Here is a 60948-nt window from a genome sequence, read left to right as displayed (position 1 = left end):
AACACTGCTGTTCATTGGTCTGTTTCGTGAGGAGGGTATTACCAGAGGGTTCATATTGGGCCTGTCCCAAATGGAAATCTATTCCTTACATAATCCATTAATTTTGACCAGAGCCCATCCATAGGGTGAACTTAAATTAAAAAAATTAAAGTGTGGGACATTCTGATGTTCCTATTTGACTAATTCCTAATGAATTTGTTTGGTGTCTCAAACACAAAGTTCTGGGGTGCTTGAATGGATAAGGTACTGTCTGTACGATCATAAAATACATATAGTTTATCTTGTAAAAATGTATGAGGAAAAAAATACTTCACTATCAAAGAACAATAGAAAAATTGTCAACACATCACATATCTGACATTGATTTTAGTCTTGACTGTTGGCCTGTGTGTGATTTCCTCTTGGATCAAACCATGTCTGATGCCTTCTAGCCATTGACCCATGCTGTGTGTTTGTGAAGCAATTCTCTAGCCCCGAGCGAAAGCCTGCTTTTGTCTGTCCTCACAAGACAAATCTCTTTGCTTGGCGGACCAGAGAGGCTCAGGTTGACTCCAACCCATTCAGAAAACAGAAACTGGAGTGAGTGGAAGCAGGTGCTGATGCTAGTCTAGACCACAGAGGTGGCAGTTTTTCATGCATTGCTGATTTCTGACAGACCATAAATCAAATCGCACAGACTGCACAAAAAAAGGGGGCTCTTTGAAAAGAGAAAAAAAAAGTATGCCCGATTTTCCTTTTCCTGGCCACAGCAGAGCAGACAAACGGTACACAAGAAAAATAAGAAGACACAAAAGGGTGGAAAGAAAGTGAGCTGTGATCGGCTAACACAGGAGCATCATAATCGCATGGTGTGGATTTCCGCTCTGGCACATTTACTTTAAGCTACGCAGCAGTGGCAGGGACACACCACATACACAACACATGCAGTTACTCTACTGTACTAGCTGTACCAGAGCTACACTATGGCGCTGTGAAGAGGGAGCGAGCTCCACTCCACCATGCAATCCACCACGAACTTCAATGGGCTCCAGCGACAGGGCAGCCAGGACAGTTACATTATGGAGGTCTCTCCGCGGAAGAAGGGTCATCTATGGTATCGGCGCTCTCTGAGGGGACGCCATGACAAACCCAGTCAGAATGGGGGGACTACTCCTGGGACTCTGCCAAGAGGCTGGAAACAGGTAAGCGAGAAAGCTTTGAGAGAAACAGGATAGAGTTAACAGTTACTCTGTATATCAATTGTCAAGTACGCTATAAGTATTCTTAGAGGTCATTGATGTTAGTAGAGACGACATAAAACGGTTTCAGAGTGGCATCAGAGAGGTTTGCATTAACATGTACTGTACAACCACAACAAAACCGAGAACTTGCAAGGACAAAAAGCCTTTTGACAAATTTACATTTTTTGGACAAACTAGTTCACTAAGCAGGAAAAATACTTGGGGAAAAAATACCTGTGATGTATATGTTTACGATGAAAATATGTCAAATTTCTTACCGAGAATATAAAGAGACTGGTGTCCATCTAGTCTATTTTGCATGGAATGAAATACATGTGCTGTGACCAGGTTGAGAATAGCTATTTTCACAGTTGTATTTCTAAAATATATACTGTACAAATATATGAAATATACATTTGACTCTCCAGTCCAACAGAACCCGCTCAAACTCCTTGGTGGATTACTCGGACCCTCAGAGGTAAATACAAGCCCTCTGTCATAACATTTACACTGTTAACACTATGATACATACACAACTTGTGCTTTAATAACCCAAGTTAGGACAAGTCTGTAACCCCATTTCTCCTGAACATATAGGACTACTGTCATAATGCAAAAACAAGACAATGAGACGTTTGGATTTGAAATTCAGGTAAGACATTTCATCCGTTTTGAAATTCAAATTTATTTTTTTGTAATTTATTAAGAAATACATTTAAAAAAAAAAAAAGTTTTTAAAAATGCTTTCACTGCATTGTCAGTCCGGCCTAGTGACAGTGTGACTCTTGTTGTAGACATATGGTGTGCAGCTGAAGAACAGCACTGCGGTGGAGATGTGCACATTTGTGTGCAAGGTGCAGGACGATAGCTCGGCTGAGAGTGCAGGCCTGACCACCGGTGAGACACCCACCCACTTCCTCTCCCTATGGCCCAGACTCAGCTTCAATGCTGTGCAAGTATAGTTTTCACACAGAGAGATGTCCCCGCTACACTCATTACATTACATCTAACTTTCACGTATAGAAAGGCCAACAAGTCGACGCCTAACTACTCACATTCGCTGTCTCTCTTTAGCTCTCCCACACGCATTTTATTGTGGTCGACGTTTTCGTTACAATATCTTTAGCAAGAAATAATCATTCTACAATGCAGATTTTTGGGTCAGTCAAACTTCCAGCACCACAGCCGAGATTAAGATTGGTTGTTTGCGTGTTAACCCTTTGAACATATCTCCCACGCTCTCTCTCAATCTTCCTCTCGCTGTCGTTGTGCATGTAGGTGACGTTATCGTCACCATCAATGGGGTCAGCATTGAGGGGTCGACCCATCAGCGCATCGTTGACCTGATTCGAGAATCCACCAACTTTTTACAGTGAGTAAAACCAGCGATGACACCCAAACCCAACGGGTTACTGGCTGTAACTCCGAAGAATGTGAGAAAAACGTTCAACATATAAAAATGCTTCTAAAACCTTGATATTGGCATTAGCCTTGGTTTCAACCTTGCCGAATAGCTCCCTCTAGGAAACATAAAGCTACTCTATACTCTAGAAGGGTCAGTAGGATGTGTATGTCTGCTTGTGCTCATCTTGCCTCTGTGTAATCTCAGGATGGAGACGGTGTGTGGGACGGTGGTGAAGAGGATTGAACTGGAGAAGAAGATGAGCTTGCTCAAGGTGTCTCTCTGACAGGGCGGATGTTTGGCTTCAATAACAGATCATAGTGGGAAATATGGGTGGTGTGCACTGTGCAGTACCACAACTCCACCCCCCATAAAAAGAGCACACATTACAAAAATATAGACCGCTTCCATATAGCTATTTATAAACTGGGTGGTGCAAGCCCTGAAAGCTGAAAGCCATGGTCTATCAGACCATATACCACGGGTATGATAAAAACATTACTGTTTACTGTTCTAATTACGTTGGTAACCAGTTTATAATAGCAATAAGGCACCTTGGGGGTTAGTGGTATATGGCCAATATACTGTACCACACGTCTAAGGGCTAGATCCAAGCACTCCGCGTTGCGTTGTGCGTAAGAACAGCCCTAAGCCGTGGTATATTGGTCATATACCACACTCCCTGGGCCTTATTGATTAAGTATACTACACAATTCCATGCACAAATCCTAATGTAGATTAATTGGGTCACAGGTAAACACACTATTATAGAAGCTATGTTCAGTACTGTATAGCTGACCTCAATCATGTCTAATGTGTAGCGTCAATCATGTTTAATTATCATGTCCTATGTTTTTTGTCCACACAGCATACCCTGGGAGAGAAATGGGTGGAGTTGCAAGCACTCACATTACAGGAAAAACGCCTTACGCAAGGTGAGGGGTTTTGCCCAGCTGTGAAACCACAGAACTTCCTGTCTCATTAGCTGATGTGAAAATGACAAGTAAACGCTGAGGTGCATTAACGAGCTTCGTTTACTGTCATTGTGACGCATTAACTGAGAAGTAATCGATATAAAAATGTCCTGTCAATCAACCACATCCGTCACAGTGCACATGAATACTGTGGTTGGAGAAGTCAACTAACTGCCCTTCCCTTGTCTCCAGGTAACCTGAATGACAGTTCTCTACACCCCTCTATGGACTCCCTGATGTCTCTACTGTCGCCATCTGGACACAGTGACTACTGTGGCCACCGTTTCTCCAGTGACAGTAGCTGCCAGAGTGGGATGACAGAGGACAGTGACCTGGCCAGTGTGTTTGGGGATCTGAGCTCTCCCAGCCCCTGCAATGTGGCCAGTCCAGATGATAGCTGCTTCTTCTCCACAGACTTCCTCCAGGAAATGCCCAGGGCCCTGGCCAGCCTCAGCCGTCCCCGTAGCGATAGCCTGGCTGGCAGCAGTGGCTCCCTCTCCTCCTCTTCTTGGGACCCCTCCAGAGCCTCCTCCCTGTTCGGGACAATCCCCAGGAAGGCTAGGAGAGCCAGCGTCCGCAAACACATCCTGAAGTTCATCCCTGGATTCAACCACTCAGTGGAGGAGGAGGACACCTGACCTATGAACGAACGCTACAGTAGGTCTGTGTCCGATGTTCAATACAAACATTTACTGCTGAGACTGAAGCATTGCCAATATGGACACCGTGCCCCTGGCTCAGGCGTAGCCACTCAGTGAACATTATAGGGATAAAGAGAAATATCCCATTGACAAAGGCCTTCAGTTATCTATAGATACTGTATACGTGATGCACAATTTTCATAATGAGAAAACAGCATTAATCCTTAACGGTAACAATTATTTGGAATATAGAACATGGGAACTCAGTTCACGTGTGTGCAGACAGTGCAATAAAGATTGTGCTTGCCATTTCCAAAAATGTTACCTTTGTATGTAGGGTGACAACTATGCATGAAAAGCCATGATTTTCCTCAATTCAATATTTTGCTTGTATATAACTTGAAGTGTTGTGCTTTGCATATTTGATGCATGCAATGAAAGAATTTAGCAGCAAGTCTGTCAGGTTTGTCACCTAAAAAGTGAGTTCTTAACTTCATAGTTCAAAACAGGATGTGGGCAGAGAAGGAGCTACTTTCTTGACTATTTTTGTACCCATACCCAAGTTTCAGGTTATCTACAACTTACTTTCAGTTATACTACAAATAAGAACCGACTTCCCTCTAATTCATGGCATTCTAACAGAGTGCCATGGAATGATACTCGACTGTTTTGAATGTATGCTTGATGTGTGCCATTTGCTGCTTTCATTGAGATTCATAAGACATGTTTAAAATTCCCTGAAGACAAGTGACTGTATAATTTTACACAAATAAAGTGTATAGCGACAGTTTAGGAGCCAACTATTTACATATTCTCTCTCTCTCTCATACTGCCTTCTATTATTTAAGTACATCTGTGAGTGAAAAAAACCTGATTAACATCCACTAGATGGCATTGCATGCTTAGGACTTTGAATTATATCAGAACATACAGTACAATGCCACACTGTAAAAGGAGAATGAGGTTCACAATATCTTGCCAAATGTGATGCCAGTGAGGTTCTGAAGTGGGGCGGCAGGTATCCTGGTGGTTAAGAGCGTTGGACTAGTAACCAAAAGGTTTCTGGTTCGAATTCCCAAGCTGACTAGGTCAAACATCTCATTGTGCCCTTGAGCAAGGCACTGAACCTGAACCCCATTTGCTCCTGTAAGTTGCTGTTGATAAGTGTCTGTGAAATATAAGTAGGACAGTTAAAAGGAAATGTACATATACTGTTGACCTACACCAGAAGATTGGAATCCCAAAGCACTCCATGCTTATTCTTCCAGACCAGGGGAGACCAGATTAACCCCTTAATAAAAACATGGTGTTCTGTTTCTCTACGACCTCCAGAAGAGTCCCGACACTTGTGAAGGTAACCCGTAGTAACAAATGAAGTAGTTGTGCGGCAAAAAAAATGCACACACATTTCCTGAGCTTTCTTATATTTCCTAGATATGGGACAGACACTTAAACATTCCTCATGATTTGTTTGTTGCTATTTATGAATGTTGTTCATGCGATTCTATGGGCTATAGTAGTAAAGGCCAAATTATTTTAAATCAAATAGCTAAATGATCCATTGTATGACCACCTTAAATTCCGTATGTTAACGTAGAAGAGGTGGGGGGGCACTAACGGCTTAGACTGAGGTTAACAGGGTGGTCAGGCTACAGCTCTATACTGATAGACTATCCTTTCCCTTACATTCTGTTAGCTTAGAGTTAAATGAGAAGACAGTAAACAAAGAAAAGAGCTGCTAAAAAGAGAATTAGAGCATACAGAATGTAAACCTTATATTCTCTTTTTACACAGCTATATGACAATATATCCCATTTAGCAGACGCTTTTATACAAAGCGACTTACTGCCATACGTGATGCAACTTAGCCAGCAATGGTTGGTGTTCTTGTTGCCATCTCTTAAGGGACCCGTAAGCATGCAACATGTGCCCTCAACGCCGTAGCTTACCCTGCTTTCCACACGAGTAAACCTACAGGAGAACGTTCATCTGGTCTCAGAATGGCACAGGGGAGGTGGTCACTCAGGATGGATTATACTAAACAATCAGTACAATCAGTTCACTTGTCCAAGTCACACAGACAAAGAGCCATTTGTTGGTCCAACACAAAACCTCTGTTCTTCACTTGGCTCAAACATGCTTAAAGAATTACATCGCACACTAGCACACAAAAAAAAAAAAAAGACAGCTCGCGCCTCACATCATTGATTAAAATGCAGGATGGTACTCTCCCTTACTAGCCAACGGGATAACTAGGACCGAGAATTAGTATTTTGATTGGATGACCGCATTGGCCGGCTGAAGATGCTCAAACTGTCTGGCAACTGCTACGACAAAATGCTCGTCGGGAAAAATCAAAAGGTGGACAATTGACGAAGTCGGAGAAATCTGATTATTTCAACACTACAAAAGGGAGGTAAAAAAAAAAAACTATGGACAGAGAAAATAGCAATCCTTCTCCACTGGACCGGGACGGGATGGAGGGGAATACAAACAGGGTGGCATCCCAGGTGGTGGAGATCATCAGTGGGATGAGTCTGGGAGCCATCCAGTCTCTGGAGCAGGCTGTGGAGGAGGAGGGAGATGACTCTGTGTTCTATGATGAGGGTGATGCTCCATTAGATGGGGAAGGAAGGTCTTGTCCCTTGGTCTGTGGGTCCACCGAGAAATCAGCTCAACCACAGAATGGGAAGGTGAGCCTACTTAAGGCTGAGGCAGCCGGTGTAGTCATGGAGAATGGAACAGGGAAAGATCCCATCACGGAAGGAGGCAAACATCGGAGCTCTGCCCTTTCGGGTAAGGGTGATACTGGGCCACATCACATCGCCAGTGGCCGAACTAAGCCCCAGACAGAAACATTGGCACAAATCCCAACTCAAACACTTGCAGAGCCACAAAAACATACAAGACAGGACACAATGATGAACAAAGGTAAGGAACTCAGCATTATACGGAGAATATGCCATACAATCAAAGTAAAATTGTCAGTTTCGATAATCCAGCACATTCATTCCACAATGAATATTTTTGGTAAAATTACCATATAACCACATTTATAAGCAGATTTATATTATTTAGTACACTATGAGAGAACTCAGAACATTAAAATTGTTCTGAGAACAAGTGACAAATGTGTACTTCTGCATTTAAGCTTCTGTTTCATACAAGATGGAGGTGAAAGATACACAGGAGCAGACACCTGTTACCACTCCCCCGCCTGTAGCTGAGGAACCTCAGCTATACAGGGCGGCAGAGGCCCCATGCTCCTCTGGTGACGAGCCCAATAGTGCGAGTCAGGATGAGGAGGACACAGACAAAGGTTCCCAGGATTCCCTGGCCTGTCAGGGTACAAGTTCCCAGTCCTCAGAAGGACAGAAGTCTGGCCGGCCCAGTCATCAGAAATCATCCGACCACAACACCAGTTCCAAATATAGCACTGTCTCCTACAGGAAGATACGCAAAGGTAACACTCGCCAGAAGATCGATGAGTTTGAGTCCCGGATGAATCTATAACATTACATCAAGTTAACATCTTGAAGATGGTGCAGCTTTACTTCAACTGCATGGAGCTGGATGGGGGCATGCTAAACCAGTCGCTATGCAAATTGGAATAACGATCACCTATCGTCGTTGGTTAAGTCTGTCTAATACACAATCCTAACAGATTTTCAGTGTATCATATTTCAAATATTGACATCTCACTGTAACGTTAAGTCCCTACTGAAGCCAAAAGAATGACTGACATGTAAAGAGTTCTCACAGACTTGGAATGACTGCTGAGAGGAGCTCAATATGCATAGTAGTGTTATTTAATTAGAAAATTAGCAGGGAACATTTGATTATGTATGGCAGGTATTTGATAAGCAGATTAAAAAAAAAAAAACATTTTTTAAAAAGAGGCTTGGGGAGCTAATAATCCTACTAGCAAAACTTTACAACTTGCATTCCCCAGGGGCTCCTGGCCTGTAAACATTTCAATACACTTTGCTAAGCACTGCAAATCTGAATTTCAGGTGATCAACCCTATATGTAAAGTTCTGCTATTTAAAATGTATACACACACACACACACACACACGTTCACCTTAGGCTATAAGAACTGAACCAACTAATAATGTTAAACCCCTATAACACTGTAATATTTCCATGAGTACAGTGTACATGTTCTCCTGGAATATCTGTTTTTGTGGAAAAAGAACATTAATATCTATTCATTAAAAGGAAATTAACATTGATGTGTGTGAGTTTGGAGAAAGAAAATCCCATCGTTCATCTTTGGTATCAACAGTTCCCTCTATTGTTAAAGAAATGTACATACAGTATGCACTAAACCTACAACCATAGTAAAAAAAAAAACAAGCAGCTCTTATTATACCAGGCGAGCCGTGAAGTTGCCCTTAGACACTGATCTTGGGTCAGTTTGAAATGTTCCCCACTAATCATTGAGGTTAGAATTGGGGAGGGGAAGCTGATCACAGATCTGTACCTAGGGAAAACCCGGAGCTGACTCATAATGCAATACTATTTTATCTCAAAGAAAATGTCAGATGTCTTTAGCTTTGCTATCTGTGATATGTAATGCCAACACAGACTCATGCACACTGCATGCATTTAAATTTGTACATCAAAATGATATTTCAAACAGTAAAAATGGTACACGGACAGATCTATTTACATGAAATCAAAGTGGCATAAAATATCCAGCCATCTGGCACTGAAACAGATATGGGAAATTGTGTGGTCAAATGGAGCTAAAATACAGTTGAAGTCGGAAGTTTACATACACTTAGGTTGGAATCATTCAAACTCGTTTTTCAACCACTCCACAAATTTCTTGTTCAAACTATAGGTTTTGGCAAGTCGGTTAGCACATCTACTTTGTGCATGACACAAGTAATTTTTCTAACCATTGTTTAGACAGTTTAATTCACTGTATCACAATTCCAGTGGGTCAGAAGTTTACTGTGCCTTTAAACAGCTTGGAATATTTCAGAAAATGTCATAGCTTTAGAAGCTTCTGATTGGCTAATTGACATCATTTGAGTATATTTGAGGTGTACCTGTGGATGTATTTCAAAGCCTACCTTCAAACTCAGTGCCTCTTTTGCTTGACACCATGGGAAAATCAAGATTAATTTTTTTCCCCTTTTTTAAATCAGCCAAGACCTCCACAAGTCTGGTTCACCCTTGGGAGCAATTTCCAAAACGCCTGAAGGTACCACGTTCATCTGTACAAACAATTGTACGCAAGTCTAAACATCATGGGACCACGCAGCCGTCATACCGCTCAGGTAGGAGATGCGTTCTGTCTCCTAGAGATGAACGCACTTTGGTGAGAAAAGTGCAAATCAATCCCAGAACAACAGCAAAGGACCTTGTGAAGATGCTGGAGGAAACAGGTACAAAAGTATCTACATCCACAGTAAAACGAGTCCAATATCGACATAAACTGAAAGGCCGCTCAGCAAGGAAGAAGCCACTGCTCCAAAACCGCCATAAAAAAAGCCAGACTACGGTTTGCAACTGGTCATGGGGACAAAGATCGTACTTTTTGGAGAAATGTCCTCTGGTCTGATGAAACAAAAATAGAAATGTTTGGCCATAATGACCATTGTTATGTTTGGAGGAAAGAAGGGGAGGCTTGCAAGCCGAAGAACATCATCCCAACCGGTAAGCACGGGGGTGACAGCATCATGTTGTGGGTTTGCTTTGCTGCGGGAGGGACTGGTGCACTTCACAAAATAGAGGACATCACGAGGAAGGAGAATTGTGTGGAAATATTGAAGTAACATCAAGACATCAGTCAGGAAGTTAAAGCTTGGTCACAAATTGGTCTTTCAAGTGGACAATGACCCCAAGCATACTTCCAAAGTTGGCTTAAGGACAACAAAGTCAAGGTATTGGAGTGGCCATCACAAAGCCCTGACCTCAATCCAATAAAACAAATTGTGAGCAGAACTGAAAAAGCATGTGAGCAATGAGGCCTACAAACCTGACTCACTCAGTTACACCAGCTCTGTCAGGAGGAATGGGCCAAAATTCACCCAACTTATTGTGGAACGCTACCTGAAACATTTGACCGAAGTTAAACAATTTAAAGGCAATGCTACCAAATACTAATTGAGTGTATGCAAACCTCTGACCCACTGGGAATGTGATGAAAGAAATAAAAGCTGAAATAAATCGTTCTCTACTATTATTCTGACATTTCACATTCTTAAAATTAAGTGGTGATCCTAACTGAACTAAAACAGGGAATAGGATTAAAATGTCAGGAATTGTGAAATACAATTCCTGAAACTTCCAACTTCATCTGCAGGAAACAAATACTCATGTAAATAATCAAAAAGGCACATTCGCGATTGATTTGCCAAGGCATGAGAATTCATTTTTTGCAAAGCTGGTGAACATGCATGTAAAACCAATTATACTCTAGTGAAAAGCATGAGCTGGCGCACACAGAAAAGTTAGTAGAGGTGTTTACTAACTGCAAGTAAACTGTAGGCTATAAAGCTAAAGAGAGTCACACCCTCTATAAACAAGCTCACAGTAATTTGAGTAAACCACAGAGCTTATATACACATACATAAGTACACACAGTGCCTTGTAAAAGTATTCACTCCCCTTGGCATTTTTCCAAGTTTGTTGCATTACAACCTGTAATTTAAATGTGTTTCATTTAACGGACACACACAAAACAATCCAAATTGGTTGAAGTGAATTGAAAACGGTAAAGTGGTGCGTGCATATGTATTCACCCCCTTTGCTATGAAGCCCCTAAATAAGATCTGGTGCAACCAATTACCTTCAGAAGTCACATTTTTAGTTGTTTTTTTTAAGTTCACCTGTGTGCAATCTAAGTGTCACATGATCTCAGTGTAAATATACACACCCACCTGTTCTGAAAGGCCCCAGAGTCTGCAACACCACTAAGCAAGGGGCACCATGAAGACCAAGGAGCTCTCCAAACAGGTCAGGGACAAAGTTGTGGAGAATTCAGGGTTGGGTTACAAAAAAAATCTGAAACTTTGAACATCCCACTGAGCACCATCAAATCCATTATTAAAGAACGGAAAGAATACGGCACCACAACAAACCTGCCAAGAGAGGGCCGCTCACCAAAACTCACACCAGGCAAGGAGGGCATTAATCAGAGGCGCAACAAAGAGAACCCTGAAGGAGCTGCAAATCACCACAGTGGAGATTGGATTATCTGTCCATAGGACCACTTTAAGCCGTACATTCCAGAGCTGGGCTTTACGGAAGAGTGGCCTGAAAACAGCCATTGCTTAAAGAAAAAAATATGCAAACACATTTGGTGTTCACCTAAAGGCATGTGGGAGACTCCCCAAACATATGGAAGAAGTTACTCTGGTCAGATGAGACTAGAATTGAGCTTTTTGGCCATCAAGGAAAACACTAAGGCTGGGGCAAACCAACACCTCATCACCCCGAGAAAACCATCCCCATGGTGGTGGCAGCATCATGCTGTGGGGATGTTTTTCCATCGGCGGGGACTGGGCAACTGGATGGCGCTAAATACAGTCTCAGTCTTCCAGAGAGTTGAGACTGGGATGGAGGTTCACCTTCCAGCAGGACAATGACCCTAAGCATACTGATAAACCACTCAAGTGTTGCTTTAAGGGGCGATATTTAAATGTCTTGGAATGGCCTAATCAAAGCCCAGACCTCAATCCCAATTGAGAATCTGTGGTATGACTTAAAGATTGCTGTACACCAGCGGAACCCATCCAATTTGAAGGAGCTGGAGCAGTTTTGCCTTGAAGAATGGGCAAAAATCCCAGTTGCTAGACGTGCCAAGCTTATAGAGACATTCCCCAAGAGACCTTCAGCTGTAATTGCTGCGAAAGGTGGCTCTACAAAGTATTGACTTTGGGAGGGTGAATAATTATGCATGACCAAGTTGTTTTTTTGTCTTATTTCTTGTCTCACAAGGAAAAATATTTTGCATCTTCAAAGTGGTAGGCATGTTGTGTAAATCAAATGATACAATAATTCCAGGTTGTAAGGCAACAAAATAGGAAAAATGCCAAGGGGGGGTGGTGGTGAATACTTCTTTAAGCCACTGTATACAAGTATGCAACTATTATTTATTTGTATAGCCTACACCAGTAAACTATGCCATCAAATACAAAACTGTAATTACACTGTGTATCAGCTGTCCTTTCAAATCATTCCGGGGCCTCAGTCATGCAAAAATTAAAAATTCCAAGTGAAGCTTGATCATGATAAAAAGGAGAAGTAAAAAAGCATTGCACGTCCCAACACCACCCTCACACCAACATACCAGCAGCACCATGCATATCCCATTGCAGAAATACACTGAACACATCCAAATGCATATAGTACAGTCAAGTACTTTAGTGTCAATCTCGAATGCAGGAACAGTGCTGTAGCCCTGTACTCCCATCACACAGTGTGGTAATGTGTGAACTGCCACTTCTGGTAGGGACTGGTAGACTGGCACTCCTTCAGCTGTATGCTGTCATCCAGAGCCCCAGCCTCCAGGCACAGACGCCGGGGACTGTGCTCCGCTATGAGGTGCTCCACCTGAGCAAAGAGAACACAGGGGGAATACCACTGAAATCACCATAATGGTAACTTTCATCCAGCAACTGATAGGAACACTGCTGGCTACCTCCCGCTCCAACCAAGGTGTTGCGAATTCATGTGCAAAAACCCTGATGAAAGCGACGGGACGAAAACAGTTGGTTTCAACAGTAAAGAAGCCGTTCTCAACATCTGCCATCCACCAAAGAGTTGCTGAATTTCCTCCTCACACACTGGAAATATGCTGCATGCAACGCTGACACTTATAAGCGGCTTGGCTCAGGAATGACTTAATACTCTACCTCAAAACAAAAGATTCAGAAAACAACCATTGTAAAGTGAACCTACCAGAGCAGAGTTGGTGGCCTTGTGGAGCCATCGTAGCTGTGGCTTGGTGTTGTCACACGGCTGCAGAGCCAGACTGGTCCCTTTGCCATGAGCAGTGACACAGACATCCTTCTGGCGAACGTGCCTCATCCAGGTGTAATTGAAGTGTTGACTCTGAGGTTTAGGGACAGAGGGGTAGAGTTTGCAATTAGGGATGCAGGCTCTCTTATTACCTATATACTGCACTGCTTTTGACCAGGGCCCGTAGGGTAGTGCACTATCTAGGGAATTGGGTGTAATTTGGGACGCATCCTTAGTGTCGATCATATAAATTAGACTTCATGACAACTACGGGGGTTTTCAAGACCGGTTGGGTGTGTGTTGAATTAAACAGGAATCCCATAGTGAGCGCATCTGGAGCTATGCCATGTGTTATAGCCATTAAACAAAAGCATTTCATATCAAATGGGGAAGCTTGGAGTATTTACCAGCTTGCTGAGATCACATGTCTCAAAGGCAAGGGAGCCATCCTGCAGAGCGAGGCATTTTCTGACTCCACGATTGAAAACCTAGCAAAGGAAGATCACAGGTATAACATCACATGACAATGCCTAGAGCAGTCATAACATTTGCTTACATAGGTAGTGTCACTGCACCATATTGACAGTGGAAAGGCTTCTCTTTCGTTCTGTGCCTTCAACAAATGCTGACAGAATTGTCACAAGCCTGACGAGACAGCCACTCTTTGTTCAGATAAGAGGACAATTGACATCTGTCTGAGTTACAGAGGCATTGAGAGGAGACAAGAAAACAACCCCCCCAGAAAAAAAGTACAATTGTCTCAACATCAGAATGAGGGATAATTTAACTGGAGAAACAAACAAAGTAAGAGTAAAAATCGTTTCCCCGAAAAAGAGTAACAATGCGATATAGTCTAAGGTAAACAGCCTAAAAGCAAAAACTAGATTCCTATTGATGAATAAAAAAAAAAATCAAAACTTAATAAAAGACAATGAATGTGTGTCAAACGTAGTTATAAACTGCAGCAATAAGGCACATACCATGTAAACGCTTTGAGCATCATACTGTAAACCTAATCCATTAATACTATTTACTACTGGAAAAAAAGTACACCTACCAGCCCCTCAGCTTTGACCAGTGGAGCGACCATGTCTGGGTACACGTTGTCCAGGTACCACTTGAAGCTCTTGCACTCAAGCTTCTTCCTGAGTTCGATCTGGTCTGTGAGGTTGCCGATGTCGATGATACTCCTATCCAGCAGATGGAGGTATCCATGGCCGTAGAACAGGTCCCTGTACTCATCCAGCCACACCTCTGCCACCCTCGCCAGGTTACGCTCAACAGTCTTCTGCCTGTCCTTGGGAAACTTGTACGGGTTCTCGCCTCGGAAAATATGGCCCACTCGGGAACACGGGATGATCTCGATCTCACCTCCGCACATCCAAATCTGAAAAAAAAAAAAAACATAGGGTGTGATCAGATCATTTGAGAAGCATCCCAAATGGCACCCTATTTTTTTCTTCATAGGGCTCTGGGCGAAAGTAGTGCACTATGTAGGGAATAGGATGCCATTTGCGAAGCAGCCTTGATCATGAGTCAGAGTTAACGGTGTAATCCTGGGACAGGTTGTCGAATAACAAACCTCTTGTTCAAATTGATCTGCAAACAGACTAATAACACATGGGAAAATGTGTCCAAATGACTAGAGCTGGGATGATAAACCGGCAATTAGACACATTTAACCCAGGCATTTTCCTGATATCGTTCATTACAATAAGTAGCAGTATAGCAAACTCTGGTTTAAATTACCATCACAAAAACAACTGGGGTGCACATTAATGTTAAAAGTAAACCTTCCATTTATCTTTATCGCATCAATTCAGACAATTTATCGCGATATGGACTTTTGTCCATATCGCCCAGTTCTACAACTTACCTTAAAAGAGATCTCCATGTTCTCTCCACCCCATACATCCAGGCCAGGATCATAAGAGCCCAGTTCATAGAAGTACTTCTTATCGATGGAGAAAAGGCCTCCTGCCATGACAGGACATCTGAGGAACAAAACACAGTCCAGGGTTGTATTCATTCGGCACCAAACGGAAGAAAATGGACTGAAACAGGGAAGGACTACCTGAACTTGTCCAATTACAAATACTTGTTTTAATTTTCTGTTGCAAAACATTTTGCTACAGTGTACACTAATGAATTGATTGAGAAAGTGAAGAATACAAAAACAACATTCCTCCTAGGTCTTATCAACTCTCGCAAAGGAATCAGGATATGAGTCAGACCGTGGCCCCTTCCTTCAAGTAATCACTGATCTCAATTGGTTGGATTGGTGAAAGTAATAAGTAAGCGTAACCTAGCTTTGACCTATCCAATCATGTATAGATCGATGGTTTTGGAATAGGGCCCTTATGTTGTTGAACTCATCTGCAACTATCACTATGTGAATGAACAGTCACGAGGGGTGTAAGGAAATACAGCATTACCTGATGGGATCTGAATCCTTCATGTGATTCTTCTTGATTGTGTCCTTTGATAACGTGCTCCACCCAAACACCAAGGGCCATTTGAACACGCCTCTTTGGAAGTTGTCAACCAACACATAGCTGTAAAAACACAAAACATAATCAACCAAATATTACACTACTGGAGGAATATTGCATGAGGGAATTAAATGCACATAACTCAGATGAATCTGATTAAATCACACAGGAGCCTGAAATCAACATTACAAGGACCGACTTCCAGTAAACAGGATGTTGCATCAGATCTGGATGTATAAAAAGAAGCTGAGAACTCTATGGTGATCACTCTCTCTTTTTAACACCAATGTAGACAGGTAATTCCAATATGAACCTTTGCGGTCAAAGGTCTGTTGAAAACGTGTCAGACGGATAGCTGTGAATAAAAGCGCTCTAATGATGTGTTACGTGTAGGTAACACACAAAGCTACCATTCCCGTCGCACATTTTGCAACACTAGGGACATAGTCAGCTAAGTGAGCTTCGTCCGAGCGAGAATGGCCCACTAGGTGCATAGACCTTTAGAAATATCACTATGAGACATTGTGCCCCCCACAGGGTACCGACAGACCAAAATGTGGACAATGATGTTGAATAATAACTCAAACTAGAACCATAAACCGAAAATGATCAACGGCGATCGAACAGACTACGCCGAGGACATTTTACTCATAATTACGATAAGCAGCCTACACTAGAGAATGGAATAAGGCTGCTAATACTAAATGGGACAATTGATAGCTACAACATTCAGAGGCACCTAGAAAAGTAACTGATGCACATCAATGTTATACATTTATCGCTCAATTTATCATGATAATTCAGTCAATTTATCCTGATATGCATTTTTGTCCATATGGCCCAGGAAGCGTCCCAAAGGATTCCCTAGTCCCTATATAGTGCACTACTTTTGACCAGGGCCCATGGGGCTCTGGGAGGCAGGCATAATGTATAATGGTAATAACACATTACCTCAAATCCTTGTCACTGATGACTTCGATGACTGGGCAGGCCACTTTCCTCCGGTCCATGTACACCCTCTCCAGCAGAGGTTCCAGCCAGCCCACGTTGCATTCGATATGAGAGTCAAGAAAGGTCAAAACGTCACCTGTGAGAAATGCAAACAAACCCGCTGAAGACAAACACAAAACCCACAGGGACACTTGGCTGCCACATACATGGGAGGACAGGATTGAGATTATTTGTATAGGATATTTTGTTTATACAGCAAACAAATAAATGAGAAAGCGGTAACGGCAGGATGTGGTTGGTTACCTTTGGCAATGGCGGCTCCTGCCAGCCTAGCTCGGATCAAGCCCTGCCTCTCCTTCAGACGGACGATCCGTACTTTGGGATACTGGGACATGTACACATCCAGATGGTCCTTGAGATATTCTGAGAGAGTGGATTGAGGGCAAGTAAGCTTACAGCTCTGAGTTTATCCTCCCGACCATGACACCTGGCCAGGAAAAACTCCAGGCCCGAATTGTAAGCTATAAGTAATTTGGGCAGAGAGCGACATCACCTGTTCAGGAAACTCTTTAAGATCCAAGATTAATAAAGTTCATATTTAGTTTATAGCGATTAAAGGAGAATGAACAGGATCTTGAAAACCTTGTCTTATTTTTTTTAAACCTTATGTTTTGAACTCCACGTGTAATTTTACAGTTTATACATGCATAACAAAACATTTAATCGCCGCCTGGTGTAGAAAACCAAGCAATCCTTACAATCAATAGTTCAAATATTTTGTTCAATTGAGTTTCACGCTCATCCCCTTTCATAGTGAAAGCACTTACAGTCGTAAAATATTGTATAAATTGGAATTGGTAACAGGTCATACGAATTGCTGGACGTAACATATACGAAATGGATGACATTGAAGATTGTTTTGTCTTGTGAGCACTACTTTCAAAACTACTGGCTGAAAATATACAAACCTCTATATAAAACCACAACACTTTAACACAATGTTAAGCATATTTATACAGTTCCCCTTCCTGTAATACACATTTTTCCAGTGTTCTGTTTGTGAAACTCAAGGTGCGGGTTGATGGTCACTAGACTTGTGGAATGTTAAGGATGATTCTCTGTTAGTATCCATTGATAATGATTGACGCAGACTGGAGGTACAAGGACTGCGAACACACAGATTTTAAATGCACTTCATTTTAGTCACCGACTTTGTTATTGACTTCCTACACGCTTCTCAGGCTTGTGTTTACAGAACATTTGGTGCCGTCTGATTAGTATATAGAAAAGTGCCCGTCTCCAAGAGGCCAGTTAGACATTTGCTCTCCTTCTGTCTACCTGTTGATTTTTTGTTGACTAAATCTGCGACTGCTGTTCTCTATTGTTCACTTGGAAATTCCTATTACACCATCTGTACTGTTTACCAGGAAAGCCCCTCCCTAAGACATCCTATTAAATATGTGTAACACACACACACACACTACCAGTCAAAAGTTGACACCTCATTCAAGGGTTATTTTATTTTTTACTTTGTAGAATAATAGTGAAGACATCAAAAATCTGAAATAACACATGTAGTAACCAACCAAAATATATTTTAGATTCTACAGAGTAGGCAACCGTTGCATTGATGACAGCTTTGCACTCTTGACATTCTCTCAACCAGCTTCAGGAGGTAGTCACCTGGAATGCATTTCAATTAACAGGTGTGCCTTGTTAAAAGTTAAATTGGTGGAATTTCATTCATTAATGCTTTTGAGCCAATCAGTTGTGTTGTGACAAGTTAGGGTTGGTATACAGAAAATAGCTCTACTTGGTAAAAGACCAAGTTCATATTATGGCAAGAACAGCTCAAATAAGCAACGAGAAATGACAGTCCATTACTTTAAGACATGAAGGTCAGTCAATGCGGAACATTTCAAGAAAGTTTCTTCAAGTGCAGGAGCAAAAACCATCAAACGCTTTGATGAAACTGGCGCTCATGAGGACCGCCACAAGAAAGGAAGACCTAGAGTTACCTCTGCTGCAGAGGATAAGTTCATTAGAGTTACCAGCCTCAGAAATTGCAGCCCAAATAACTGCTTCACAGAGTTCAAGTAACAGACATCAACATCAACTGTTCCGAGGAGACAGTGTGAATCAGGCCTTCATAGTCAAATTGCTGCAAAGAAACCACTACTAAAATGACACCAATAATAAGAAGAGACTTGCTTGGGCCAAGAAACACGAGCAATGGACATTAGACCAGTGGAAATGTGTCCTTTGATTTGAGAATTTGAGATTTTTGGTTCCAACCGCCGTGTCTTTATGAGACGCAGAGTTGGTGATCTCTCTGCATGTGTGGTTCCCACTGTGAAGCATGGAGGAGGTGGTGTGATGATGCTTTGCTGGTGATACCGTCTGATTTATTTAGAATTCAAGGCACACTTAAGCAGCATGGCTACCACGGCATTCTGCAACGATACGCCATCCCATCTGGTTTGCGCTTAGTGGGACAATACAAGACGATGTAAAGGCTGTACAAAGGCTATTTGACCAAGAAGGAGAGTGATGAGTGTTGCATCAGATGACCTGGCCTCCACAATCACCCGACCTCAACCCAATTAAGATGGTTTGGGATGAGTTGGACCCCAGAGTGAAGGAAAAGCAGCCAACAAGAACTCAGCATATGTGGGAACTCCTTCAAGAGTGTTGGAAAAGCATTCCAGGTGAAGCTGGTTGAGAGAATGCCAAGAGTGCATCAATCTGTCATCAAGGCAAAGGGTGGCTACTTTGAAGAATCTACCATATATTTTTCATTTTTTGGTTACTACATGATTCCATGTGTTATTTCAGTTTAAAAGTCTTCACTATTATTCTACAATGTAGAAGACAGTAAAAATACATTTAAAAAACCTTGAATGAGTAGGTGTCCATACTTTTGACTGGTACTGTATATCTAAACAATTCTATAGCCTTTCCCCATTCTTACCTTTGGCACTAAAGTCATCCACCAGGATGATCTCTTTGAGAAGGTGTGGTGGAGACCGGTTGAGGACACTGTGGACAGACCGGAGCAAAGTGGACCACACCTCGTCCACAAAGCAGAATATCACACTGGTGGTGGGCAAGTAATCATGGACCACACTCTCAGAACATCTGGAGAACAACAATGGAAAGAGAGGTTACTTAACACTAACCATTAGTATACTGTATGATTGACAGGAGTGTGGGGGTGAGTAAGTAATCATGGTGTGGTCCAGGCAACAGTGTGACTCACGTATGAGGTCTGGTGTCTGGGATGGCTCTGTCCACAGGGATCTGGTCACTCAGGTAGACGTTGAAATGGCCCTCATTCCAACGGTTCCTCACCTCCTGCTCTTTGTCACTGGGCACCATGGCTGCTTGCCCAAATTGCCCAATTGCGTTGGCATCTCTAGGCGCTTGGGTCATGTCTAATGCCAGCACTTTGTGGACACCTGTGTTTCGAACAACTGTGGAATTTGTGGGAACTCCTTGTTGGCGTTTTGGCTTTGCTGTAGGTGGTAAGGACTCCTTTAGGGCTTCAGGGTTACCTTTATCAAGCTCATTGATCTGTTTGTCCTCTTTGTTGACAATCACCTCTTCTCCTTTTAGTACATCATTTTTGACAGGTTTAACTGTGTAGTCCACTGCAACTTTGTCTTTAATAAAGCTTTCTTGTTTGCCAGGCTCAAGTGAGTTTTTGACTTTCTTCTGTGTCTTGGAGTCAATATTTTCTTTGCCTTTTTGCACTAGGTCTATATTTCCCTCTTGGTTCTCTCCTGTATTTTTTGAGGCAGGCGTTTCAACATGTTTTCCTTCCTGAACACCAGGTGGCACTTTGGTAAAGTTCGAGCCTACTGCTGCAGGGAATGCCACAATCTTATCCCTCTCCGTAGGTCCTACTTTCCCATCCTCCAGCACCAAGTCCACTGCCTTTTTTGACACATCTTTGACGGGCAAAGGATCTTTGACAGGTGCTTTCGTATTCAAAGGCACACTCAAGTGTACTGTGACATGATGCACAGGCTCGATTTGGTTATGCTTAAAGATGACAGCATGTTCTAACTTTGGTTGGACATTCCCTCCTTGTTGCTCATGCGAGTTTACTTTGTCCATAAACTGTGGGTCATTTTTGACAGCGGGTCCTCGCTTCCTGTACACTTCAAGGACTTTATTTTCATCCTGGAGTGGATCTTTATTACCTGCCTCATCCAGGTCCAAGTCTACTCTCTGTACTGGATTTTTAAACCCCCTATGCACTAACTTAGTACGTTTCGTGGCCTGCTGTCTGACAGCCTGCCTTTCCTTTACTACGCTTTCTTTTAAAAGTTGGCTGTTAACGTCATTTAATGACAGGCGAAGCGCTGCCATGTCGAACAGCAGCCAAATAATAGATGCGATGAAAACAAATGCAAGTACCCTCCCACTACCCCTAAAGTATTTCCTTATCTTTATCGCCCTCATTTTAGTTGGCCTAAATCTAGATATAATGTCACAGTATCTTACCAATGCATTCGCGGGTCATAGCCTACTTATCAACCCCCATACTACTTCGTTTCTTTAGTTTGGATAGTAGTAGTAGGCTATTGCCTGCGTGGCATTCTACGCCGAGAAGATTGCTTTGGCCAAACTACTTTCGGGAATCTTCTGTCAAATATCCTTAATTGAACTAGTGTGCATTCTGTAGCAAAAAAAAACCCATAAACAATAACGCAAAAATGTATCAGTAAAACTTACTTGTGAAATTCCATGCTGTCCATTTACTTCCCTGATTGTTACAATGTATCAAGTAGCTTATCCATGCGCTGTCCACTTTTCTGGGAATGCAATGCAATTAGATTGCATTTTGTTACTTTCCCTCTACTAATGTCTTTGAATGAGAAATTACATAATTTCCTTGAAGAGAATGAGAAAACCACAGACATCCATTCAATTCTTAGCCACATTTACCCCTATTCTGTCGTGGAAGTACCTCCCGTCTACGACACATTTCAACTTTGCACTTTGAGAGCACACACAGTGATTGGACAGATAGCTTAATTGTATGCAAACCGTTTCAGTGCACAGGAATGGTGGCGTGGAAGAGGGTGTGGCCCAGGTCCAGCGTTATGGGCGGGCCAGGTCCTCCTTGCCCGTTCAAATAAAATATTTAAATATTGATAATTTATTTGACCAAGACGCGCCCGAACAGAAAAAAAGCATACATCGCAGTTGAAGCATCCGAGCGAGCGAAACAGCGCCTCTCTGTCTCAGTATGTGTAGATCATGTATCTGATGCTATCTGGACCAAACGATTATGGGATGTCGTACTAATTCTGTCCAGACAGCATCAGATACATGGGCTTAGCGGTCTAAGGCACTGCATTTTAGTGCTAGAGGTGGCACTACAGACCTGGTTCAATTCCAGACCGTGATTGGGAGTCCCATAGAGCGGTGCACAATTATCCCAGCGTCCCGGTCAGGGCTTGGCCGCTGGCGGCCGTCATTGTAAATAATAATTTGTTGTTAACTGACTTGCCTAGTTAAATAAAGGTAAAATGTAATCTCATCATTATATACAGTTATCTGGTTTCAACCTCTTGTGAACTGGAAAGTAAATTTAGCAGGTGCACAGTGCACTGTTTGGATGCTGGATTCCCCAAAAGTAAATTGCATCAGCATGACATAGCCACAGCTTCTTTAAACATCTGTATAATTCTAATTGTTTTAATTCACAGACATTACCCTCCCTATATCTCTGATGAATACAACGGGAAACTTGTTCGATCACCATGCACTGCAAAATCATTCTGGCTATGGATACGGAGAACATCAACACATTAACATCAACAAGCCAGAGGATATATCCATTGGACTTGGGGCTCTGCTGGGAGTTTACCTCATATTTAGATTTTTCTATTATGCTTTGCCTCTAAAATCATAATAAACACTGAGAACTAAAATACTGTGTTATTGTTGTTCTTGTTATGCATGTTACCATTAATAATAATAATGTGGGGGGGGTAGTTAAAAAATGTACCTCAAAAGGTTTTTCAAATGTTCTTCGAGGATCCATTAAAAGGGGTCCTTTTATTGGTTTCTTTGAAAAATGTATAGGGGTTTCAATTTGAAGAACCCCTAAAGCAGGCATTCCCAAATGGGGGTACGCGCAATGCCGTTGGGGTACAAAATATACATTTATTAAAAAATAACAAATATTTTTAAACATTTTCTTCTTCACATTTTCAAACATTCCATTTATATATATGTTTTAATATTTTCCACTTATGTAGCAAAATGCTGCTCATGTTGGTATCTGTACTGATGGCGCAAAGGCCATGACAGGGAGACAGCAGTTGCTCCCGACCCCACTTGGGTACTCTTGCGAGAGGCTCTTGCAGCCAAGGGAATGCCTGACAGCTTGAAAGACGTTTTGGACACTACAGTGAAAATGGTTAACTTTGTTCATTAAAGCAAGGCCCCTGAGTGATGTTTTTTTCTCACCTGAATGATCTGAATCTAGGATTACAGGGGCTCTCCTCAACTATATTCAATGTGCTGGACAAAATTGAGACTTTGATTAAGAAGTTGCAGCTCTTCTCTGTCTGCATTAACAAGGACAACACACAGGTCTTTCCATCATTGTATGATTTTTTGTGTGCAAATGAACTCAAGCTTACGGACAATGTCAAATGTGATATAGCGAAGCACCTGAATGATTTGGGTTCGCAATTACGCAAGTTACTTTCCCGAAACAGATGACACAAACAACTGGATTCATTATCCCTTTCATGCCCTGCCTCCAGTCCACTTACCAATATCTGAACAAGAGAGCCTCATCGAAATTCCAACAAACAGTTCTGTGAAAATTGAAATTGATCAGAAGCCACTGCCAGATGTCTGGATTGGGCTGTACTCAGAGTATCCTGCCTTGGCAAATTGACCTGTCAAGACATTGATACCCTTTGCAACCACATACCTATGTGAGAGTGGATTATTGGCCCTCACTAGCATTACAACTAAATACAGGCACAGACAGTGTGTGGAAAATCTTTTAAAACTGAGACTCTCGCCAATACAACCCAACATTGCAGAGTTGTGTGCATCCTTTCAAGCACACACTTCTCATTAACCTGTGGTCAGTTATTCACAATTTTCGATTAACAAATAACGTTTTATATGTAAGATGGTTAAATAAAAACCAAAATTATTGATTATTATTATATTATTATTTGTGCCCTGGTCCTATAAGAGCTATTTGTCACTTCCCACGAGCCGCGTTTACAAAAACTCACACTCTTTCTTATGTTTAATAAATTTATTGCATAGTGTGTGTGTGGCAGGCAAAAAAACAACATTTGGGAGTGGCTGACCCTGGTTCCAGAGGGGGTAAACAGCTGGAGGTTGAATGTTTGAAGGGGTATGGGACGATAACAAGTTTGGGAACCATTGCCCTAAAGGATCCTCCAGGAACCTTTACTTTTTTAGAGTTCAAGCGCCCTAAGGTTCTACGAAGAACATTAAGGATATTAGAATGTTGTGTCGGGTTTCACACCCTGCATTTGCATATGGAGTGATGGGTAACATTTTCTAGCCTATCCAAACAAAGAATCGATTTGTCCTCCCTCTGAACGACGGAGCCGGTCTAGTGAAACCAGCAGCGGTGGTTTCAACTCGCTGTGATATTCTTAGTCGGAGTATGAGCTCCCACAAGAAAAAATACAAAATAATTTTGTAGCACTAAAACACAACCACTTTCTCTTGTTCACAACGGGACGAAATCATTTCTATCGTAAAGTTGAAGTTGTAACGAGTCCACAGGCATTCAAATAGTGTCAGCGCGTCACTCAGAGGAGGTTTGGCAGAAAATGCTCTGTCATCAGTTATATTAAATGGGGCCAGATTTGCGAAATTTCACTAAATATGATCATATCATTTTTTAGTTATAAGAAAGAGAAACTCGTATAGTAAATTGTGTGTACAATGTTTAGAGAGCATTTCAGTAATTCCAAGCCCTATTTCTTCACTTCTGTTGAATTGAAAAAAATCATATTTGATTTTTTATATTTTCATAATTTTTGCACTTGAGCTTGTTTCCTCAAACGTGATTACACCTAATACATGAATATACATTTTTATCAGAAAGGTGAGTTCCAGACCTTTCTAGAACTATGCAGCATTACTGGATATTGTTTATGACCATCTAATGAAAAATTATACATTTTGGGTATTATACATTTTGCCACATTGTTCAAACGAGAGTTAACACTTCTTCACCAGGCATCTCTTAGGAGCCTTATTGGGTCCAACCAGACCATTAAGTGTCACCAACATTTGGAGAGAGAGAGAGCGGGGAGGCAAGGCAAGATGGGTGTTGTGTTGTCTCCCCTGGTTGCTGCTCTTAGCAGGAGCGGACTGGGATAAGAATTAGGCCCTGGCATTTTTATCCACACCAGTCCATTTCACTGTCTGTCTGCCTTTCTGCTTAAGCTTGTTGTGTTGTCTCTCCTGGTTGCTGCTCTTAGCAGGAGCGGACTGGGATAAGAATTAGGCCCTGGCATTTTTATCCACACCAGTCCATTTCACTGTCTGTCTGCCTTTCTGCCTTTCTGCTTAAGCTTTATATGTTATAAAAGGCAAGGTAACGACTTTGGCTATATTGCAAATTAGTGCCTGCTATAAGTTTCCCCCTGAATCAACACCTCCTGTAACTGTTAATTAGTACAGGGCTCCAGACTAACATTTTCCCTTGGTGTCACTGGTGCCACTCACTTTTACAGTTGGTGGCACCAGTCATATCATCTTATATAGTAGTTTATAGTGCTTTATTAAGAAGTGCAATAAATAAACTCCTGAGCTATTCAAGGCATAAGTTGTTTAATCTTACAGATCCAAGCAGGAATGCATGACTCAACACATTTTGACGTGCAACTTTATCCAGTGATTGGCATGAATTTTAAGTTGATAATTACACTATAGTTGCTATAGTTTACTCTCGAAATAGGACTCCAGAATTTCCCGATTTTTGTTTTGTTCAATAAAAATGAATGACATCTTTATGTGCACTAACTAATATCATAGGCTAATTCATTTGGGGTTCCACCCCTGAGGAAGTGGAAAATCAAAACTCATGAACTAGATTGATACATATAAATATAATGGACTACCCACTGCTAGTGGCCATGCATTCATCCAACAGTAAATGTAATGTCCTAAAGAAACTTTGCAGTTGTAGGCTACTACCCATGAGATCTATAGGCCTATGCCCGCACCACTCCATATCTCAAATCATATCTTATCCATATCATATCTTTGTTGTAATATAGTTGCAACTGAGCTGAATATTGAAAGTTGAGAAATAAAAATTATACCTACAGAAAGCTGCGACCCCCTCTCTTTGACTGAGACAAGGGGAAGAAGCTTCCAAAGCTGTGTTTTCCCGAAATTGCATGTAGAAATGTTAGACGATCAGAATAACCCATTTTTCTATTAAGCACAACGGGAGAAATGAGAGTGGCTCGATCAGCACAGTGAAACAGGCACAGGGGCAGACACTTTCAGTTCAAGAATCATGAGGATAATGCACTCTGATGCCGCGATTGACTTTGAATGTATGTTCGCGTGCTATCAGCTCAGCCTATCAGAAAACCAGGCCCGGCTCATCCTTCCATTTCCCACTGATCGAGAAGGGTCAATTGCACTGATCAGCCAGTCTCACTATCGATTAGTATTACAGAGAAATTTAGCATGTTTTTTTATTTTTTTATTTACAAAGTCTTAACAGGCCCATAGTCTGCCGGCCATGTCACCTTTTTCATCTTTTATTTCAATATAAATTTCGACCAGACCACCCAATTAAAAAATGGTCCAGCCCATCTGGCATTTGCCAGAATTGCCAGATGGCCAATACGCCCCTGGCCCTTAAACCACAGTACATGGGCTTTCATTAGTGGCTTGGCTAAATGATTGGTCCCAGGAAAGCCCTGAAGCCTCACAATGCATGTGTCAGTTTATATGTCCTATTCATTGGACAAGTTATTCATGTATTCATTATTATTTTTTATTGCGGCACCCACAAACATGCAGTGATTATTGGGGGATAGATTGCCCTTTTGGTTCAAGGTGAATATACAGTCTATGTTGTGTTAAAGGGAAAGGTACAGTACTAAATTCTGGATATGCTCTAAATTGTCCTTGTTTACTGGTAGGCATTTTCTTTAAAACTGAGAGGGATTATGCACAAAACATTACCGAAGCTCTTAATTTGACACTGGCATGTGTCAAATGTTTAAAAAAATGTAAAATTATATCTTTAGGACATGCTAATCAGACCTTGGAATTAAAATGACAACAGTTGGTCTCTGTAATTTACATAGAGGTCATGTTTTGCTAATATGTCTCTTGTTGAAACAGACAGCCAGTGAGAATATGGTTAAGTCTGACCCACTGACATTTTCAGTGCCAAATTATGCACAATGTGTGAATTAAATTAATTAGAGAATTCATTAAGAAATATGGCTTGCGGAAATGAGTGTAATATTTAGTTTATGTGATGTCATTTTCTTTCATTGTTTAACCTAATTTGTTTCATAACAGTTCATTGCAGTAGTTTCTCCCTGTGTTAACTATGATGTATGTAATTAGTGAGCCGTTTAATTCATTATGATTAGATTTACTGAACATACAGCTTGTTTTGACAGATGGTACCCATCAGGGAGACCTTTGCACAATTCATTTGAAATCAATTACTTCCCTTTTTCTCTTTGTATCATATTTTCCATTTGTGTGAAAAATGTACATGGCACATGCATCAACTGGGTTTTTACTCCAGCTTCGTTTAATGGTCTATTATCTCAAATTCCCCTAACAATGTACAAGTCAGATAAATGATCCAGACAAAATTTTTAGTTATCAGTCTATCTCTTAACTAAGCACTGAGATAGTTTACTTAATGACTGTCAACTCAAGAGACTGTACATCGGACTTGTGGTTGTCTGGCTTTAATCAGCCATTGAGCATTTCATATACACTGGACAAAAATATAAACGTAACATGCAAGTGCTGGTCCCATGTTTCATCAGATGAAATCCATAGATTTGGGCCTAATTTATACATTTCAATTGACTGATTTCCTTATGTAAAATATAGGCCTTCATAATGATGAAACTAGGCCTTCAACCAGGCAGAACATTGTCTGCCATATCTTTCACAACTCACATGGGTACGTTACTTATGATAAATTTTTTGCTCCTGGGGGGATATTAGATTCCCAGTTAAATTAGCCTAATTCGTTTGCATCAATTGTTTTTGTTCTATAAACATTTGAAACGCTTTCAGTTTTTTAAACCTCTCCTGCACACGTGCTCTTTTCATTCATTTTGTTATTTCTTGTGTGCAAGAATATTATCATTGGTATCAAGTCCCACAATAGTTTCCTGTACTCAATCTCACAGATTGACATGAAACAATATTTTACCTGCATGTATTTTATTTCCACTTGCTGAATACTAATAGTTCTAATAATTATATTATCAGAGGCTTAGTATAGTATCCAGACTACTCACAGTAGTATCCCCTCACAATAGAGTATCTGGGAATGTAGCCTACTGGTTTGTTCTGACGTTCCATTCTCATTTCACACCACAAGATGGAGCTTTTGTGCTTTTTGTGTTCTTTCTTTTGGTTGAGTGGTCCAAAATCCAATCCCTACCTTTTATGAGAAATTCCAGCACTTTGTTAGACAAATCATAGTCCCATTGTAACCCATTAAAATATAAAAATGAAGATGTTTTCAAAGAAATCTGTCTCGTTCTGTCGTCTCAGTCCTCTGTCTTCATATGAAGAGTTGGACTAGTTTCAAAATGTAGAATGGTCAAACATATTCATTATCATTATACTTAGATGAAGATGGTGTAATTGAAGATAGAATAGGTTATGCTGTCAGAGGAGAATCAATTAAATGCATTTTTGTTAATTCAATTTCTTATGTCTCTCTTTTATTTCTTATTTTGGGGGAACATCATCACATTTTACTCAGGTAAAGTTGAACAACTTGTCAGTCAAATTAAAAAAAAAAAATTAACGTTGAATATTCGGTTGCCTTCTTACAAAGATGAGTTTGAACGATACATGACCGCTTAATGTGCATCACTAGTTTATTGCTCTGATTCTATAGGGTTCGTCACATAACAGTAGGAATGTACCATTCTTAGGGGCTGCTTCCCGGACACAGGGAATGTGGCTGACAGGACACAGTATTTAGTCTGCTTATGTGAACAAAACTTCACATACATCATCCAGAGAAGGAGGCAAGAAGCATAACACCATGGTCAAATCCATTTCCTTGAACCAGGTGATATGAAGGTGATGCAAATGTGGCTCCCACTGGACATGAGTTAATGTGTGACATAAAAAATAACTACATAATTTGTCTCAATCCAGTAGGCTGACTTGGCATGGGCAGCAAGTCCTAAATGTCAAGCTGTAATGAGTTCTGGCCAAAGGTACACAGTTAGGACATGGAGCCTGCTGGCACCTGGGATGCCCACTGGCCAGACAGCCACATACCCCTCAGCCGTTTGGACTCCACGTGCATCCAAACAAAGTTTGAGCCAATTCGGGGTGTGAGTTTGGTTTAGGTTTATTTGAACATGCTGTTACATAAGCAGACACATCATAGGATGGGATGTCATACAATATAAAAACACAAGTAAAAAGATGTGATCTGCCTAAATATATGGACAGTGTATCATCAATAAGCCGATGCTTATCATAAATACTGCTAAGTATTTCCAATGACTATTTTTATGAATAAGAATATATAGACTGATTTCTTAAAGGCCCGGTGCAGTCAAAAACGTGATATTCCTGTATTTTATATATTTCCACACTGAGGTTGGATTAATACTGTGCAATTGAGAAAATTATGATAATGCCCTTTTAGTGTAAGAGCTGTTTTAAATGACCTCCTGAAATGTCAGCCTTTTTTGGTGGGATGGAGTTTGGGCCTGCCTGGTGACATCCCAGTTGGTAAATGAGTTAATAGACAAATAAGAAATAGAGTTCCAAACCTCTCTGCCAATAACAGCTAGTTTCAGTTTTCCCCTCCCCAATAAGAACACTCCCAGACAGACCTAGCTACATTTGTTCTTGAGAAATTGCTGTTTGTTTAAAAAGCTATTTAGTTTCTTTTTGACGATTTTAATAGAAAATAATCACAGTAAGGTATTCCCAAGATTTTTCAATCACTTTGGCACAATTTTCTTATGTATGTGGTATATTTTCAAAACTCTAAGGGGTCTATTCTCATTGACGAGAATTAAAGACAGTTTATCGAGAGATTCTCCATAGGTATCGATTCTCGAGAGACATTACTGTAATGTAAACTGGCGTATTTCTCAGGTCTCGAAGGCTACCTCCAGTGGTCGCGCACGACACTACCCTGACAGTTGCTCCCCTCTAAGCAGAGCAGTGTAAACAGAATTGTCTCGTTGAGCCCAACGTTCCTACAGTAAAAATACGAATAGGAGACATAGTTTTTGAAACAGCTGAAATGTATAGACATTTGAATTATATTTGAGACTTGAGTTTTCACCTACAATTGCAGTTAGAACCTGAAATTGTCGCCATAGTTCAACAATGTTTCCCCCCTTAGTTGCTCTAAGCCACCGCCCAGGCAAATGCAGCAAAAAGCTGATCAACTTAGGGAATGAGCAACGTTTTCAGTCACAATTTTGCGTTCACCTCATATAATGACTTCCGTGATATTGATCAAATTAAGTCTGGTTTGTTCAAAGGTAACTTTAATATACTGAAACTGTAGTTCTATATTCTTATGAGAGGGGTAAACGTTAATGCTTCATATACTAACCTATTTAGCTAGCATGCTACCTGCGTTATTACCTTGCAAGCTACATTTAGCTGATGCGTGTATGAATAAGAAAATGAACCCTTTAATTGTCTGTACCTGCATGTGAAATGTTACATTTTTCAAGAGTGTGATATGGCTTGGTTGCATTAGCTAATATGTTTTAGAGGAAAAGTTGCTCACATTGTTGAATAGTTTGCAAGCTTAATGTATGTTAAATAAAGGTTCAATAAAAATTAAATGTTACTGGCCAGTCAATGGCAAGTGATATTTACTGTAAGTTTGGAGCTGCAGAGCAAGAATGTCATGTTGCCATCCACAATGAAAGGTAAGGCAAGAATGTCACGTTGCCATCCACAATGAAAGGTAAGGCAAGAATGTCACGTTGCCATCCACAATGAAAGGTAAGGCAAGAATGTCACGTTGCCATCCACAATGAAAGGTAAGGCAAGAATGTCACGTTGCCATCCACAATGAAAGGTAAGGCAAGAATGTCATGTTGCCATCCACAATGAAAGGTAAGGCAAGAATGTCACGTTGCCATCCACAATGAAAGGTAAGGCAAGAATGTCATGTTGCCATCCACAATGAAAGGTAAGGCAAGAATGTCACGTTGCCATCCACAATGAAAGGTAAGGCAAGAATGTCATGTTGCCATCCACAATGAAAGGTAAGGCAAGAATGTCATCTTGCCATCCACAATGAAAGGTAAGGCAAGAATGTCACGTTGCCATCCACAATGAAAGGTAAGGCAAGAATGTCATGTTGCCATCCACAATGAAAGGTAAGGCAAGAATGTCATGTTGCCATCCACAATGAAAGGTATGGCAAGAATGTCATGTTGCCATCCACGATGAAAGGTATGGCAAGAATGTCACGTTGCCATCCACAATGAAAGGTAAGGCAAGAATGTCATGTTGCCATCCACAATGAAAGGTAAGGCAAGAATGTCATGTTGCCATCCACAATGAAAGGTAAGGCAAGAATGTCACGTTGCCATCCACAATGAAAGGTAAGGCAAGAATGTCACGTTGCCATCCACAATGAAAGGTAAGGCAAGAATGTCATGTTGCCATCCACAATGAAAGGTAAGGCAAGAATGTCATGTTGCGATCCACAATGAAAGGTAAGGCAAGAATGTCATGTTGCAATCCACAATGAAAGGTAAGGCAAGAATGTCACGTTGCCATCCACAATGAAAGGTAAAGCAAGAATGTCATGTTGCCATCCACAATGAAAGGTAAGGCAAGAATGTCATGTTGCCATCCACAATGAAAGGTAAAGCAAGAATGTCATGTTGCCATCCACAATGAAAGGTAAGGCAAGAATGTCACGTTGCCATCCACAATGAAAGGTAAGGCAAGAATGTCATGTTGCCATCCACAATGAAAGGTAAGGCAAGAATGTCACGTTGCCATCCACAATGAAAGGTAAGGCAAGAATGTCATGTTGCCATCCACAATGAAAGGTAAAGCAAGAATGTCATGTTGCCATCCACAATGAAAGGTAAGGCAAGAATGTCACGTTGCCATCCACAATGAAAGGTAAGGCAATAATGTCATGTTGCCATCCACAATGAAAGGTAAAGCAAGAATGTCATGTTGCCATCCACAATGAAAGGTAAGGCAAGAATGTCACGTTGCCATCCACAATGAAAGGTAAGGCAAGAATGTCATGTTGCCATCCACAATGAAAGGTAAGGCAAGAATGTCATATGATAAAGAATGTTGCCATCCACAATGAAAGGTTTTGCAAGAATGTCACGTTGCCATCCACAATGAAAGGTAAGGCAAGAATGTCATGTTGCCATCCACAATGAAAGGTAAGGCAAGAATGTCATGTTGCCATCCACAATGAAAGGTAAGGCAAGAATGTCACGTTGCCATCCACAATGAAAGGTAAGGCAAGAATGTCACGTTGCCATCCACAATGAAAGGTATGGCAAGAATGTCATGTTGCCATCCACAATGAAAGGTAAAGCAAGAATGTCATGTTGCCATCCACAATGAAAGGTAAGGCAAGAATGTCACGTTGCCATCCACAATGAAAGGTAAGGCAAGAATGTCATGTTGCCATCCACAATGAAAGGTAAGGCAAGAATGTCACGTTGCCATCCACAATGAAAGGTAAGGCAAGAATGTCATGTTGCCATCCACAATGAAAGGTAAGGCAAGAATGTCATGTTGCCATCCACAATGAAAGGTAAGGCAAGAATGTCACGTTGCCATCCACAATGAAAGGTAAGGCAAGAATGTCATGTTGCCATCCACAATGAAAGGTAAGGCAAGAATGTCATGTTGCCATCCACAATGAAAGGTATGGCAAGAATGTCACGTTGCCATCCACAATGAAAGGTAAGGCAAGAATGTCACGTTGCCATCCACAATGAAAGGTATGGCAAGAATGTCATGTTGCCATCCACAATGAAAGGTAAGGCAAGAATGTCATGTTGCCATCCACAATGAAAGGTAAGGCAAGAATGTCATGTTGCCATCCACAATGAAAGGTAAGGCAAGAATGTCATGTTGCCATCCACAATGAAAGGTAAGGCAAGAATGTCATGTTGCCATCCACAATGAAAGGTAAGGCAAGAATGTCATGTTGCCATCCACAATGAAAGGTAAGGCAAGAATGTCATGTTGCCATCCACAATGAAAGGTAAGGCAAGAATGTCATGTTGCCATCCACAATGAAAGGTAAGGCAAGAATGTCATGTTGCCATCCACAATGAAAGGTAAGGCAAGAATGTCATGTTGCCATCCACAATGAAAGGTAAGGCAAGAATGTCATGTTGCCATCCACAATGAAAGGTAAGGCAAGAATGTCATGTTGCAATCCACAATGAAAGGTAAGGCAAGAATGTCACGTTGCCATCCACAATGAAAGGTAAGGCAAGAATGTCATGTTGCCATCCACAATGAAAGGTAAGGCAAGAATGTCATGTTGCCATCCACAATGAAAGGTAAAGCAAGAATGTCATGTTGCCATCCACAATGAAAGGTAAGGCAAGAATGTCAAGAATGTCGTTGCCATCCACAATGAAAGGTAAGGCAAGAATGTCATGTTGCCATCCACAATGAAAGGTAAGGCAAGAATGTCACGTTGCCATCCACAATGAAAGGTAAGGCAAGAATGTCATGTTGCCATCCACAATGAAAGGTAAAGCAAGAATGTCATGTTGCCATCCACAATGAAAGGTAAGGCAAGAATGTCACGTTGCCATCCACAATGAAAGGTAAGGCAAGAATGTAATGTCATGTTGCCATCCACAATGAAAGGTAAAGCAAGAATGTCATGTTGCCATCCACAATGAAAGGTAAGGCAAGAATGTCATGTTGCCATCCACAATGAAAGGTAAGGCAAGAATGTCACGTTGCCATCCACAATGAAAGGTAAGGCAAGAATGTCATGTTGCCATCCACAATGAAAGGTAAGGCAAGAATGTCATGTTGCCATCCACAATGAAAGGTATGGCAAGAATGTCACGTTGCCATCCACAATGAAAGGTAAGGCAAGAATGTCATGTTGCCATCCACAATGAAAGGTAAGGCAAGAATGTCATGTTGCCATCCACAATGAAAGGTAAGGCAAGAATGTCATGTTGCCATCCACAATGAAAGGTAAGGCAAGAATGTCACGTTGCCATCCACAATGAAAGGTAAGGCAAGAATGTCACGTTGCCATCCACAATGAAAGGTAAGGCAAGAATGTCACGTTGCCATCCACAATGAAAGGTAAGGCAAGAATGTCACGTTGCCATCCACAATGAAAGGTAAGGCAAGAATGTCACGTTGCCATCCACAATGAAAGGTAAGGCAAGAATGTCATGTTGCCATCCACAATGAAAGGTAAGGCAAGAATGTCACGTTGCCATCCACAATGAAAGGTAAGGCAAGAATGTCATGTTGCCATCCACAATGAAAGGTAAGGCAAGAATGTCATCTTGCCATCCACAATGAAAGGTAAGGCAAGAATGTCACGTTGCCATCCACAATGAAAGGTAAGGCAAGAATGTCATGTTGCCATCCACAATGAAAGTTAAGGCAAGAATGTCATGTTGCCATCCACAATGAAAGGTATGGCAAGAATGTCATGTTGCCATCCACGATGAAAGGTATGGCAAGAATGTCACGTTGCCATCCACAATGAAAGGTAAGGCAAGAATGTCATGTTGCCATCCACAATGAAAGGTAAGGCAAGAATGTCATGTTGCCATCCACAATGAAAGGTAAGGCAAGAATGTCACGTTGCCATCCACAATGAAAGGTAAGGCAAGAATGTCACGTTGCCATCCACAATGAAAGGTAAGGCAAGAATGTCATGTTGCCATCCACAATGAAAGGTAAGGCAAGAATGTCATGTTGCAATCCACAATGAAAGGTAAGGCAAGAATGTCACGTTGCCATCCACAATGAAAGGTAAAGCAAGAATGTCATGTTGCCATCCACAATGAAAGGTAAGGCAAGAATGTCATGTTGCCATCCACAATGAAAGGTAAAGCAAGAATGTCATGTTGCCATCCACAATGAAAGGTAAGGCAAGAATGTCACGTTGCCATCCACAATGAAAGGTAAGGCAAGAATGTCATGTTGCCATCCACAATGAAAGGTAAGGCAAGAATGTCACGTTGCCATCCACAATGAAAGGTAAGGCAAGAATGTCATGTTGCCATCCACAATGAAAGGTATGGCAAGAATGTCACGTTGCCATCCACAATGAAAGGTAAGGCAAGAATGTCACGTTGCCATCCACAATGAAAGGTATGGCAAGAATGTCATGTTGCCATCCACAATGAAAGGTAAAGCAAGAATGTCATGTTGCCATCCACAATGAAAGGTAAGGCAAGAATGTCACGTTGCCATCCACAATGAAAGGTAAGGCAAGAATGTCATGTTGCCATCCACAATGAAAGGTAAGGCAAGAATGTCATGTTGCCATCCACAATGAAAGGTATGGCAAGAATGTCACGTTGCCATCCACAATGAAAGGTAAGGCAAGAATGTCATGTTGCCATCCACAATGAAAGGTAAGGCAAGAATGTCATGTTGCCATCCACAATGAAAGGTAAGGCAAGAATGTCACGTTGCCATCCACAATGAAAGGTAAGGCAAGAATGTCACGTTGCCATCCACAATGAAAGGTATGGCAAGAATGTCATGTTGCCATCCACAATGAAAGGTAAGGCAAGAATGTCATGTTGCCATCCACAATGAAAGGTAAGGCAAGAATGTCATGTTGCCATCCACAATGAAAGGTAAGGCAAGAATGTCATGTTGCCATCCACAATGAAAGGTAAGGCAAGAATGTCATGTTGCCATCCACAATGAAAGGTAAGGCAAGAATGTCATGTTGCCATCCACAATGAAAGGTAAGGCAAGAATGTCATGTTGCCATCCACAATGAAAGGTAAGGCAAGAATGTCATGTTGCCATCCACAATGAAAGGTAAGGCAAGAATGTCATGTTGCCATCCACAATGAAAGGTAAGGCAAGAATGTCACGTTGCCATCCACAATGAAAGGTAAGGCAAGAATGTCATGTTGCCATCCACAATGAAAGGTAAGGCAAGAATGTCATGTTGCCATCCACAATGAAAGGTAAGGCAAGAATGTCATGTTGCCATCCACAATGAAAGGTAAGGCAAGAATGTCATGTTGCCATCCACAATGAAAGGTAAGGCAAGAATGTCATGTTGCCATCCACAATGAAAGGTAAGGCAAGAATGTCATGTTGCCATCCACAATGAAAGGTAAGGCAAGAATGTCATGTTGCCATCCACAATGAAAGGTAAGGCAAGAATGTCATGTTGCCATCCACAATGAAAGGTAAGGCAAGAATGTCATGTTGCAATCCACAATGAAAGGTAAGGCAAGAATGTCACGTTGCCATCCACAATGAAAGGTAAGGCAAGAATGTCATGTTGCCATCCACAATGAAAGGTAAGGCAAGAATGTCATGTTGCCATCCACAATGAAAGGTAAAGCAAGAATGTCATGTTGCCATCCACAATGAAAGGTAAGGCAAGAATGTCACGTTGCCATCCACAATGAAAGGTAAGGCAAGAATGTCATGTTGCCATCCACAATGAAAGGTAAGGCAAGAATGTCACGTTGCCATCCACAATGAAAGGTAAGGCAAGAATGTCATGTTGCCATCCACAATGAAAGGTAAAGCAAGAATGTCATGTTGCCATCCACAATGAAAGGTAAGGCAAGAATGTCACGTTGCCATCCACAATGAAAGGTAAGGCAATAATGTCATGTTGCCATCCACAATGAAAGGTAAGGCAATAATGTCATGTTGCCATCCACAATGAAAGGTAAAGCAAGAATGTCATGTTGCCATCCACAATGAAAGGTAAGGCAAGAATGTCATGTTGCCATCCACAATGAAAGGTAAGGCAAGAATGTCACGTTGCCATCCACAATGAAAGGTAAGGCAAGAATGTCACGTTGCCATCCACAATGAAAGGTATGGCAAGAATGTCATGTTGCCATCCACAATGAAAGGTAAGGCAAGAATGTCATGTTGCCATCCACAATGAAAGGTAAGGCAAGAATGTCATGTTGCCATCCACAATGAAAGGTAAGGCAAGAATGTCATGTTGTCATCCACAATGAAAGGTAAGGCAAGAATGTCATGTTGCCATCCACAATGAAAGGTATGGCTGTCATGTAAATTGAAAAGTTTATGTACATATGACATAAATTGAAATCTCGTCGCGCTGCCTCTCCTTAAATGTTCATCAATGAGAAGTGCAAAACTCTAAACTGATAACACTTATAATATCCCCTATCTTATGTTCAGAACCTTTGCCTGTGCATCGATTGGCGTTGCACACATCTCTCACCCCTGAGTCAATAATGCCAAATCAAAGTTGTCTGTCAAATACAATGACAACATTTTGTTTAGTCCCCATTTAGTAATTTTAACTAACTTTACCATTTAATCAAATAGCAAAAAATACAAGATAGACATTTCCAAAGTGTTATTTTTGAAGTGCTGGTTGAGCACAGTGTTTTATGCCGTTTCTGCCCAATGCAACACTGTACAAGATCGCCTTTTCTACTTGACATGTCAACTGATCTGCCTCCTTGAAATTCATCAGCTTACAACAAAACGTTGTCATTGTATTTCACAGACAACTTTGATTTGGCATTATTGACTCAGGGGTGAGAGAGATGTGTGCGACGCCAAATGATGCTCAATCAATGAAATTCAGATAATGAGTGGAATATTGTTATATACAACCCAGGTATTTCAGCGGTGCATATTGTACATTACATTATAATTCCAAGTGGCAGTTAATAGGAAATCTTTCCACTTTGTCCTATTGAAGCATACTGGCTGATGGAGAATATGATCTAGTATTTACAGCCACATCCATTATGAATTTGGTTTTACCTTCCAACATAAATTGATGTCAATTTGATACATTTATTTATCAATTTACAGTGTTCAGCAGTTATCAAACTATATATATTAACTAGCCAATACATCATTTTGGTTCAGAAGTTACTGAATCAGTTTTGAGCAGTTTGACTAAGTGATTGTTCATTGTATTGTTAACAAATGGCAAGAACATCATATCAAAAGTAAAGTGAATATTGCATTTTGAAAAGCAGATACTTAGACTGAATATGCGTCCAAATTGAAAGAGTTGTTTGGTGCAGCGAACAAGTGACTTTGTGAATTTGATTTGTTTTGCTTTAGTCAATTGAAAATGTGCTACGTTTTTGAAACGAGCCAGTTTAGATTTTTGTGCTTAGAGTTGTGAAAATGTACCACATACATGTGAAAATTGATCCAAAGTGATACAAAAAAAACTGAATTGTTAGCCAGAAGATTTGATATTGAGGTAAAAAAAAAGGGCTACAATTGGACTTTGATTTAAGGCTGCCCATCAGTGAGAGAGTTAAATTACGTTTAGCGTTGTAACCAACTTTTACCTAAATCGTGCACTGATGCTAATGAGAGATTCGCACCAGACTGGTCCTTGCCAGTGATCACACAACGTTTTGAAAACGTTCGCACCGTCACAATACTTTAGAAATGACTGTGCGGAGACAGCGGGTTTGGAGGAACTTGACTCCTTTTGTTCAATTTGTACGAGACCTATTGGCAAACACGCTTCTTTATTATCTCACAATGGCAAAGAAGATGAGGGAACATTGTATCTAAATGAACTTTTTCTATTTCCCGGTAAATGAGATCAATTCCATTCTTTTTGTTACTTTTCATCTGCCTTTTGTCTTGTTGCGGAATCTTCTCTCTTTCTCCCTCATTCATCTGTTTTGCCCTTTCCTTGATCTGATAGCATTAAACATATAATTAAGTCATAAAGGAGGGAACTGATGAGTGTAGCAGATGGTAATTGCGTCCTACATTTGAATGAGATGATATGCATTGCAACAATTTACAGCCTTCACCTCATATTTTATTCAGCAACCTTTTATCTCTTTTCCTGCAGAATTATTCCGCAATAAATTTAGACATCTTATCAATAGCTGGAGTGATAGTGGCAGAAACACGGGGAAAAAAACTGAGCCTCCAACATTTGACGCTGTTTAAAATAATTTTCCATAATAAAGGACTTATCAGCCTTGCTCTATCACAGTGGAGGGGCGGATAGTCATATTTCTAGAAGTCCCCCTTTGGTTTGTGGACAAGCTGTCACTCTTCTCCTGGTATCCAGAGGAAATGCAACAGGACTGAAGAAGCTAGTTTCGGGTTAAGTTCAGGCAAGGCTTCTTAACATGGTCGAAGGGTTTTATTTCAGTTGACCTAGACAGATAGTAAAAAAAAAAGCTGTCCAATGTTCTCGATACTAAGGATGGAAAAATTACACCACAGTTCTTCTCAGGCACCAGGCAAAGGCACCTTTTATGGCGTCATGTCAGCCAAACGTGTCATTTCCTGTGGTATAGTCTGTACCTATTTGTTTACAGTATCTGGATCTGTCTTTAAGCTCATTCAGGCATTGAAGAGGTCATGATCACAAAGAGTCCTATGGAATTTCATAAGAATGTCAACTGAATCGTGTTTTTATTGGATAAAACTCACCCCCAACCTTTGAGTTTTACTAGTACTGTATGAATGACTTTGATACTATTGATATTTTGGTTGAACGGCCTCTGTTTGTTTAGAAGAAGGGAATGAATGCATTTCTGGGCCATGAGCCATGGTTGCACTGAAAGAGGGGGGCAGGTGGGCACCCAGTAGTTGAGAAGGCTGCTTTAGAGGGGTTACAGAACAACATCATGCTTTTCCCTGTCTGGTCAGTGCAGTAGATGTGGCAGAGGGTTTACTGTAGCAGTTCAGAATGTTGGTAATGAAAGGATGAAATGCTAAGCCTGTTAGTGACAGGAATTATGGAGAGTCACTATTCCCCCTCCTCCTACTGTATTCTGGAGAAACCATTACCTGTCCTGCCTGTGCCTTTCCAGCAACTCTACCAGCACGTTTGTCCATGAATTAGAGCACACACATTAGTTATGGGTCTGATGGTTCCATCCATGTAATCCATCTTTGAAAAATGCTTGTGAAGGATGTGCAGTGCGCGCACACGTTCTTATGAAAACTTTATGAACAGCTCAGTGAAGCTCTGCCAGGATGAACTGTTCGTTTTTTTACCGTTGACACGCTTTCCTCCCACTCGTCCCTTGTGAAGTGCTGGACTCGGCTGATATTTGAGAACTGGTAGCTGGTGCGATATAGGTTTAATTCTCATGTTCCCCCAACCTGCCAAGCACAGCAGCATGCCAGCTGGAAGGCTTACTTACACAGGGGTGAGAGAGAGAGATATTAGCGGGGGCAAAAAGAGAGACAAACAAAACACAAGTGCCTGCAGACAGACCTTGGAGGTGCTACGGAGCTCCATCCTGTGTCCTACCTCGAGCACTTAACGTTTAGTCACAATACAGGTCCATTACCTTTAAGTACAAGTGCTTATGTTTGGCCACCTGTTTTTACAGCCCTCTGGCTGCAGAGGGAATCTATCCTGGGTGACCCGGCTATATTTATTGATGCCTCTTGAGTTTCCACTTGCTAGTAATAGACTGGGGGAAAACCAGATAATGTGTTTGATCGATCAGAACTAATTTCATTTGTTGGGATCAATAACAGTTTACAGTTGACAGAGCCAACGAACTATGTTGATTTGAGCTTTCTGATTGAAGGTGTCTCACTTTTACAGAGAGTCGGCTATATGAAGCAATCCTGGCTGTGGTTTGTGTACCAGACAGAGACCCCTCTGCTGTGTTATTGCCAGCAATCTGTATTTAAAACTAATATCAGTGTGTGCTGCATCGCCGCGGGCGAAAGGTGCCAAACCAATCTGATAGATGTGTGTTTCTTTTGGGTTCCTTGTGATGTGAATTAGAATGTGAAAAATAACAATTCCCCCACATTCCGCTCACTGGCTATCCATTTTTCGTTTGAGGGTAATGATTAGATTTTGTGAGCAAAACAATGATTTGTATGATGTTGCCAATGTGGCTGACTCATAATAGAACAGTGATGTGGGACAAAGGGGAAAAGGGAAAGGAAATGAACTGACGTGCAGGAGAAATACGGTCCCCATGCTCAACCTTTTACCGTCTGCTCCATGTTTCTCCTTTTCATGATCATGCTCTGTGAAATGCCCCGAAGACATGCGAGCCCTTGCTCTGTGTCATATGGTTATCAGCCACCCCTTTACCTTCAGCACAGAGAACAAACAGCATGAGATGGGAAGTCTACATGGATAAACATTTACGGTGGAAGGTAATGCTCCGGGCAAACGCAATTCAGAGGGAATTTACTGTGTATAAACCTGTATTATGGCACTAGCACTTTACTGTGTATAAACCTGTATTATGACACTAGCACTTTAATGCGTATAAACCTGTATTATGGCTCTAGCATTTTACTGTGTATAAGCCTGTATTATGGCACTTTACTGTGTATAAGCCTGTATTATGGCACTTTACTGTGTATAAACCTGTATTATGGCACTAGCATTTTACTGTGTATAAGCCTGTATTATGGCACTTTACTGTGTATAAACCTGTATTATGGCACTAGCACTTTACTATGTATAAACCTGCATTATGGCACTAGCACTTTACTGTGTATAAAACTGTATTATGGCACTTTACTGTGTATAAACCTGTATTATGACACTTTCCTGTGTATAAACCTGTATTATGGCACTTTACTGTGTAGAAACCTGTATTATGACACTATACTGTGTATAAACCTGTATTATGACACTATACTGTGTATAAACCTGTATTATGACACTATACTGTGTATAAACCTGTATTATGACACTATACTGTGTATAAACCTGTATTATGACACTATACTGTGTATAAACCTGTATCATGGCACTTTACTGTTTAGAAACCTGTATTATGGCACTCTATTGTGTATAAACTTGTATTATGACACTTTACTGTGTATAAACCTGTATTATGGCACTCTACTGCGTAGAAACCTGTATTATGGCACTCTATTGTGTATAAACCTGTATTATGACACTATACTGTGTATAAACCTGTATTATGACACTATACTGTGTATAAACCTGTATTATGGCACTCTACTGTATATAAACCTGTATTATGGCACTAGCACTCTGTGGTATATTTGCTCCATTTTTACCAGCTCTGAGGTAAATGTGGACAACATTTATCCCACTACAGTGTGAGTGCTATGCTGTAAGTGTGAATTCCGTTAATAGTATACTATATGCTACCAAATATATGCTAAAATAACTTTGCATTCAATGCTTATTAAATCCGCCCATAGCATTGTCTGATGTAAGCAAATCCAACCAGAACCTAATTTCCAAAGTGTAAAAACTGGCACCGTGTATCTTCTGTATCAATGTTATTGCTGGTTAGTTTTATTCGGAGGGAAAGACTCAAACATGTTTGGAGGACATTTGGAAATAGATTGCTGGTCCCCATGTCTTGTGTTTGGCACAGGTTAGGGAAAGGCCTGAGATGCATATTGTTTGTGTTCATTTGAATAAGGACAAATGTCAGATTTCCATGGCTGCAGGCAGCGTGCATGTTAGATGATCAACTCTTTGGGGCCCCTGGATGTGGGGTCATCAGTACTGCTTCCAGGTCATTGTCACTGCATGGCGGTTTGGGGCCATAATTGACCTTTTGACAGAGCGCAGGGAGACAGCCGTTCTTTCAAGGCTGGAATAATCATGTTAGATTTTCTGGGAGCGCTCATCCAAAGTCATTAAAATGTTTGGTCACAGATTGGGTGTATATATATATAAAATGGATTACTTTATTTATTATACAACAAGCTCTGTTTGTATGTTTATAACTGTATCATTCAACTGATATTTGTCTGTAATGAACAGAATGTTTAACATTTTATGTGAAGAGTGGGAAGGCGTACTGTGTTCAGAGTCAAATACCTGTGTTCAAGTTACAGAACTTAATCTGTTTTCATATGTTCTCTTAGCATGTTGGCTGTATTGTTTTCAATTGGTCTGTTACTGCTTACTTTCCCATCACACACATGCATTTATGAGAGTATATGAAATGAGTCATTACTTAAGCAGTAAAAAAAAGTCACATCTGTTTTGGGTGCACTCCGTGAGACTGGAGAAAGAGAAAGGTTGAACACAGCCCGTCTCCCAATACCCCAGGGCTCCCCCAGGGCTCCTTCCGGTTCAACCTCTCCACACATGCGTGCTTTTTACCCTTCACTGTTTTTGTTATTCCTCACAATTTGGCACCCACGGCCATGTCTCTGTGTTAATAGCCCCAGACATTAAGTTACCATGTACTGTACTTCTGGTTTTCTCCCCTCCTCTTTTTTCTCCTTTCTTTCTTTCTTTCTTTCTTTCTTTCTTTCTTTCTTTCTTTCTTTCTTTCTTTCTTTCTTTCTTTCTTTCTTTCTTTCTTTCTTTCTTTCTTTCTTTCTTTCAATCTCTTCCTTTTTTATCCTTCCTTGAGTTTTTGTTCTTGTTCTTCTTCTTCTTCTTCACCCTCCTCTCCCTCCCACCGAATATGTCCCTGGGCTTGCTCAATGCCCACATCTTGTAAAGAAGAAGACAAACCTACCTTTTCTACATTTTCATCAATTGCTACCGTTGATTTATGGGGCTAACACAGTTTGTTGTTAAAAACGACGTCCCATTTCCTGACATGTCTTGTAGTCACAAAGGAGTCAGAGCTCATTGTGTTATAGATCACAAGCAGTTTGCATGAGGGAGAAACTGCCATGATTTTTTTCTTCCTGGCATCTTTGTTGGTTTACAAGAAAAGAAAAGAAAAAGCAGCTCAGAACGCCACAGGCCTAGCCGTTGAGAATAGGGTATCACAATATTAATTAAAATACAAGTCGCCCTGTAGCCCATGGGTATACATTGTAGCACACTTGATTGAATCAGGTAGTGGCAGCCTAGGCTTTTTATATTTTGCGCTTGAAGGGATGAGAGAAATTTGAGCTTGGCCCGTATTACTTCACATGAGAATAAAATGTTTTCAGGAAAGCGTTGTAAGCTGTAATGGGAAGTAGCAGAGTTAAAACTGTTGAATTCTCTGACAGAAATCAGATTTGTTCCATGGATGAACATCCTATTTCCCTTTATTTACAGTTCTAGGATTGTTAGATAGAATTGTATGTAATGCGATGATTGATACAAAACCATTGGTGAGGTTTTTCCCCATGGGAGAACATTTAACTCCCCTGTCCTCGCTAGACTCAACAGCTAACCCTATAGTGTGCTTTGGTATTATCCCTTTCAGGTTTCAAGTTTTAATGTCACACGTACAAGTACAGTGAAATGCCTTTCTTGCTAGACTCAACAGCTAACCCTATAGTGTGCTTTGGTATTATCCCTGTCAGGTTTCAAGTTTTAATGTCACACGTACAAGTACAGTGAAATGCCTTTCTTGCAAACTCCAAACCCAACAATGCAATAATCAGCAACATTGTTCTGGCCTCTGATTTCGTGAGTCCATAGTTCGTTAGCAACCTATAACTTGTAGTTTTCCTCATATTTGGAAAATATTGTGTCTCTTTTTCATATTTGATATCAGAAGGGGGAGATACTGCAGAGGGGAGCCGTTGTATCTGGATTATAGTCAGATACAACATCCGAATGGTCACTGCAATGCATTCTGGCTCTGACCGCACACTTACACTCAAAGCGGTGCCTCCATATGTCTTTTGAAATCGTTGAGCTTGAACACGAAGCTGATGTTGAAGATTAGCTCTTGAGCATGTTGAGTGAGCGTGTACCCTGCTCTTATTAAATCTGTGGATCATTTGTATGGCGCACGTACAACACTTGTATCATTTATTTACTGGCATTCACATGCTTTCATTCCCTCAGTTTTCTTGTTGTGACATATCTGTAGTCTTCTGATAGACACTGCCTTAGACCCAGAGAAGAGGGGATCTGTTTCCTTATCTCCACTCCCCCAGCTCATTATTGCTCATCGTTAATGTCATAAAGTAGGGGCGGGAAGAAACTATATTAGTCTCCCTGGATCCTCATTAAAAGGCTGTCCTACAGAGGTGTGAACATGTAATGTTCTAATACGGACTCTGACACAATGAAGGTGCTTCTAATGGTTTTAATGCTGGGGAGGGAGCGGTAATAGAACACAATACTGGACAAAGGTGTCTGTAATGAGGCCGCTATGTGTCCTGTGTTTCCCACATCTCTCCTATACTGCCGCCACAGGGGCACGAGAGACGGAGGAGGGAAATCTTCAAGAGACTCTTTCTTTCTTTCTTTCGTCCGTTCGTTCGTTCTTTCCCCACTGCGCACACATTGGTCGAATCAAGGTTGTTTCCACGATGTGGAATCGACGTTGAATTGACGTCTGTGCCCAGTGGGTCGACTGTTATTTTGTTAAAAAAAAAAGAAAGGCTTCTTTCTTTAATTCTTTTTTTCTTTCTTTTTTCTTTTCCTTCCTTCCTTCCAACCCTCCTCCTCTGATTCCCATCGACCTCCAGTCTAGGTCTGTTAGATATAGTCCAGGTTATAGCAGACGAACGCCTGAAATATCAAAGCCTGCCCAAGGCCTTTGCTTTTCTGTTCCAGGTAGTCAGAGTGGGGAGATCAACCGAGATAGGACAGTCTTCTTCTCCATGTCTTGTCTTCACCATGCCCCCCCCCATCCTCTGTAGAGCTGAATTCAGATGCATCGTTTCTTCTTTCACAAGCAAATCTCAGGGTTAATTAGCTCATAAACTGGAGTAGCTACCAATATATACAACGGTGCATTCTCTAATGGGATTTAATTAATTGAAATAGTGTTCAGTCAGATAATATACGAGCCAAAAGAAGCCCAGTGCTTAGGCACGGGCCTGGCCGATCCATTTGAAACAGATTAAAAAAAGAATCCATCTGGAAAGAAAGGATCTGTCAGTGAAGATGCCCAATTGTGAGAGATCATGGCTGGCTGTTCAGCATGCGAGGTTCTGAAGTGTATCGAGAGGCACAGCTGAGTGACTGGAATAGTCTGTGTTGTATTGATAACTAGCAGCCTGTTTTAAAACCCTGGCAGAACAATGAAACCAAGGCCTGCTGTGCTCCGCTGAGTAACAATACCTGTTTTCACTGGAGGGTTCAAACGTGACAAACAACAACAACAAAAGAGCTCTTTTCATTTTATTCGGGCACAATTGGTTATTAATATTTCGTTTGAAAAAAAAAAAAAATTCCCAAATGTTGTACCTGCTTAAAACAGTTAGGCCTATATAGGCTATATAAGAATTGAAAACCTAGACCCTAACAAACGCAGCATAATAAATCCCAGGACAATAGCAAAAGCTTTGAATAACAATAAGAAAATCACATTGAGCTTGACCACACACTCAGGTCTTCCATTCCCTCCTTCCCTCCCTACCTCCTTCACCCGCGGCCTCTCTCTAGCTGTGTATGTTGTGTTGAGAGAGGAGAACAGCAGTGGCATGGAGCAGAAGGAGACAGTAGCTGAGAGCTATGGTGGAGTGTAAACTGTGTTGATGTGGATGGCCTCTGGTCAGGAGCCAGAGCCTGGCTGTAAAAAGGCTTGGTCTTTTGTGCATCAGAGGCATGCTTGCCAGTCCCAGTCCTCCATGTCGCTGGGGGTAGGGAGGCATTTACCCACCACATGCATTCATTGCAATGGCATGGCTTGATGTGGGGCTAAATGGCATTGTTACAACGCGCTTCCGAGAAGTGTTGACAGGTCCATATGCTAATTTTAATGAATACAACAGGGCTGTGAATTTATTTACCTCAACTCGGCCACAGAATGTCTATCTGTACCCAGACTACAGATATAATTGCAGCAAACTCAAATGAGCTCATTAGGAAATGTATTGAATTTACACGTTATTTCCAGTAGTTAAGCTGAATTATTTTCCCTAAGGACTCAATTACACACGAATTTGTGACTCAGGTAAATGCTGTTCCATTGACTTCCACCACGGCAAAATTGAAGTCACTGAATAATTTGTAAGAAATATGTAGTACAGGCAAATCTATTGACATTCATTTGTGTTCAAAATTCTAAATAAAAGAACAGAAGATGAGAAACCAATTGCTTTTGTTCTGTTGGAATATCTGAACACACTCTACATGACCAAAAGTATGTGGACACCTGCTCGTTGAACATCTCATTCCAAAATCATGGGCATTAATATAGAGTTGGTACCCCCGTTTGCTACTGTAATAACCTTCACTCTTCTGGGAAGGCTTTCCACTAGATGTTGGAACATGCGCTGCGGGGACTTGTTTCCATTCAGTCACAAGAGCATTAGTGAGGTCGGCCACTGATGTTGGCCGATTAGGCCTGGCTTGCAGTCAGTGTTCCAATTCATCCGAATGGTGTTCGATGGGGTTGAGGTCAGGGATCTGTGCAGGCCAATCAAGTTCTTCCCCACAGATCTTGACAAACCATTTATGTGTGCACCTCGCTTTGTGCACATGGGTATTGTCATGCTGAAACAGGAAAGGGTCTTCCCCAAACTGTTGCCACAAAGTTAAAAGCACAGAATTGTCTAGAATGTCATTGTATGCTGTAGCGTTAAGATTTCCCTTCACTGGAACTAAGGGGTCTAGGCCGAACCATTAAAAAACAGCAACAGACCATTATTCCTCCTCCACCAAACTTTACATTTGGCACCCTGCATTGGGGCAGGTAGAGTTCTCCTGGCATCCGCCAAACCCAGATTAGTCTGTCGGACTACCAGATGCTGAAGCGTGATTCATCATTCCAGAGAACGTGCTTCCACTGCTCCATAGTCGATCCATAGTCGATTGGCAGTGAGCTTTACACCACTCCTGTGTGCGGCTGCTTGACCATGGAAATGTATTTAATGAAGTTCCTGACGAACAGTTCTTCTGCTGAAGAATACTCGGCAGTCCCGTTCTGTGAGCTTGTGTGGCCCACCACTTCGTGACTGAGCCGTTGTTGCTCCTTGACGTTTCCACTTCCACAATAAGGGCAGAAATTTGACGAACTGACTTGTTGGAAAGGTGGCATCCTATGACAGTGCCACGTTGAAAGTCACTGAGCTCTTCAGTAAAGCCGTTCTACTGCCAATGTTTGTCTATGGAGATTGCATGGCTGTGTGCTTGGTTTTATACACCTGTCAGCCACGGGTGTGGCTGAAATAGTATTAAATATTTTTTTCTCGTCAATCTACACACAATACACCATAAAGACAAAGCGAAAAACAGTTTTTTAGACATTTTTGCAAATGTATTACAAATAAAAAACAGAAATACTTTATTTACAGAAGTATTCAGGCCCTTTCCTATGAAACTTGCAATTGAACTCAGGTACATCCTGTTTCCATTGATTATCCTTGAGATGTTTCTACAACGTGATTGGAGTCCACCTGTGGTAAATTCAATTAATTGGACATGATTTAGAAAGGCACACACCTGTCTATATAAGGTTCCACAGTTTACAGTGCCTGTCAGAGCAAAAACCAAGCCATGAGGTCGAAGCAATTGTCTGTAGAGCTCCGAGACAGGATTGTGTCGATGTACAGATCTGGGAAAGGGTACCAAAAAATGTCTGCAGCATTGAAGGTCCCCAACGAAGACAGTGGCCTCCATCATTCTTAAAGGAAAGACATTTGGAACCACCGAGACTCTTCCAAGAGCTGGCTGCCTGGTCAAACTGAGAAGGGCCTTGGTCAGGCAGGTGATCAAGAACCAGATGGCCACTCTAAAAGAGCTCCAGAGTTCCCCTGTGGAGATGGGAGAATCTTCCAGAAGGACAATCATCTCTGCAGCACTCATCAGTAAAAGGCACATGACAGCCCGCTTGGAGTTTGCCAAAAGACACCTAAAGCCTCTCAGACCATGAGAAACAAGGTTCTCTGGTATGATGAAACCAAGATTGAACTCTTTGGCCTGAATGCCAAGCTTCACGTCTTGAGGAAACCTGGCACCATCCCTACGGTGAAGCATGGTGGTGGCAGCATCATGCTATGGGGATGTTTTTCAGTGGCAGGGACTGGGAGACGAGTCAGGATCGAGGGAAAGATGAACGGAGCAAAGTACAGAGAGATCCATGATGAAAACCTGCTTCAGAGCACTAAGGACCTCAGACTGGGTCGAAGGTTCACCTTCCAACAAGACAACGACCCTAAGCACACACAATACACTATAAAGACAAAGCGAAAAAACGTTTTTTAGACATTTTTGCAAATGTATTACAAATAAAAAACAGCCAAGACAACGCATGAGTGGTTTCAAGACAAGTCTCTGAATGTCCTTGAGTGGCCCAGCCAGGTCCCGGACTTGAACCCAATCTGAACCTAAGACCTGAAAATAGCTTTGCAGCCAACCTGATAGAGCTTGAGAGGATCTGCAGGGAAGAATCTCCCCAAATACTGATGTGCTAAGCTTGTAGCATAATACCCAAGAAGACTCGAGGCTGTAACCACTGCCAAAGATGCTTCAAAAAAGTACTGAGTAAAGGGTCTAAATACTTATGTAAATATGATATTTCAGTTTTTTATTTTTAATACATTTGCAGAATTCTCCCCACCAATTTTTTTGCTCTGTAATTATGGGCTATTGTCTGTAGATTTAGGGGAAAAACTATAATTTAATCCATTTTAGAACAAGGATGTAAGGTAAGAAAATGTGGAAAAGAGGGGTCTGAATACTTTCCAAATGCACTATAGCTGTGCAGCAATGCTCACCATCCAACCTGACAGAGCTTGAGAGGATCTGCAGAGAATAATGGGAGAAACTCCCCAAATACAGGTGTGCCAAGCTCGTAGCATAATACCCAAGAAAACTTGAGTCTGTAGTCGCTGCCAAAGGTGCTTCAACAAAGTACTGAGTAAAGGGTCTGAAAACGTATGTAAATGTGATGTTTCATTTTCTCATTCTTTATCAATTTGCAAACGTTTCTAAACACCTGTTTTTGTATTGTCATTTTGAGGCCATTGTATGTAGATTGATGAGGAATGCACTGTATATCTGTGGAATGCTTCATTATTAAATGTCTTTGTTCATAACCGCAACGTTTTTTTTTGTTTTTATAAAGCCGTAATCGTGTGGTTGTTGACTATCTGTGGTGATATAGCTAGTATCACGTTGAAAGCTTGACGCGAGCCATTTTCATGCAATGAAAAGCACGGGGGGGGGCGAAGAGAACCGAAAACACCACAACACAGAGCAGGAAACGTGAGTCATGGCTCAACATCAGTGATTATTCATGCCTACTGGAGTCTGAAATTAAAGTGAATATTCATGGCCTGATTCACTTGTTGAACCATGTCCTCCTGTGTGACAATGAGAAGATTGTTGAGAGGAACGAGATGGCGTGGAAACTGTGTGAGAGAAAGGAGAGTCAAAAATAAAATACAAATCTGTGTATGTCCTTGTCTGTTATTTGCTGGAAAACAGCTAGGAATTTTGGATGGTTAAGCATTCTCATTCTGTACTTTCCACAACGCTCTGCATATTCTTATGGTAGATGACCTAAAGTGACACTGGTCATTGGCTTTGTTCCAGTATGCAAATTGCACCACTGTTTCACTGACTTGTGATACAGTTCAGCATTTAGTGTCGACTCGTACGCTATAATGGTGCCTAATGTGACTGTGATTGGTTTAGGCCATTTATCATTCTGGAATGAGCTTACCATATCTTGCTTAATGCATATTTATTATTTTAGTTAGGTTAAATGATGCTTTCCCACTCTCAAGCCACTTCAAGCCGATTTAGGCACTTCACACGACTGATATGTTCCGCATCCATTTAATGGTATGTGTATTTGCGTGTCTGTGCGTGACCCTAACAAGGCCATTTTCATTTTGTAACATGTTTTACAATATCTTTATTTCTTGGCCCTGATAAAGGCCCTTGTATTCATAGATGTGGTGTGATTGGAGGATGGAGGAGGGGAAGGTTGAGGATGGCGAGTGTCTTGGCCCATGGAGTGCCCATAGGGGAACTGGGACCAGGCCCAGTCCAGTATGCATGCTGGGGTCCAAACACACATCCTCCTCTGCATTGGACTGTAAATGCCAATGAAAGCTAGTGGCACACAAGTTACTCGTGCATAACAAATTACTGGCCTACATCAGGGGTGGGCAACTTTGATGGGGGTGGGGGCCACAAAACGCCAGAACTCATCATGAAGGGCCACAATAGGTCGCAATTCTACACGTTTTGCCATAGGTTGGAGAGAAATGTTTGCAGTTTTTAATATGATATCTGAGTTAGCGTGACTAACCAAATCAATTTGACCATGATTACTTACTAAGTTTAGATAGCTGGTCGCTAGACTAACATACCAAGCTAAACAAATGAGCTGACATGGGCTAATTCAGTGACTGTCACTAACCATGTTTCCATTCACAGTTTTTATGTGAGTAAAGTCATTCCATATTTATAAAAAAAAATCCAAACAGCTGTGATGGAGGCTATACCCACATTTTATATGCAAGCTGTTGGCTACAGCACAACCCATTTAACTTGTATTTTTTCCGGTACATAGGAATTTAGCCACATAAAGGTATTTTTATGTAAACTACGTCCTCACGCACAGCCTTCAGTCACAGTTCTACACAACAAATTGGCCAGTGTCACCTAGTGTCTATTTTTCGGTGTAACATTTCTAGTGTTGGCTCTGTGATAAAATAACACTCATTGGTGTAAAATTAACCTGAAGTTGGTGTTTTTTATTTTTTATTTTACCTTTATTTAACCAGGCAAGTCAGTTAAGAACAAATGTTTATTTTCAATAACGGCCTAGGAACAGTGGGTTAACTGCCTGTTCAGGGGCAGAACGACAGATGTGAACCTTGTCAGCTCGAAGGTAATAAGCGTTAAAACAAAACCACACCCATCATTATAATATTTCCCAGCATGCTCTATTGCAGGTTGATTTTTAGAAGTGTTTATTTCAATATCAATGTTTTTGCATGTACATTGATTGATTCAATAATCTTATACAACTCAAATATAAATAACATACCTTTTTCTAAACTAATCTAATCTGTTACTTGGACTTAGGGAAATGGTTTCTCCAGTTTATATACTTTCTTAGTCTTCCCAACCCGGCAGTCTTTCTGAATGTAGGTTTGCGGGTGAATAAAAGTTCTAAATGTTGGGTATCCCCATTCTGTCTTGCTTACAGGCCTGATGTTGCCTGTAAACCATGAGTTTCAGGCCACTGTATTAGGGTAAAACTAGGCCCTCAAAATAAGACATGATAATATGTGTTGTATTGTGTTAAAGATTTTAATTTTAATGATAACCTATTCTCTTAGGATCTCACGTAATGAAGGCCACAGAACTGAACATGGATGAAAGCAACAACCATGTCTCTGTCACAAACAATTACAGTCATGGGTGGTAACTTTGCAATTCACTCGAAAGGCAAGTCACTCTGGAAAATATGCAATTAAGGCTTTACAGTAAGCAGGTTGTTAATTTAACACAAACAAATTGTGGACCCGTATAGGTACTGGACCAGTTTTAAATAAAATATTCTCAGTGTAGATTTAACATTGGAGAATTTGCTGTGTAGGAGCCTAGGAGTGTTGATTTGGAGGCATGTTTTGATACTGCATTTGACAAAGTTTCTAAATTTGAAATTGTATAGTTTTTTTCCCTGCATACTCTTAATGTACTTATGTGTTTGGCATGACCTAATTTCTGCTCATGATCTGTCCTATGGAGTCAACACAGTGGCAGGTAGCCTAGTGGTTAGAGTGTCGGGCCAGGACCCAAAAGGTTGCTAGATCAAATCCCTGAGCTGACAAAGTTATGATCTCTTGCTCTTCCCCTGAACAAGGCAGTTAACCCACTGTTCCTAGGCTGTTGTTGTGAATGAGAATTTGTTCTTAACTGACTTGCCTAGTTAAATGAAGGTTAAACATCTGAGGTTTGAGTGGTAAAACACACAAGAAGTTTGAGGGATAAACTTGTTTGATCCAATTCATAGTCGTCATCTCCCACACAGGACTCTGTTTGGAGAGATATGAATTATCAATGTTACCTTTGAGCTCCAAAGCCCGCCTGGTGTTCATAGTATCAAGCATAATGACATTCAGTGTAGCCCAGATCACATTTATGATCGCATATTTGATACAGTTGTAAACCAGCAAAGAATAAGCCTGCCTAAGAGAATAAACCTTTTTTTTGTTTAAACACAATCTATTTTCCAGTGTAAATCACTTGTCACTCTATTGCAAATGTAACTGTTACAATCTGAAAGAGAAGGGGAGAAAAAAAGATAGAGAGAGAGCAAAGATTATCTTCTTGACCATTTCCCAGGCACCGGTGCATGACAGAGACTGACAGGTCTTTGAGATGACTGACAGGTGTCCTTTGAAATGCCGTTGAACCAGCTTCTGTTCAGACTGTTGAAATGCATATTTGGAGCTCTTATCATAAAGCCATGGATGGCCCAGATAGGTGCCGTTAACATTGCAAATGGCTCCGGAATTATTCATTGTCGGCGTGGCTGGGAAGAATAGGAGGGGTAAGTTTGATTATTCTGCTCACACAATGGCAGGGTGCTTAATGATTCCTCTCCACCTTGGCAGCGCTGTGTGCCGACTTCAGGCAGCTAGCAGGGGGTGACACAGGTCTGGCCAAGTGTTAGAGCAAGATCATACGTCCAGGCCCCATTTTAATTTCTAATACATTAATCTTTCCCGTGCAGATCCTCCATGAATATTCCGGGGCTCCTTGTTTGTCGAGGAAGCCTGTCTCGCTTTCATCTATTCAGGTGGTTTCATTCACTGTGAAAGGCGGCTAAATGGGCCCGATCAGTCAATGACAACTGTGGCACAATAGAGCCCAGTAACACGTCCCTTTTCTCCTTTCAGCCTTCTGATAGACAACTCTGACACCTGGTCCTCGGGGATGCCCGCAGCCAAGTCACCGCGCCGCTGCTCCTTGAGAGACTTCCCGTACTTTATCGGCCCATAAAGGATTGTCACAGGTGAATGTATCAGCGGCGCTGTGGAGCTGCACCCCCTGACCTGCCCGGCGCCAGTTCGGGTCGGGCTCGGTGGCAGCCATTGCACCGTCTCCGCATCACAAATGGATTAAGGTGACTTAAACGCTGTCATACAAGCGGGCTCAATTTTTGAATCCATTGTCTCTTAATTCTCGTCCATTAATTAGCATTGTCTTAAGTTCATTAAAGCAGGGCTCGTGTTGTTTCTAATGAGGCGGTGTGGCCTTCATACAACGTTCTGGGCTTTGTAGCGTCTGACCTAACACTGACTCTGTACTTGCATTCCCGTTCGCAGTGAAATGACACACACTGAGGGATGCTGTAACCATAGCCACAGGAAGAAGGGGTGCTGAGTGTGCTGCAGCACCCCCTGAACAATCTGAATTAAAAAAGAAACGTCAATAAATAAAATATATATATATACTGTATTTGAAAAAATATTTAGTGGTGCATTGGGCTTTTTCTAGTCTCGTATTAGCGGACCAATGTAACCTTCTGTAGCTAATTTTTACACTCATGGATTCGGAAACCACCACCATTTTTCCAAGTTATGTTATTAGGCCTACATTGATTGTAGGTACATTATGTTGTTTATTGCATTGTACCCACTGAAGTATGTTTTCTTATACAATCCCTCTAGTGTCTGACAGTAACTAAAAAAAAGCTGTCTGCTACTCGTGGCCTCCAAGTTGGGTAGGAAAGTTTCTTCTCCTCTTCTCTGAGGATATTTCAGAACAATGTGGTTGTGCTTAATCCAATTGAGGCTATCACTCATAGCACTTTGTTCTATGGCTAAATGAGGCTCACAGGAGTCTGCTGCGTTCCGGGATGGCTCCACAGAATACTATAACTCAGCAGAGAGAACACCTTTACGGGTGGAACTTAAATGTGCAATGGCATATATGGATATTACAAGTGTCAAACGTAGTGATGTAGATATGGTGACATTCATAATTGTGATATCTGATTTGGACTCAAAAGGAAGCTCTACAGGGAGAGGCGGAGGGAGAGCACCAATATTTTAATGCAGAGGAGACAGCCCACTCCCTCAAGGAACATCTCAAGTGACACTGGCTGCTGGAATATTGGGATTTATATTTCCTGTTTTTTTATTAATATGGAGATGAATACAGGTGTTCTGTGTCGTAAAATTTGTTTAGCTCTCACAAATTGCAATTACAAATGTTGAGGAGGGAAAATGATCTCTGTGCAGATTCCCAGGCAGAGAGAGGAGGGATGTAATAGCCGAATTTAAAATGGAACATAATAATGGTGTAATTTTGTCCTCTACCCCGTCAGCCTTGTTTGGCAGTCGTACCTGTTTTTTAGGGTGGAAGGGGAAGCAGACTTGTGCGCTTCGCCACGCTAGTCAGCCACAGAAAATTCACAACAATTAAGCTGTGAAACATCGTCCTCTTCAAGGGTGAAGACTTGGGAAGGATTTAAACCCCCAGGAAGTCATCCAAAAATCCTCCAGTTTCTCTGTCCTCCTGAGGGGCTTGCGGGAGGCATTGTGGCGAGGAAGCGGCGAGGAGCTCCGTTCTGAATGTAGCAGTAGGGTGAGGCGGGCTGGGGCACCAGGGCTGGGTGACAGCCTGGATGGCTTATGCTGCCTGGTTGAGACTGGCTGAACCCTCCGCTTGGACAGTTTGCTCCCAGTCACTTCCTTTCTACTAAGGATCAAAAGATGTCGAGTGGAGCTGACCTTGAGTTAACGTGGCCCTGTTTGGGAGAGTCAGTTTCATCACTAAGACACACCAGGCAGGCAGGAGTAAAGAACTGCTGAATCTGTCCACTCACAGTATCTCTGTAACCCCTCTAAGCAATCAGGATCTCTGTGTTGATAGATGCATTACTCATGACCGTATTGTCTAAAGAGTGTGCTTGTTACAAATAAGTCACCTGAAAATAAATGACTCAAACCCATTGTGATGTAGTAGGCAATGTGTTAAACATTACATTGAATCACTGCATCTCTTCATAGTGTTCCGCAGGGATACAGTGCCCTGCAAAAGTATTAATCCCCCTTGGTGTTTTTCCAATTTTGTTGCATTACAACCTGTAATTTGAATGGATTTCTATTTGGATTTCATGTAATGGATATACACAAAATAGTCATAATTGGTGAAGTGAAATGAAAACAATAACTTGTTTAAAAAAAAAAAGATAAAATAGAAAAAACAGAAAAGTGGTGCATGCATATGTATTCCCCCCTTGCTATGAAGCCCCTAAATAAGATCTGGTGCAACCAATTACCTTTAGAAGTCACATAATTAGTTAAATAAAGTCCACCTGTGTGCAATCTAAGTGACGGGATGTCATATGATCTCAGACTATATACACCTGTTCTGAAAGCCCCCAGAGTCTGCAACACCACTAAGCAAGCGGCACCATGAAGACCAAGGAGCTCTCCAAACAGGTCAGGGACAAGGTTGTGGAGAGGTACAGATCAGGTTTGGGTTATAAAAGAATATCCGAAACTTTGAACATCCCACGGAGCACCATTAAATCCATTATTAAAAATGGAAAGAAAATGGCACCACAACAAAACGGCCGAGAGGGCCCACCAAAACTCATGGACCAGGCAAGGAGGGCATTAATCAGAGAGGAAAGAAAGACACCAAAGATAACCCTGAAGGAGCTGCAAAGCTCCACAGTGAAGATTGGAGTATCTATTCATAGGACCACTTTAAGCCACACACTCCTCAGAGCTGGGCTTTACGGAAGTGGCCAAGGAAAAGCTAGTGCTTAAAAAAATTATTAAGCAAACACATTTGGTGTTCGCCAAAAGGCATGTGGGAGACTCCCCAAACATATGGAAGAAGTTACCCTGGTCAGATGAAACTAAAATTTAGCTTTTTGGCCATCAAGGAAAATGCTATGTCTGGCCCAAATCCAACACCTCTCATCACCCCAAGAATACCATCCATTGGCAGGGACTGGGAAACTGGTCAGAATTGAAGGAATGATGGATGGCACTAAATACAGGGAAATTCTTGAGGGAAACCTGTTTCAGTCTTCCAGAGATTTGAGACTGGGACGGAGGTTCACCTTCCAGCAGGGCAATGACCCTAAGCATACTGCTAAAGCAACACTTGAGTAGTTTATTAAGGGGAAACCTTTACATGTCTTGGAATGGCCTAGTCAAAGCTCAGACCTCAATCCAATTGAGAATCCGTAGTATTGTAACGAATGTCGTCAGGAGAAGGAAAAGAGGACCAGGGTGCAGAGTGGTAAGTATTCATCATGCGTTTTAATAAATACGAACACTTGAACAAAAACAACAAACGAACAGTTCTGCAAGGTGCAATACACAAAACAGAAAACAACTACCCACAAACACAGGTGGGAACAGGCTACCTAAGTATGGTTCTCAATCAGAGACAACGATTGACAGTTGCCTCTGATTGGGAACTATACCAGGCCAAACACAGAAATACAACACACAGAAATGAAAAACATAGAATGCCCACCCCAACTCACACCCTGACCAAACCAAAATAGAGACATAAAAAGGAACTAAGGTCAGGACGTGACAGGTATGACTTAAAGATTGCTGTATACCAGCGGAACCCATCCAACTTGAAGGAGCTGGAGCAGTTTTGTCTTGAAGAATAGGCAATAATCCCAGTGGCTAGATGTGCCAAGCTTATAGAGACATACCCCAAGAGACTTGCAGCTGTAATTGCTGCAAAAGGTGGCTCTACAAAGTATTGACTTTGGGGGTGAATAGTTATGCACACTCCAGTTTTCTGTTTTTATGTCTTATTTCTTGTTTGTTTCACAAGAAAAAAATATTTTGTATCTTCAAAGTGGTAGGCATGTTGTGTAAATCAAATGATACAAACCCCCCGAAAATCCATTTGAATTCCAGGTTGTGAGGCAACAAAATATGAAAAATGACAAGGGGGGTGAATACTTTCGCAAGCCGCTGTATCTTTAAAGGGGGAAAATAGTCAATTGAAATTGCAATTGCACATTTTCAAAGCTCTAGTACCATTTACATTTACCTTTTGGTCATTTAGCAGATGCTCTTATCCAGAGCGAGTGAGTAGTGAGTCCATACATTTTTGTATTCGACCTATCAAGTTTTGTGATTTCTCCATGTGGATTTATGCATCTTCCTCTAAGAGCCCCAATGAGCAAATCTGGTTGGAAAAAAAACGTCATTTCAACCAGTTTTGCAGTTGAAACAACATATTTTCATTCAATTGAAACACCGTCAGTACCATTTACCTTGCAGAGGACATGCAGCTTCCTTATTCTCAACACAGCCAATAATTGAGAGGCTCTTGTAATAAGGCAATACATTAATTCACTGTGTCAACCTGTCCCCCTGGAATATTACGATGCTAAATACATTTAATTAGGAGCTGAGGCTCTGATGGGGGAAAGTGCATTGTCAGTAAAAAAAAAAGAAAAAGAAAGAAGAAGATTTGGTTACCTTTGAAGCTTGCAGGCTGGTGCAGTCGCTTACTCACTCAGAATGATATGTCAACTAAACATAACACACGGATCATTTGAATGACCTACTTTGTGGTGTGAATATTATTAAAGCATCGTGGCTTGAGACAATGGCAGCATGGGCGCAACCAATCAGATGCTTATTATCAACTGTCATGTAATTTGGTCACCTTTGTGAATGATCAATAATCTCTTGATACAGAGGAAGGTTAGAATACCATTGTCTCGTACGGCTAAGAAGTAACCAGGTCCTAGAGATCTGGGGGAAAATGTACAAATATGTGAGCATGTGAATTGTTTCTTAAGAGTTTTTTGAGTCTGACTGAAATGACTGAAATTGGCATTTGTCAAAAAAAAAACCCACAGAGATTGTATCAGTAACAAATTAGCAAACCTTGTTAAGTTCACACTAAAATAGGCAAATAACAAAATGGCCTTGTAGATTTTAAATGGGAATGCAACGTTGAGCATAGAGGGAGAGATTCGAGGCACCCCGAGGCTGGCTAGAATATAGTGAGACATCATGTCTGGCTCTGATAAAAAAAGAAGAAGAAATGGCTAAATAATAGCCAGTCTCCATCTTGACATCTGTCACGCTGGTGGAAATGGATGGGGAAATGACCAGCTCTCTATCGCCATAGCACGCAGACGCCCGGACCCTGTATCAGCAACTGAATGATGCAAATAGAAGATAATATCTTGCTTTTCTGAATGACATTACACCAAATCTAATGTCATTAAAAGAGTGGGTATGAGCAGTGCTTTGGAGGTGGCGTGGGCAGCCTGGGCTTGACTGACACACAGATTAAGTGTGCTGACAGGGCGCACAATAAAGTCATCAGAAAATGTGACATGTCAGTTAGAGGGACGGAGGGATGAATTGTCACTCTGTCAGAGTCGATACACTTTCTTATCCCTGATGGCCCATACACCACCGTGGGAAAATAGGACAGCATATGCTTTTTATCCAAATATTCAGATAGAGGACAAGTATTCTCACTCCCTCACTCATGTTTTGTCGGTTGTACATTTGCTGTGTTCTTACCTGAAGAGGAGCAAAGGATGCTTCTGATGAGAGCTTAGCAAGCTATTTTGGTTTCAAGAGGTTATAGTAGTTTGAGGTGTAGAATATCAACATTTGTTATGGTACAGTATGCTCAATACATACACTTTGGGAGTTGAACGTTTTGTTCAGTCTGCGTTTTACAGTGTTGCCTCGGATGAGTGAAATTAAACTGGAATAGGAGTATGTTTAGATATGACATATTATATAGCATTTAGTCAAATGTAAAGAATATTCAAACATGTTTTTGTAATTTATTCCCAGTTCATAATAAAAAAAAAACATATAAATGTAGATTAGCATTGGAAAATATCATTAAACAAACATATCCCAACAGTAAAGTTTATTCCAATTTTCCCCTAATACTGATTTTTATCTCTTTGGCAGACAAACACGCCCCCTTTAAATGCCTTAGTGTAAAAAGTATAACAAACCCTTAGTTCTCTATAATTCTTCCAGATCTCATTATGATGAGAAATCAGGCCTGGGCCAAGGCTAGAAAATCTGCATTTTAATCAGTATTGTTTCCCGGCAGACTTTATTTAAAATACACGGTGGTTCAATTGACCCTTGTCAGTCAGTTGACTGCTCTTCCCTCGCTCAGCCTCCAATTGGCTCAATGGAAGATCCGTCAACTTCTACCGGATCCTTGTTTTCATTTCAACCGCTTTCTACTTGTGATGTGCTATATACGCCTTGTTTAAGATGAATGTAAACAAAAATCCACTGGGGCCTCTGATACGCTCGAGCTTTTCTTGCTGTAGCTTCCTGCTCTCCTGCCTGCGTAGTCATTGACACATCTGTCTTTTTTTTAACCTGACGATTATATCGGGTGCTCTCCCCAGGGTGTCTCGTGTATATTCCCTCTCCACGATGGTGGTGACCCCTACGACCTGGATTAGGCGTCATGTAATTAGTTTCAAAAAATTACCTGACAGACAGGATACAATGTGTATTTTCAGATGTTGTTAAGTCAGGTTTCCTTGATATTAGGAAAGGGGATTGATTTGTAAAATTATTTTTTAGATTTTTTTCCTGTAGTTTTAACTGTTTGTAGAAGGCTCTACAGTGCGACCACTTTACTTGCATACGCGCCTAAGTATTTTGCGAACTGGAATGTTTTATTTAGGAGCATCAGTGCGCCTACAAAAATGAAGGATTCTATGACCTCAAGTAACTTCCATTGTGCTCCTACCTTTTTTTTGTGTGCACCAATTCTGACCGAGGCGCACACATGCTCCTTCTAAGAAAGGTCAGCATAGAGCCCTGCTATAGAAGCAATATTGGTCTACCTGCAAAAAAAAAAGAACATACACCGGTATGCAGAAGTATGCTATTGCCCCCACAGTTGTCCAGGCTCTTACTGAGCTACAATCTGCCTTTATTGCTTTGCACAAAGCCTTTGTTGAACTGAAATTGGTACTTAATGCAGGTAAAACCATGTATACAGTAT

At 41.3% G+C, this 60948-nt stretch overlaps 3 protein-coding genes across 3 annotated transcripts; 2 read left to right on the top strand and 1 right to left on the bottom strand.

Annotated features, from left to right (window-relative positions):
- The first annotated feature begins 527 nt into the window (after positions 1 to 527).
- LOC118385984 (cytohesin-interacting protein) lies at positions 528 to 5764 on the top strand. The gene is made up of 8 exons (XM_035773280.2): positions 528 to 1181; positions 1649 to 1698; positions 1818 to 1872; positions 2015 to 2117; positions 2499 to 2592; positions 2830 to 2896; positions 3491 to 3557; positions 3789 to 5764. Exons 1-8 carry the CDS (start codon positions 999 to 1001, stop codon positions 4232 to 4234), a joined length of 1065 nt encoding a protein of 354 aa, XP_035629173.1. The 5' UTR covers positions 528 to 998; the 3' UTR covers positions 4235 to 5764.
- A 366-nt stretch (positions 5765 to 6130) lies between these two features.
- Positions 6131 to 8621, top strand: LOC118385983 (uncharacterized). Its single transcript, XM_035773279.2, has 2 exons — positions 6131 to 7168; positions 7389 to 8621. Exons 1-2 carry the CDS (start codon positions 6670 to 6672, stop codon positions 7748 to 7750), a joined length of 861 nt encoding a protein of 286 aa, XP_035629172.1. The 5' UTR covers positions 6131 to 6669; the 3' UTR covers positions 7751 to 8621.
- LOC118385982 (polypeptide N-acetylgalactosaminyltransferase 5-like) lies at positions 8031 to 21665 on the bottom strand. Its single transcript, XM_035773278.2, has 10 exons — positions 19918 to 21665; positions 19630 to 19796; positions 16962 to 17081; positions 16659 to 16794; positions 15651 to 15770; positions 15092 to 15209; positions 14273 to 14602; positions 13623 to 13703; positions 13156 to 13308; positions 8031 to 12807 (listed from the first exon to the last, which is right to left on the bottom strand). Exons 1-10 carry the CDS (start codon positions 21123 to 21125, stop codon positions 12667 to 12669), a joined length of 2574 nt encoding a protein of 857 aa, XP_035629171.1. The 5' UTR covers positions 21126 to 21665; the 3' UTR covers positions 8031 to 12666.
- Between the last annotated feature and the right edge of the window lie 39283 nt (positions 21666 to 60948).

The sequence above is a fragment of the Oncorhynchus keta genome, chromosome 7 (genome assembly GCF_023373465.1).
Source record: "Oncorhynchus keta strain PuntledgeMale-10-30-2019 chromosome 7, Oket_V2, whole genome shotgun sequence".
In the NCBI taxonomy this organism is placed as follows: domain Eukaryota; kingdom Metazoa; phylum Chordata; class Actinopteri; order Salmoniformes; family Salmonidae; genus Oncorhynchus; species Oncorhynchus keta.
The sequence above is the reverse complement of the archived record's forward strand: the minus strand, read 5'-3'. Positions and strand labels throughout refer to the sequence as shown.

Bases quoted from the DNA above. Each gene is read 5' to 3' on its own strand.
- LOC118385984 (XM_035773280.2), top strand. From the start codon at position 999: ATGCAATCCACCACGAACTTCAATGGGCTCCAGCGACAGGGCAGCCAG. The intron at 2,118-2,498 runs GTGAGACACCCA...TTGTGCATGTAG, and splicing joins GAGTGCAGGCCTGACCACCG to GTGACGTTATCGTCACCATC. The intron at 2,593-2,829 runs GTGAGTAAAACC...GTGTAATCTCAG, and splicing joins GAATCCACCAACTTTTTACA to GATGGAGACGGTGTGTGGGA.
- LOC118385983 (XM_035773279.2), top strand. From the start codon at position 6,670: ATGGACAGAGAAAATAGCAATCCTTCTCCACTGGACCGGGACGGGATG. The intron at 7,169-7,388 runs GTAAGGAACTCA...TCTGCATTTAAG, and splicing joins GGACACAATGATGAACAAAG to CTTCTGTTTCATACAAGATG.
- LOC118385982 (XM_035773278.2), bottom strand. From the start codon at position 21,125: ATGAGGGCGATAAAGATAAGGAAATACTTTAGGGGTAGTGGGAGGGTA. The intron at 17,082-19,629 runs GTAAGAATGGGG...CCACTCTCTCAG, and splicing joins GGATGACTTTAGTGCCAAAG to AATATCTCAAGGACCATCTG. The intron at 15,210-15,650 runs GTAATGCTGTAT...TTTGTTCCTCAG, and splicing joins AAGGATTCAGATCCCATCAG to ATGTCCTGTCATGGCAGGAG.